General features: G+C 43.2%; 3 protein-coding genes across 7 annotated transcripts in view; 1 reads left to right on the forward strand and 2 right to left on the reverse strand.

The window, feature by feature from the left end:
* Window positions 1–15,667: 15,667 nt before the first annotated feature.
* Fam161a (FAM161 centrosomal protein A) lies at window positions 15,668–38,470 on the reverse strand. 5 transcript variants are annotated; one of them, XM_029483590.2, is made up of 8 exons: window positions 38,219–38,470; window positions 36,903–36,995; window positions 31,126–31,350; window positions 25,691–26,830; window positions 25,161–25,328; window positions 23,336–23,435; window positions 17,334–17,488; window positions 15,668–16,983 (listed from the first exon to the last, which is right to left on the reverse strand). In XM_029483590.2, the coding sequence occupies exons 1-8, from the start codon at window positions 38,398–38,400 to the stop codon at window positions 16,860–16,862; spliced, it is 2,187 nt and encodes a 728-aa protein (XP_029339450.1). In that variant the 5' UTR covers window positions 38,401–38,470; the 3' UTR covers window positions 15,668–16,859. The 5 variants fall into 5 exon arrangements, with proteins under 5 accessions (XP_029339450.1, XP_085685205.1, XP_085685204.1 ...); XM_085829079.1 differs by lacking the exon at window positions 36,903–36,995 and having other exon boundaries at window positions 31,126–31,346; window positions 38,224–38,470; XM_085829078.1 differs by lacking the exon at window positions 36,903–36,995.
* A 5,054-nt stretch (window positions 38,471–43,524) lies between these two features.
* On the reverse strand, window positions 43,525–57,897 carry Cct4 (chaperonin containing TCP1 subunit 4). The gene is made up of 14 exons (XM_021176505.3): window positions 57,621–57,897; window positions 55,172–55,224; window positions 54,119–54,208; window positions 52,450–52,558; window positions 51,663–51,805; window positions 49,719–49,840; window positions 49,155–49,287; window positions 47,710–47,849; window positions 45,889–45,985; window positions 45,381–45,491; window positions 45,157–45,287; window positions 44,454–44,688; window positions 43,927–44,040; window positions 43,525–43,725 (listed from the first exon to the last, which is right to left on the reverse strand). Exons 1-14 carry the CDS (start codon window positions 57,745–57,747, stop codon window positions 43,711–43,713), a joined length of 1,620 nt encoding a protein of 539 aa, XP_021032164.1. The 5' UTR covers window positions 57,748–57,897; the 3' UTR covers window positions 43,525–43,710.
* An 8,489-nt stretch (window positions 57,898–66,386) lies between these two features.
* The window catches only part of Commd1 (copper metabolism domain containing 1), an 86,335-nt gene continuing 81,440 nt past the window's right edge, over window positions 66,387–71,281 (forward strand). The window contains exon 1 of the mRNA XM_021175834.3: window positions 66,387–66,600. Within this exon, the coding sequence (XP_021031493.1) occupies window positions 66,424–66,600 (177 nt within the window). The 5' untranslated portion in view covers window positions 66,387–66,423. The remainder of the gene's footprint in view (window positions 66,601–71,281) is intronic.

Here is a 71,281-nt window from a genome sequence, read left to right on the forward strand (position 1 = left end):
GTAAGGATATTCAGCCGTGGACAAGGATTCTCCAGCCCTGTTAGGCCTCCTGGTGAGCACGGTTGTTTCTTAGTTGCAATCTCACTGGAGAGTCAAAATCAGCACTTCCTGTGCCTAAACTATTTTATAATCAAGACTGTGAGGAGCCCTGGGGTAATTATGGTGTTTTAACCTAATCAGTCTTGTGGTGTTTGTGATATGGAAATCCATAGAATAGGTTAAGTGTGAAGGGATCACGGAGGAAAGGAGGAGTGGGAGTCAGACGAGCAGAGAAGCGGAAGTGAAGCCGGATGTCCCGCTTCCTTCAGTAATTGAGGAAAATGGGCAGCAGTGCCGGTGATTTACTCAGAGACTGGTCAATAAGGCTCCGCTGAGATCAGAGGCTCCAGAAAAGCAGGAAAAATGGAAGAGCTACAGTGAGCTGTTACCTTAACTCCTGCAAAGTCAAGTCAGGGCAACTTACTCTACTCCAGGACCCTGGAGAGCAAGCTGAGAAAGCAGACAATGGCTCTTACCCAACCCTAGTAGGAGCTTTGTGACAGGAAAGACAAATGAACAGAGGATTCTGAGATGCTAGTGTGGTAGTGGCTGAGACACTAGACAGGACCGTAGGCCACGTGACTAGCCGAGGAGAAGGGACAGCAAGACGTGAGATGGGTTGAGCCAAGGATACGGAAGAGTCGAACTTCTGAAGCAGTTGTAGTCTGGGTGAGGTGCACAGGCGGCTTGTTTCTGCGCTGTCCAGCAGAAGTCCCCCTTCCCCCCTTAGGCTCTTCCCTGGCAAGCATGTTGAGGCTTGCTCCTGCGGCTTGCTTTTGCATTTTCCCTCAGAAGCTCTGCTTTTCCCCCACCCCTGCCCCCTCCTGCCTTGCAGCAAATGCCGGGGTTCTTTCCACCTCCCTGGCTGGTCCCGAAGGACTCAAGGAGTAAGACAAATGACAAAAACTCCTCAGCTTCAGTGACACCAAAACCAGCACTTTCCTAGATAACCAGGTGCAGCTGGTGCATATCTTTGAAGAAAGGAGAATAGGGTCCCACGCTTAAAAACAGAAAAGAGGTAATCAGAGGTCACAGACAGTTATGGCCAGCCATAAAACTAGTTCCTGATAGCCCCACAAAAGACATTCTTTAATCCCCCTCCCAGCCTTGAAATTCCACCCTACCAAATGGTATCATGTCTGAGTTATGACTTACCTGACCCACCTTCCCTCCCCCTCACCCTAAGCATTCAAGGAACTTCTAACTACTCTGTATATGCGTGCTAAAACACCCAAGCTGGGGGTCAGGATCGCTGTAGGGGGGTTGAGATCCAAGTCTGACTCATTTTCAATAAAAAGTCTTTCATGCCCACTTGCAGCGGACCCTGCACTTTCTGAGCTCGCCTGGGTTTCCTGAGGAATCAGGGCATAACATGGGTAACACATCTTAGTCATGTTTTTATTGTCAAGAAAACCGTGGCTGGGCAGGCCTTGCCTCTCCGTGATATGATAAACTTGGAGTTCCTGTGGTGGTTTATGCATTTCCATCCCTGTAACTTCTAGCCCACGCCCCCACTAGGCTTTGTGCATTTGTTGAAGCAGTACATGAAAACTTTTTGAGTGTTTTTCCATTCCAGTTGTTTTCCTCTTTCACAATAAGCACCTGATTGAGGCCAAAGATCTGCCCCTTTTAGTTCATCTGTGCTCCATCCTTGTCTCTAAGAGCCAGGGTCTCTGGATGGTTTTAAGAAGCATTAGATTATTATCCAAAGAGGGTCTGTGCCTGATTGGCTCAAAATAATAACCCTAATTATGCCTACAAGAAGCAACCTTGAAATCAACCTTGGGTAATTTCTTTTCAGTCTGATTAAAAAAACAAACAAACAAACAAACAAACAAACAAAACAGAATAATGGTGGAGAGACCAAGAGAGAGAGAGACACTATTTCCTGGAACATCAGGAGTCCAAGGCCTCCATCCCAAGGAACCCTGATGAAGCTTGGATCAGATGGGGCTGAGAGGGGCATCTAGATTCAGTTATTTACCAGTACTAATTATTGCTTATGTATTTTTTTTAACTTGGGGCAGTCTGTCATTATTTCCCTTGGAGAGTAGAGAAAGACTGCTAAAGTCAGATAAAATGACTAGAGAGAAAACGAAAAAAGAAGAAAAAAAAAAGGACACCATTAAGCCATTGGACAGAGTCGTCAGTTGCAATGACGTAGGTAAGCTTTGAGTTTTATCCATTTTCACACACCCCTCTTCTTTAATCTGACTTTCTTTTGCAGCACAGACCAGTCTTGAACTCTCCCTGCATCTACAGCCCATGTGCTTGAGATGAAAGGAATGTGCCACCATGCTGAGTGAATATATGCCCTCCTATTTATACACTTCCATCCAACTCAGTCTGTATATATTGGCTAATGCATTAATGGCTTAATGTGTGGTACAGTGGAGGCTGGGCGGATAGCTCAGTGGCTGAGAGACTTACCATGGGATGGGGTTCAGCTCAGGAGATGGGGTTCAGCTCAGAGTATTCACATGGTGGCCTCTAGCCACCTTTAACTCCAGTTTTAGGGGATCGGATGCCCTCTTCTGACTTCTACTGGCATTTTACACACATGGTGTAATATTCATACACTCAGACACATATATATGCTAAATAAATAATTTTTTAAAACTATGATGTGATAGAGCTAAGCATTTCAGTTCTGATGTTGGGAGCATTAGCTGTTTTGTTGATGAGCATTGCTTAATGTTTTGTTGTACTTTGTCTCATAAAAGTGAAGAGAAACAGAAATGAAAATGTTGACACCTGTGACACAGATTTCTTATGTCTAGCACAAACAAGACACATTCAGCTACCTAAGAGGAACAGAATTCAGCCATAGTCAGAACTAATTATAAACAAAACCAAAAACAAAACAAAACAATTCATCTAAATGCTGGAACAAGTCTGGAGAGGTGGCTCACAGGTTAAGAGCACCAACTGCTCTTCCCGAGGACCTGGATTCAATTCCCAGCACCCATATGGCAATTCACACCCTTCTGTAATTCCAATTCTAGGGGATCCAACACCCTATTCTGACACCAGGCACACATATGGTACACAAAATACATGCAGAGGAAACACCCATATGCATAAAAGTCAATCAATCAGATATGAGGGTGATCTGGCCTAGAGCAAGTATCCCCTTCCTCACAGCTCCATGCGTGTTCTTCCTGAAGCTACATGCTCTGCTGAAGAGAAAAATAAATCGATTAAAACTTAAAATTAAAGTTCTGGGACTAAATTCATGAAAACTGTGGCTGAAATAGAGATGTATTTGGAAATTTTACAATAACTTTTGGTTATATATTATATCAGTTGTGCCAGGCAGTGGTGGCATATCCCTTTAATCTACCACTCTGTGGTTGAGGCAGGAGGATCTCTGAGTTTGAGGCCAGCCCGGTCTACAGAGTGAGTTCCAGGACAGCCAGGGTTACACAGAGAAACCCTGTCTCGAAAAACCAAAAGAAAGAAGTCTATGTTACTGACTGACTTTGTTTGCTCGGGTTCTCTGGAAGAGCAGTCAGCGCTCTTACTCACTGAGCCATCCTCCAGCCCCATGTTTGAAACGGGGTTTCACTTGTGGGGAGCGGGTGTGGCTGTAGTCCCAAGATGGTGCTCAGGACGGCAGCCAAGTCTTATGACTTGCACCTGACTTCCTCATACACCCGAAAAGAAGCCACATCCATCGTGAGAGCTGCACAGGAGCACCATGACGCAAGATCAGGCCATTTGAAGAAGGCCAATGAACTGAGATTACATGGACTGGGCTGATGGGGCATGGTTGAGGGGTTATATAAGGGATTGCGATTGGGGGCTAGAGAGAGATTCCTGCTTGCATGTTGAAAGGTTCCTGAATAAAATGCTTTGAGAAGAACGCTGTGTCGTCGCTCTTTTCTGCTGGTCGGAGACAGAAGAAGCAACATTCACTGCCTATCCCAGACTTGTCTGTAATTCATGATTCTTCTGCCACAGCTTCCCTAGTGCTGGGATTACTGAGTGTTCCCCCATGCCTGGCCTCTATCTACTCTTTTTAAAGAGTAGTATCCCAACACAGAATACCACTATGCTAACAAGTGCTATGTTTATGGGTATTTGCATTGCTTTCAATACTTTACTGTTCTCAACAATGCCTTACTAAAGTTCTATACACATGTATTTGCTATTTCATTGGCATTGATTATTTGAATAGTAAAAGTTATGTAAAATTGGTGAATCAAATAGCTTAGATTCGACAAGCACTGCCAAGGAGGCAGCCTCTGAGGAGTCTGAGCACAATGGTTTACAACCACCTGAAACTCTAGGCTCTGGGGATTCTGGCTTCCATGGGCACCAGGCACATATGTGATGCGCAAACATACATGCAAGGCAAAACACCTGCATGAATAAAATAAAATATAATGAAATTTTAAAATCAACACACAGGCACACACACTCATGCATGTGCAACAACAACACACACACACACACACACACACACACACGAATGAGTGGAAAGGTGCCCAGGATAAATTTTTCAATGGCAGAAGCAGGTTATAACAGAATTCCATATGTGAGTCAAAGTCAACAAGTTAGTAAAGAAGATGAGACTGTATGTGGTGGTTCAGACAATTGATCCTCGCATTGAAAGGCAAAGACTGTCAGATTTCTATGAGTTTGAAGCCAGTGTGATTGTGATAATGAGTTCCAGACCAGCCAGGGTTGCACAGTAAGACAAAGTTACAACAAATATTAAAGAAAATATATGTCCAGCAATACCTCTCCTGGGCATATATCCAGAAGATGTCCCAACCGGTAAGAAGGACACATGCTCCACTATGTTCATAGCAGCCCTATTTATAATAGCCAGAAGCTGGAAAGAACCCAGATGTCCCTCAACAGAGGAATGGATACAGAAATTATGGTACATCTACACAATGGAGTACTACTCAGCTATTAAAAAGAATGAATTTATGAAATTCCTAGCCAAATGGATGGACCTGGAGGGCATCATCTTGAGTGAGGTAACACAATCACAAAGGAACTCACACAATATGTATTCACTGATAAGTGGATATTAGCCCAAAACTTAGGATATCCAAGATATAAGATACAATTTGCTAAATGCATGAAACTCAAGAAGAATGAAGACCAAAATGTGGACACTGTGCCCCTTCTTAGAATTGGGAACAAAACACCCATGGAAGGAGTTACAGAGACAAAGTTCGTAGCTGTGATGAAAGGATGGACCATCTAGAGACTGCCGTATCCAGGGATCCATCCCATAATCAGCTTCTAAACGCGGACACCATTGCATACACTAGCAAGATTTTGCTGAAAGGACCCAAAGATAGCTGTCTCTTGTGAGACTATGCAGGGGCCTAGCAAACACAGGAGTGGATGCTCACAGTCAGCTATTGGATGTATCACAGGGCTCCCAATGGAGAAGCTAGAGAAAGTACCCAAGGAGCTAAAGGGATCTGCAACCCTATAGTTGGAACAACATTATGAACTAACCAGTACCCCGGAGCTCTTGTCTCTAGCTGCATATGTATCGAAAGATGGCCTATTCGGCCATCACTGGAAAGAGAGGCCCATTGGACTTGCAAACTTTATATGCCCCAATATAGGGGAAGCAAAAGAATGGGAATGGGTGGGTAGGGAAGTGGGGGGCGCTATGGGGGACTTTTGGGATAGCATTGGAAATGTAATTGAGGAAAATATGTAATAAAAAATATTAAAAATTAAAAAAAAAGAAAACTATTGTCACCTAAAAAAAAAAAAAGAAAATATATGGAAATAGTGATGTCTTTACTATTTTTATTAAAGATCACAGGATTGTTTTAGTTTACATGACATGATCTTTCTAAAATGCCATGTTATATTTAGGGTTTTCTTTTGTTTTGTTTTCTCTCTGCAGCTCTAACTGTCCTGGAACTTGTTCTGTAGATCAGTCTGGTCTCAAACTCAGATGCATACCTGCCTCTGCCTTCCTTGTTGGGATTAGAGTTGTGTGCCACCACTGCTTAGCTATATTTAGATCTTTTTTTTTCTTTTTTTTTTTTTTTAAAGATGTATTTATTATTATACATAAGTACACTGCAGCTGTCTTCAGATGTGCCAGAAGAGGGCATCAGATCTCATTATGGGTGGTTGTAAGCCACCATGTGGTTGCTGGGATTTGAACTCAGGACCTTCGGAAGAACAGTCAAGTGTTCCTACTCACTGAGCCATCTCACCAGCCCTAGATCTTTTTAAATACAAACCTACTAATGACTTAGTCTGTGAGCTCAAGGCCAGCCAACACTACATAGTAAGAAGACTGTCTCTAAATGAACAAACAAAAAGTAAAGATTTTGTGGAAATATTAAGACGCTAAGATTATCAGTGAAACTATGAAATTTAGTTGCACGACTAAAAGAGAAGTTTAGCTCTCTAAAAGATGTTGAGTGCTCAAAGTCACTAACCACACTCAAGGAATGACCTGCTGCCCTGTCACTGTGGAGGTGGCTGGTTTCAGAGGAGCTGGTATGTGTCTAAGCTCAGCTGTCTGTAACTCTGTTGTTTCCTAGCACCTGCGGGGGTTGGGGTACCTGTGAGAAAGGTGATAAGTGGAAATCCTTTGCTCTGCTTTCTCAGTCTTTTCTTTTTTAGTTACCCAAACAACTGCAAGGCCATCTCATACTAGGCCATCTCATTGCCTTACTGTTTATTTTGTTGATGTAAGACTCCTACAATTATCATCCATCATCATCATCATTACATCACATCATTCTAATTACCATTTGTGGTGCTACAGTTTAAAGCCAGAGTTGTACATGGCAGAAAGGCTATGTGATACTGAACTGCATTCCCATCCTCTTGAATAATGGTGGAAATAAGAGGTTAGGGGAAGAAAGAGAGAGACTAGTTTCCTCAATTATAAGTTATGTAAACCAAAAATAAAAGACTTTGCTTACACAAACATAAGGTGTTAGGAAATTGTGGTACAATGTCACTGTACCTGGAGTTAGAGGAGTGGCTTAGTGAGTAAGAGTGCTTTCATGCAAGCATGAGGACTTGAGTTTAAATCCCTAACATTTGAGTAAAAAGTCAACATGGCAGAGGCAGGGAGCCCTCTGTGAGTTCAAGGCCAGCCCAGTCCAGGATTGTGAGTCCAGGATTGCCAAGGCTACACAGAAAAACTTTGTCTTGGGTATTGGGGTGGTGGTCATACAGTCCAGATGCATGTGCCCGACCCCAGACCTAAGGAGCTCACTGGCCGGCCAGCCTAGCCAGAATGATGAGCTCCCAGTCCAGTGAGGGAGCCTGTCTCAGGCAAAAACGTGGCTAGAGACAGAGAAAGACAGCCTTCTGATCTTTAGCTCTGCCCCCACACGCTCACACACACAGAACACCATTCATACACAGACAGGCATACACACACACAGGCACACAGACAAGACAGAAGATTTCTTCAGTACCTCCATCACAGACACAAATATATATATATATATACATATATATATATATACACACACACACATACATACATATATATATATATACATAGAGAGAGAGAGAAGTGAGAGAGACAGAGAGAGAAGATAGACAGAGAGACAGAGAGACAGAGAGACAAAGAGAGAGCATTAAGCAAGCCTGGATTTTCCATAGATGTATGAGGAAGAAAATAGAAAGTGCTTGGATCAATTTTATAAATCAGCTAAACTACTGATGGTGCCATAGGGGTGGGGGGTGGGGGGACAGACAATGGCCAATGCCTGTAGTCTCAGCTGCTCAGATTTAGGAAGGCTTGCTTGAGCCAGCAGTTCAAGTCCAGCTCAGGTAAAATAGTAACAATCCCATCTGAAAATAAAACCAGGAAAGTGAAAGAGATGGTTCAACTCTAATACTAAATCCAAAGATATGTGGGTGCTTTGAAGACATTCTAAGAAAATGGACATGGTTGTCCTCTTACTACTAAAGGCTGTTCATTTCATCCTGTACCATTTTCATCCCAGGAGAGATTCCAGTGTAAATATATGACACTGTAAACCTATTTGTCCTGCAGTGGGGCTGGGGCTCAGGCAAATACCCAGTGTCATATGAAGGAAAGACATTGCTGAAACACATACAAAGCAAAGGTCTGCAAGAGAAGGCACAGGAGACATGCTGGCTTTGACAGATACATTGTAAGTGAGCATTCCAGCAAAAGACCATCCCTTGCACTTTAGTTAGAAAATATCCCATCCATGGTGTCTCCACTTAGGTGCCAGAAGAAAACCAAGTGTTGGGCTGGAGAGATGGCTCAGTGGTTAAGAGCACTGACTGCTCTTCCAGATGTCCTGAGTTCAATTCCCAGCCACCACATGGTGGTCACAACCATCTGTAATGGGATCCGATGCCCTCTCCTGGTATGTCTGAAGATAGCTTCAGTGTACTTATATACATTAAATAGATAAATAAATAAATAAATTCCAATTAAAGAAAAAAAAAAAAAAAGGAGAAAAGCCAGTTGCCTTGCAGCCCCTAAGGGGATAGGAACTCCACAGGAAGACCAAGAGTCAACTAACCTGGACCCTTCCACCAACCAAAGAACTGCAGATGTGCAGTTTGGTCTTCATGTGGGTCCTGAACAACTGGAGCAGGGGCTTTCTCAAAAGCTGTTGCCTATCTGTGGGCTATGTTCTTCTAGCTGGCCTGCCTTGTCAGCCTCAGAGAGACATGATGTATCAGGGTGGGGGGATACGGAGGGGACTCTCCACCTGCTGAGAGGAGGAGGGAGACAGGGGAAAGATTGTGGCAGGGAGTGACCAGGACGGTGGCAGTGAGAGGGACATAAAGTCAATAAGTAAAAAAAATTATTTAAAAATCCAGCTGCCTGTGTCTGGCCTGCTTGCATGGCACAGCCCCTCCTGCTGCTCCTGCTGGGAAGGAGAAGCCACCTGTGCCATAGCAAACTGTTTTTGAGACAAATAGGAAGGTTTCCGATAAGCCATTTTCTTGGAATCCTGGAATTGTCTCCTGGGATCCTCTGAAGGACTATTCAGTCTATTTCACCATTGATCCTATCAACTGTACCAACAGCTAGTACAGGAAAATTAAATACTGTTAAAGATTTTATTTTTAATCTTAAAAATTAGTATATCTGCTTCTGTCATTATTCTTTGTAGTTTTAGGAGCTTTTATAGGACTTTTATGATGCTTTAAACAAAATTTATTTTAAAGGTTGGCATTTAATTAAAATTGTTAAATATTCTTTCCCTTCTGAGGCTTGAGGTCTCTCTGCCTGTTTGGTACTTATTTACTGCCTCTGCGGGAGATAAAAACAAGTGCAGGTCAACAGTTAGCTAAGGAGTCAAAACTGTTCTGCCACCATGGAAATCATGCTTCGGAAGTGGAGGTCAAGGAATGGTGTGCCGCGTGGACTGGAGAGAGGTGGGTGTTCTGGGTGCGGTGGCTGTGGTGTATCCTGCAGTCTGCACCTATGATCGCTGCGGGAAGATAGGAGGGTTGGGGGCAGGAGCCTGGCCAGCCACAGGCAGATGAGGGCTGAGGCAAGGGCTTTTGACAGGGTTATGTAATGTACTAAGTAGACCCATTAGGCTTATGACTTTTGGTTTACGGTGAGGTGTATATAAACAAGGAATGTGAAAACTCGTCCACCCCAGGATACTGCTGTATGGCTCCTCGGAAGTATCCCAACTGTATTTGGAGAACGTTAGCTTCCTTGTCAGTTTCTGTTCCTAAGCTCTAGTTCAGGTAAGCATGCTATCGCCTAAACCTCTCTCCTTATCTCAAGGGTATCTACCTCCTGTCTTGCCAACCTCCCCTCCATCTTGTGTATTCACAGTGACCTTGCTCAGAAATCCTTCACTTGTCTTTGGACTGTAGATTCTCATAAGTTCATAGGGCCACTCCGGCTGGCCCAGAATTTTCTTTTAATCCTTCCCAATCTCTCTTGGTGCACGTCATTAAAAGGGGTCCATCTGTCTCCCTCTGGATGGCCACACACGCACATAGGGTCGTTCTGTTGGAGTTCCTGGCAGACTTCCACTAATTCTTCAGGTCTCCACCATCTTACTATTGAAAAGGCTTCTGGAGGCTCAGCACCTCCTCTGTCACAGCCCTGCCAGTGCCACCCTGGATCCATCTCTCCATCTGTGATGCTCCCTGAGGGCAAGGCTTGTTTCTTTGATCCCCCTGCACCTACTGTGCCTGGCATATGCTTCGAGGCCAGGCATGGTGGCACACGCCTCTCAGAGCAAAGATCTAACTTTTCTCTTGAGTCTGTGGATTCGGGACAGGGTCTTCTGTAGTCCAAGGAGGCCTGTAGCTGGTATACATGAAGACACAAACTCCTGACCCCATGCTCAATTAATAAATCCCTGTTCTACTGCTGCAGAATTAAATCTAGGTTCTTTGGTGTGCTAAGGTAGAACAAATGTGGAGAGCTGTGCCGCGAGCAATCGCCATTATAAGATGGCGCTGGCCTCCGTTGTGCCTAACTAGTAAACAAGCCTTGTACGCAGGTGCGAGAGTGAACTCATGCCTAGTCACTGCCCATCTCAGGGCGTAGTATTGGGGTGATGGGCAAGCAACGAATCAGGAGCTGACATGCCACATCAGGTGCTGAAACGCCATGGCTGAGGGCTATATAAGCAACGCCATTTTCCGGGGTTGGGGTCTTCCCTCCTGAAGAAGCAATAAAGCTTTTTGCTGCAGAAGATTCCGGTTGTCCGAGTGTGTTCTTGCTGGCGAGAACGATAGCTCGGGACAAACAAATCCACAGACTTGATCTCAGTTCTAGAAGCAGGACAGAGGTCAGGCTAGCCTGGCCACAGAGCAAGACATCTCCAGGGCAAAGATTCAAGGACAAAAATACATTTGAAATATTTTTAGTTTTCAAGAAAAAAATATGTATGCAGCTATTAAAAATAACTTTTATGTTTGTTTATTTTATGATCACAAGGCCCTTGGTTCAAGTTCCAATACCATTTTTTAAAAAGCACTATTAAAAAAATAAATATGACTGTATGATGGTTACACGTGGCCCAATCTACATACTCCTCATTTGTTCCCGGATGTTTTCCCCTTCCTCTTCCTCTTCTGGCAAAAGCAATATTTAAATTCTAGGCCTATAAACTAAGTTCCAGAAAGACTTAATAGTGTCCAAATAACCTTACTGCTAATGTTGTGCTGTCCTTTCCTTCTAGAAGCTCCCGGACACCAGAGGCAGCTGTGACTCCTGTGAAACTCAGTAACATCAGGAGAGACCTTGGTCACAGAACAGTCCTGAGCCTCTAGTTGGTGAATACTAACATTTTATTTTCTGTCTGCAAATCAGGATAGAGTCTGGTAGTACAGGATAGAAAACAAACCATTGTTAAATGTGGCTCTGCCACCCCTCTGCTCATCAACCTGAATTTGCAGGAGTGTGTTCCCCACCTCCACACCCAACCCCAAGACAGGATTTCTCTGTGTAGCCCTGACTGTTTTGGAACTTGCTTGGTAGACCAGGCTGACCTCAAACTCAGAAATCTACCTGTCTCTGCCTCCTCAGTGCTGGGAGTAAAGGCATGCGCCACCACACCTGACTTATGGGTAATACATATTTTCTTTCCTGTTTTTCTTTTTATTGGTTCTTTGTCAATTTCACATCATGCACCTCAGTCCCACTCATCCCTCCCCCTCATACTGAAAGACCCACAGCGTGAGGACTCCCCCACGTTCTGACTCAGGAGAAGTGACATCCCAAATCACTCACAAGAAATGGTCTTGATGCAAACTGCAAGAGGACTTTTATTCCAGGCGCACTCTGGGGCCCACAGTCGTACACCACACAGGGGTAGAGGACCGTGGAGGCCCTGAGTAGCTGGGAGAGGGGGTATTTAAAGGAAGAAACCACAACTCAAGGGGGTGGGGAGGGCGTTGTTAGAAAATACCAAAAATACCAGTTAAGAGTCATGAGGAAGTGCAAAGTCACAAGGAAAAATACCTGATAATTGTGTGGTTATTTCTCAAGACAGTTTCTATGAGCCTCTAACAATAGCACATTTGCATAGTGGGTTCCAGCAACGGTCAGGGTGACCCTTTTTGAACAAACACTCCCTGAACCCAGGAAGCAGGTGGATGGAGGAATGTCACTATCTATTTTATGATTAGCAAGCCTTGGAGCATTGAGTCACAAAGGTCACATTCTCAAGCCTGGGCTTAAAGGCCTAGTTTTTTTGTTTTTATGTTACACTTTTTCAATACCTGCCCCCCCCCTGCAACCTCTCCCTCAACAGGTAAAAAAAAAAAAAATCTCGTTGTGGAAGCTGTAGTGTGTCATAGTGTCCCACAGTATACCCTTTCGTCCACACTTTTTTGCTGCAAGTGTTCATTATGCTCACTCATTGGTCCTGTATGAGGCCTCTGGCTGCTGCTGTTCTATCAATCCTGGAACCTCATTAGATCTGGGATATCCTGTTGTTGCCCCTGTGCAGTGGACAACAACACTGACCAGCCCCATCATGGACTCCAACAGTTCATCCATGGGGTAGATGTTGTGGTGGGCCAACTCAAAGTCCTGAGAGGTATCTGAGCTGGTCAGTGTTAAGGTCTGGGTAACTGCTGCATATCTAGCCAGGCGTTTATGCTGTTACTAATGTTACTAGGAAACTTTCTCATGCCTGAGTTGATTGCATATTCTGTTATGGACTATGCTTTGGTATTCTTGGAAACTAAGCACAACAGAGGTCAGTTAGAACTGCTTTGTATAGTTAGTCACAGTAAGCTTGGACCTGAACCAACCACCAAGCAGCACTTCCTGCACCTGTGTACAAACTTTTATGGTCTTTGCCTATATAAGCTGCCCTGGGATGGATCCCAACATAAGAGAGACCTGCACCAACATAAGAAGCCAATTGGAGCTGGGCAGTGGTGGTGCAGGCCTTTAATCCTAGCACTTGGGAGGCAGAGGCAGGCAGATTTCTGAGTTCAAGACCAGCCTGGTCTACAAAGTGAGTTCCAGGACAGCCATGGCTACACAGAGAAACCCTGTCTCGAAAAACAAAACAAACAAAAAACAAAAAGAAGAAGAAGAAGAAGCCAATTGGAATACAACTTTCATTTTCAGTAGGGGTCAAGTAAAGTTTTAAGTTCCCAAGATCTCCCTGGGAACTGATATCCTACTTGGCAGGAAAGGTGATATATGTGGGTAACTGAGATCCTGGTTGGCAACTTAAGACATGAATGTTAGGCAGGGCAAGTCCCCCGCCACAGTTGAATACTCCAACCAATGAGAATAGGATAAGTGTACAGCAAAGACTTTGCTAAGGAAATTCCCTGTTCTTAAATCCTGACTAGTGGAATAATTGGAGAATATTTATTCTCATTATATATGATCTCTTAACATATGTTCTCATAATGTATGTAGAATCTGTGTAGCCCAGGCTGGTCTTAGTTCAGTATCCTCCTCTCTCAGTCATGGAAGCGCTGGGCTTATAGGCATATACCACACCATACTTAGCTTCTGTCTTCTTTTTATTAACATTTATTTATTTTATATATGTGAGTACACTGTAGATGTCTTCAGACACACCAGAAGAGGACATCAGATCTCATTACAGATGGTTGTAAGCCACCATGTGTGGGGCATTGGGCTGTGCACAGACAGGCTGGTCCCCAGTCGAGCTGAGATGCTGAACCCTGGGACCCTGTGGTGATAATTCATCTACATGGGACAGAAGGAGTTCTCTCATGTCTCATGGAACTCTGGCTCCTGCCTAAGTTACTGCCCCCCCCCACACACACACACAGCCCCCACAAGAGAAGCATGGCTAGAAGTCAAGTAGGCAATGGCCCAAACTTCTGACCTTCAGGCTAAACTCCCCAGTTACCTAGCAACAGTAAAGACCATAAAAAGGGCTGTTTAGCCCCACCTCACACTCTTACTTCTCACTCTCTTACCTCTTACCCCCTCACTCTCACCCCTTCTCTCCTCTCTCTTTGTCTTCTCTCCTCTCTCCTCTCTGTCTTCTCTTCTCCTCTCTTACTCTTTCTCTCTAGCCTTTCTTCTTCTCTCTCTCTTTCTACCTTCTCTTTCTCCCTGCCTTTCTATAATAAAGCTCTAAAACCACAGACAGTCTCTGCTCAAGATTCGCTGTGCTCACTCTCGTCGGTGTTGGGAACCTCTCTTCCCTCAAGCCCTCTCTCCTATAAGCCTAGTGGCTTTAGCAAAGTAACACTTTAGGAAAGTAGCTCTAGGGCTCCCAGGTAGGGCTGCCCCTTAGCCCCACCCCCACCCCCATAGAGTGGGTCAAAGGCTTGGATGCCCACCCAGGGATGAGTGGAAAGTGATGGCAGCTCTCCCACGCCTGACTGACCACAGTATAGGTGGAACTCTGGCAGGGTGTGGGTCTTCCCCTTTCTCCCTCTTCCCCAGCCCCCCTCCTTATTTTTTAGCTCCCAACAACCATGTGATTGTTGGGAATTGAACTCAGGACCTCTGGAAGAGAAGTCAGTGTGCTCTTAGCCACTAAGCCATCTCTCCAGCCCCATTCTCTTTTCTTTCTTTTCTTTCTTTTCTTTCTTTTCTTTCTTTCTTTCTTTCTTTCTTTCTTTCTTTCTTTCTTTCTTTCTTTCTTTCTTTCTTTCTTTCTTTCTTTCTTTCTTCCTTTCTTCCTTTCTTCCTTTCTTTCTTTCCCTTTCTTTCTTTCTTTCTTTCTTTCTTTCTTTCTTTCTTTCTTTCTTTCTTTCTTTCTTTCTTGTTTTTGTTTTGTTTTGTTTTTTGTTTTTGTTTTTTGAGACAGGGTTTCTCTGTGTAGCCCTGGCTGTCCTGGAACTCGCTCTGTAGACCAGGCTGGCCTCGAACTCAGAAATACGCCTGCCTCTGCCTCCCAAGTGCTAGGATTAAAGGCATGCGCTACCACCGCCTGGCTTTCTCTTTCTTTTTAATGGCGATAAGAACCCTATTCTGCTGCTTAAAGAAAACTCGTTTTCCCAAGAAGGAGGAGAAAAAGAGAAAGCGCTGAAGGGACCAGCTGCTGTGTTCCCTTCGAAAGATTTCCCAACCCCCCTTCTTTCTGGCTAATGTGGTATTATACAATGTGCCCACCTAGCTGTAAGGAAAGCAAGGAAGCAAAGGGTCTTTTCCTTTTCACTGAGCACATAAAAGCAAAGACCACCCAGCCAGCCGTTAGGAGCCCCAGCTGCTCCTCCGCAGGACCTGGGTTCAACTCCCAGCACTTTCACAGAGGGTCACAACTGTTGGCAGCTCTAGCTCTGGAGAATCCGATGCCCTCTCCTGAGAGTACTACACTGCATGTGCAGCACAGACTAGACATGCACCCAGGCAGAAACCCCACGAAAATAAAAATGAATCTTTAAAAAGAGATACAGTAAGAAAAAGGAAAACAAGCTGGGCGGTGGTAGTGCATGTCTTTAATCCCAGCACTTGGGAGGCAGAGGCAGGCGGATTTCTGAGTTCGAGGCCAGCCTGATCTACAGAGTGAGTTCTAGGACAGCCAGGGCTACACAGAGAAACCCTGTCTCGAAAAATCAAAACAAACAAACAAACAAACAAGAAAAAAGAAAACAATTACCAACCAAACTATGGGCAATATTACTGATTATATTTTATTATTGATTATTTTTGAAGTATAATACCAAGCTGGTTGGATTGGAGGGCTGGCTCAGTGGTTAAAAGCACACACTGCTCTTACAAAGGACACAAGTGTGGTTTCCAGCACCCAGTTCACATCCCTGGGAGCCCCAGCCCCAAGGATGCTGACACTCTCTTCTGGCCTCCATAGGCACCTGAACTCACATCCACATTCCTACACACAGACAGACACAAAGACATGGATAAAATTGTCCAGCAGTGGTGGCACAGTTCTTTAATCCCAGCACTAGAAAGGCAGAGGCACGTGGATCTTCCAGGTCAGCCTTGATCTACAAATTAAGTTCAGGACAGCCAGGGCTACACAGAGAAACTTTGTCTCAAAAAAAATCAAGGAAAAGAAAGAAAGAAAAAAAAAAGGAAAAACAAACAAAAATGAAACACTAAAAAATAAAAAAAAGCCAAGGATAAATAAATAAATAAATCTGAATTACGTTTAGGATTTTCCTTTGGCAAATTAGGATCACAATTTCAGCATATATAGAACAGTAACCTTTATCTCTTAAGATTACCACTCACAAGGGCCATAATTAGTCTATATATAAGAATACACAGGATTCTAAAAGTAGCATAAGTAATTTTAATACTTTATCTATCAAAAATAACTTGGGAAGATTGAGGGTATAGCAAATGGTAGAATTCATTGAGTTAAGTATGTGTGAGCTCTAGATTTAATCTTCACCAGAAAAAGGGCAAAAACAGGAAAAAGTAGCCATGGTGTGGATTTAGCAGTAAATCTTTTCAGTGTCAAAATTACTGTAAATTTCCAAATATCTACTTTTTCTGTAGCATATTACTTATTTAAAAATGGTTCTGAGAAAAAAATGAAAATAGTGCATTTAAAAATAGATCTTTAAAAGCTAATAGTTCTATCGATACCAATTTTTCCCTATCAAATGCAAATGTGCATTTCCATAACTAATCCATTTGTGACAGCTGTGGTTCTCCAACCCTCAAACACTTTGAAAATACAAATATAATCATAATCACAAAGAGCAATTTCTAAACTTCGGCGTGCAAAGCTGTAAGGTAGCAACCAAATCACTTGTCCTGTGGACTCAGCCTTTCCAGGCATGGTGTCCTGGGTCAGCAGGCGTGCGTGGGTGAGAGCTGTCCCCACGGATGCTCACAGAAACCCAAGCGCAGGCGCTGCAGTCCTGAGGCTGCACATGGGGAGGGTCAGCGAGATAAGAAACCTTGTGATTCGGATTCATTCTCCAGAATGTTCTTCTCCACTTTCTTTATTATCTTCCTTGTTTCCCTTGCAAGAGTCCTGGCTGCTGATATCAGTTAAATAGTTTTCTTCCCCATTCTCTCTTTCTTCTCCATAAGAGCTAAAGAAAGAAATGTATCAATCAAAGGAAAGATGTGTTGGTTTCAAAGGTTTGTGTCACCATCATGCAGGCAGAGTCCACAGGCTCCACCCATAGCAGGAGGACTATGGCAGCACCAAGTGCCTGATAACTAGTCTATCTTGAAACTTGACTCCTTGTGTCCCAATCAAAAGCAGGCCATTATCTTTTTTATATGTCAGAAATATAAGCTTGCTGTAGGAACAATGTGTTTTATCACTGTGTAAATATTTACATTATATGATAAAATAGTATAATCTATCTTACAACAGTTCCCAAGCACTCCCTTACAATAGAAAAGTCCCGAGTCTGGTTCCCTGCAAGTACATTACCTTTCTTTCTCCAACGTGCAGCTTCTCAGCTCTTGCCTGGTGAAGTCTTCAGACACTTTTCCACTTTGGCCTTTCTCTGAAACAAACTCCTCAAGGAGTCCTAGTGCTTTTAGAGTGTTAGAGTAACACCTCTCTGCGGCCATCCTTGCATTTCTCTACAGGAGAAGACAACCCTTTTTTAGATGAGAGCAAAGGCTATACATACACATTCATTAAGATGTATCGATTTAAAAGCACCGCTGAAAATTAAGATCAGCAGTGTCAGCGATTCAAATATGCATCTCCTATGACTGACAGTGACATGTTTAGACATGGACCTAGAGTCTCACACATGTGCCCCAGAGGACAGCTACAAGAATGTGTTCTTAATAACCTCCACAGTGAGCAGCCAAAGCCTGCCAACATTTGAGTGGGTAGTAAGCTGTGCTGTAGTCACACAAGATAAAAATGATGCAATGAAAATGAAGAATCTGGCAGATAACTTACAAAAACCTAACATTGAGCAAAAGGCATGTGCAGAAAAATACAAAAGGACACATCTAGCCAACTCAGTTAGTGCGTGTCCAGAAATGGGAAAAGCTGGAAACAAGGCAATGCGTGCATATCCCAAGTTAGATGTGCAAACCTCTAAAGTGGCTGAGCGCTAACCTGTAGTCACTCTTTTAAGAACGCGTAAAGAAGAGTTACAGAGACAAAGTTTGGAGCTAAGACGAAAGGATGGACTATCCAGAGACTACCCCACCCAGGGATCCATCCCATAATCAGCCACCAAACCCAGACACTATTGCATATGCCAGCAAGATTTTGCTAAAGGGACCCTGGTATAGCTGTCTCGTATGAGGCTATGCCAGTGCCTGGCAAATACAGAAGTGGATGCTCACAGTCATCTATAGGATGGAACACAGGGCCCCCAATGAAGAAGCTAGAGAAAGCACCCAAGGAGCTGAAGGGGTCTGCAACCCTATAGGTGGAACAACAATATGAACCAACCAGTACCCCCAGAGCTCGTGTCTCTAGCTGCATATGTAGCAGAAGATGGCCTAGTCAGCCATCACTGGGAAGAGAGGTCCCTTGGTATTGCAAACTTTAGATGCCCAAGTACAGGGGAATGCCAGGGCCAAGAAGCAGGAGTGGGTAGGTAGGGGAGCAGGGCAGAGGGAGGGTATAGGGAACTTTCGGGATAGCGTTTGAAATGTATATAAAGAAAATATCTAATAAAAAAACGGTAAATTAAAAAAAAAGAATGCATAAAGAACACTCTACAAAGAACAACAATAAGGAAACTGAGTAATTATCTACATGTGATTCGGTCCTAGTAATGAAGAGGCCGAGGCTGGGGGAGGATTAGCACAATTTCAAGGCTAGCCTGGCCTACATAATGAGTTCCAGACCAGCCAGCAGGCGTTTACAGCAAGATCTGTCTAAAAACAAACACAAAAACAAACAAACAAAGGTCGTGTGTCTGACTACAGATCAGAAGGCAGGACCACAATAGAGTGCCAGACGGCTCCTTTATGTACCTAACGTAGTTCTCCGTCTTACATGCCATGATATCAGCCCATCAAAAATAAAATCAGCAGTATTGTTATCTTTACTTCATGGATGAAAATTGGATATTTAGAGCTGAGTTTAAATCCCTTGAATGTCACTTCTTGGTCCACAGGGATTTCAGTGGCCCTTTTGTAGCTGTAGCTAATTAAGGGCTCACTGATGGAGCATTTAGAAAGGGCTGTAGCTCATTGGTGGAACATTTATACAGGCTTTCTTGGGCCTCTGTGTAAATCTTTATTACCACAGAAAAACCAACAACCTTCCCCCGACCCCCCAAAAAGGCTTCAGTCCCAGCAGCACTTGGGTGGTGAGGCAGATAGCCTGTTCCACTAAGCCAGGGAGGTCCTGTGAGGGGGGAAAAAAAAGGGCAGTTTCCACAAGTCAGCCTGGAGTCCACCAGCTTTAGGTATCTACATCATGACCAAGTTTTCAGCTTGCTGTCTTGATTTTGGCCCAATCTTAGCTCCTCTGAGTGGATCTTACAAGAGATCTGAGGCCAAGATCTTATGAATCTCCAAGGTTCACAGCCCAATTCTGGTGGACCAATATTATCCTGTATGCAAAGTGTGATACCGCGCTCAATCAATGCCCAATTAAGAAAACAGGAAAGCACAATTGCTTGATCTAGAGTTCTGCAGGAGAAGCTAAAATAGCAAAGATTAACTGTAAGAGCTAATACCATGTCCTCCAGGATACTCTGGGAGACTGAAAAGGACACACAACTTAAAACTTCTGTTAAACTGCACCACTGTCAATAACAATCATTTTTAAACAATGCAGGCGAGACAGGGTTTCACTGTGTAGTCCTGATCCTATGTGGACCAGGCTAGCCTTGAACTCATAGAGATCCACCTGCCAGTCCCTCCCAAGTGCTGGGATTAAAGGCATACACCAGTACATTTGGCTACCCTAACAGGCTCTAGGTTCAGAAATCAAATGAGTGATTGAGGAAGGTACATAACATTGACCTTTAGTATGTATACGCACACACACACACACACACACACACACACACACACACACACACACTACACAAAACATCTAGGTGAACTGAGAACCAAGAGAGGAATGAGAACTGTGCCGAGAGAGTACAGAGGTGACTAAAGCATCTAAGACAACTCTGAATGGCCTGAGAACAGTACGTCCTGTGCGTGCGTGCGTGCGTGCGTGCGTGCGTGTGTGTGTGTGTGTGTGTGTGTGTGTATACATACTAAAGGTCAGTGTTATGTACCTTTCTCAATCACTCATTTGATTTTTGAACCTAGAGCCTGTGAGGGTAGCCAAATGTACTGGTGTATGCCTTTAATCCCAGCACTCGGGAGGGGCTGGGATGTCCACCAAGTGGTAGAGTGCTTGCCTAGTCTGAAGTCCTGGGTTCAGTGCCCATGACCACCTAATCGAGGAATAGTAATACAAATCTGTAATCGCAGCACTCAGAAAGCAGCAGTAGAATCAGAAGTCCAGGGTTTTCTTTAGCTTTATAACTAGTTTGAGGCCAGCCTGGGCTCCATGAGACCTGTTTGTTTGTTTGTTTGTTTGTTCTTAATGCCATGAAGTAAGAGAATTCAACTTAACATCTATTCAGTTAATAGACCCTGTGACGTCCAAGAACAAGGACAAGATGGTTGCCCCGTAACCAATCACAGCACAACCGGCAGGGAGACCAAAACTAACTTTTATAAATGGGCAATGAACAAAGCTGCAAGAGAATTTATTGAATAACAGCTGCTAATTAGCAGCAACAGTCACAGCAAAACTTGAGACTTTGGGAAAAAATATACTAATTTATGTTAACAAAACTAAAATAGTGGCCACTAGATACTGACTTATCATTCTGCACTTTTCGGGAAGGTAAACCTTCTGTGACCATTCATGTTCATCCTTTGCCTTCACCAGGGAGAGCTGGAGCTGGGATGTCAAGAGAACCGCAAGAGGAAGGCACACCTACTTTTCTAGTATCAAAGGCCCCGCTCAAAAGGATTACTTTTGTCTTTTTAAGACAATGCCTGGGGCCAGGAGAGATGGCTCAGTGGTTAAGAGCACTGACTGCTCTCCCAGAGGTCCTGAGTTTAATTTCCAGCAACAGCAACTACATGGTGGCTCACAACCATCTGTAATGGGATCCAGTGCCCTCTTCTAGTGTGTCTGTAGACAGTTACAGTGTAGTCATATAAAATTTTTTTTAAAAAAAATGTAAAAAGATAACACCAGATCAGAAGTTGTCATTGACACCTTCGTTCAAGGTAAACGATGTTTGATCACCAAGGTTTGGTCTATAGTAGTTTTTTGGTTTACTTTTAACAGTTGCTAAGTGGAGATCGGCAAGTGATGGGGAAAGAATACTCCAAGAGAACAGAAAACTTGAGGGCCAAAAGAGGGAGGAAGCTGTTAGCTACAAGGTTAATTTGCTGTCAATGGGCCACATTCACTCTCTGATTTGCCACATTCTCTCTGGTCCTTAGGAACCATGGGAATTCACAGCTGACAGACATGTCTATTATGCTGGGGTTCATAACTAATGTGTCAAGATGATGCTCTTAGCTTGGGCTAATCCAGAAAATAAAATGTATAGTCTAATCTGGCCAATATTATCACAACTCTTAGGCTCTCCCATAGCCATACATTATTGTAGGTGCTGGGGACTCAAAGATTAAGCCTTCACCCTTAAGCCAATTAGCAGATAGGGAAGAGAGACATTGCAGATAATCCCCATACCTTGGTGGGAGGGACACAGGCAGACCTGGGTAAGGCTCATGACGGAACGTGAGGAAGGCCAAGACAGTGACTTTGAGCTAAGGTTTGTGTGAGTAGGAGCTAAAAAGAAAGCTACAGTCATCAGAGTATTCAGAAAACAGCCTGACTAAAGGGCCAGGGCGTCTCAAAGTCTGCACAGTAAGGGAGACAAATGAGCAGGCAAAGCGCTAGGGAGAGGGAGTGGAGGAGGCCTGAGAAGCCCACAGGGGGGCTGGGGCTGGAGCATGGTGGGTGTGGGTGTGGGTGTGGGTGTATTCCCAGCTTCTCGAATCCCATCCCTAGCACCACATAAAACCAGTTGTGGTGGCACACACCAATAACTCCTGCACTGCACTCAGAAGGTAAAGGCAGGAGTTACAAACAAGTTCACCTTGGCTATGCAGGAGTTTGGGGCTGAGAATCTTGAGACCAAGTCTCAAAACTCAAGGTTGACACAAAGCACGGAGGGGCTTTATATACTGTTCTGTGGCTTACAAGTTCCTCTTTTGTGAAAGGGTTAAGGGAAGCAGATCAACTCGGGTGCGGATCCTAGCTTTACCGTTTACTAACCATACGCCTCACTACTCACCTCCTTTGAACTCGAGTTTCTCCATCTGTGATATGATTACCTCCCCATCCTGAGGTAATACGACTGGGGGCTTAATCATGAGAACCCCTTGACATCACCATTGAACTTGGGAGTGAAAGGCCTCCACAGGAGGAAGGACCGCGCTAAGGAGGATGGCGAAGCAGAGAGATTTGCTTTTATTTTTTAATGCTTTTAGGCCTTGAGATGGCTCAGTAGTTAAGAGCACTTATTTCTATAAAGGGCTTAGGTTCAATTCCCAGCATTCATATGGTAGCTCACCACTCTAGTCCTACAGTATCCAATACCCTCTGATGTCTGTGGGTAGAAATGCACATGGTGCCTACACAAAACACTCACACGCAAATAATTTAACTGACTAAGTAACTAACTAAATACCCAATTTAAAGTGCTTTTAAGAGACGGTCTCACCGGGCGTGGTGGCACACGCCTTTAATCCCAGCACTCGGGAGGCAGAGGCAGGCGGATTTCTGAGTTCGAGGCCAGCCTGGTCTACAAAGTGAGTGCCAGGACAGCCAGGGCTACACAGAGAAACCCTGTCTCGAAAAACAAAAAAAAAAAAAAAGAGAGAGACGGTCTCTAGCTGGGCGTGGTGGCGCACGCCTTTAATCCCAGCACTCGGGAGGCAGAGGCAGGCCGATTTCTGAGTTCAAGGCCAGCCTGGTCTACAAAGTGAGTGCCAGGACAGCCAGGGCTATACAGAGAAACCCTGTCTCGAAAAACCAAAAAAAAAAAAAAAAAAAAAAAAAAGAGACGGTCTCACTATGTTGCATACAATGGTCATACACCCAATGGTTGAATTCATAAAGACCTCCCCATGATATCCCGAAGCCTCAACAGAATAAGAACCAGGCTGACTAAAAAGACCAGACACTAAAGCAAACCGTGTCAGGAATGTCTTGAGGTACATGGGGTTAGTGACATGTTCTTTATTGAGCTACAAGCCTTATCACATCTTAAGTGAAATTCCTTTCTTGGTGGACTGGATGAAGCCGCCCCAGAAACAGCATGTCTTAGCAACTGTAGGACACCGAAAGACGGAGCACACAGGTGGAGGCCAGAAGTACTGAGAAACAGAAAGCTGGTGATGGCCCTAACCAATAAACACAACCTGGGTGACTCTTTCAAACAACATCGGCCTCTTCTGCAGTTTTTCCTCTTGTTCCTCCAGTTCTTGCCAATATTCTCTCATCCTGGCCTTTTCACTCCTTCTAGAACCAGATAAAGAGAGTGGCATTTTAAAGGTCGGCTACGGAAGCTCTCCTAGGACATTCACCTCAGATGACAAACCAGGAAGTGAGAGCACAGCTCAGCCCAGTTCCTTTTCTAGACTGGCAAGATTTTCATAAATCCAGAATAAAAAGCCAGGTTTTGAAGACACACAGCGTACTGCCCTGGGAATGGTCTGGTCATTTTGATTTCCAAAGTCTTTAAGGCAAAAAGACTTCAGTCTTGCCTGAAAAAGTGTTTTATATAAAAGTATACAAAAGCAAGAAAGTCTGGTCCAAATGGGTATCTTAAAAAATATTCTTTAAAAAACAAGATCCTGAAACTGGTCAGTGGTGGCACAAACCTTTAGTCCCAAAACTCTGGGGCAGAAGCAGGCAGATATCCCAGTGTGGGACCAGCCTGGCCTACAGAGCTAGTTCTAGGGCAGCCCAGGGTACACAGAGAAACCTTGTTTCAAAAACCAAAATAAAAAGACCCTGCTTTTCTTCTTTCCCTAAATGAGATCACCTAGTGGGCAGTGGCAACATTAATTAAGTGGGAGTAGGTAAGAGAGAAAGTGGGGCTCATGAGAATGTAGCAACTGAGGGCAGAGCCAAAACACATGAACTTAGCTGTGCTCATCCTTTGGACTAGATCCCACAATGAATTAAACTTCACTGTTTTGTTTTGTTTTTTTCCCTCTGTGTAAGATATACTAGAAGCAACCAAGACAAGAGAGTTTCATGGGTACGGAAAATAATTATACTTTACAAAAATTATGCTTACTCAAAGTAAGTTGGTATTCAACTTCCTACAGGCAAATACTGTATTCCTAAGAATTTTTTTGCTCAAGTTCATCAAAGTCGGCTCTATTAGTGGGCTGGTCCTGTACTGTAAAGGAAGGCTCAGTGATAAAATAGATGTACATATTTGGATCTTAAAAGTTAATAAGTCATATTACTTACCCAGCTTTGGAGGGCCTTTTCTTGCTTAAGCATGACCATTTTTTATGTGTAATGTTTGGAACGCTGGTTTTCATACTCTGCTTTATAGAACTCTAGTAGTATTCTGTAAAGGACTGTAGGTGCTCTGTGGCTGCTATCAGCTTCCTCAGGGGAACAGTCATGAGGGGCAGCATGTACCCACCATGCATCCACTCAAACTGTTGTATTTGTACAAACTTCAAACAGACCTCCCTGACTTACCCAGATCAGCCAGTCTGTGCACAAGATCCTGGCTTTGGTCCTCACATGCCCAGCCCCCAGCACAAGATGTATAATGTATATATGTATGTATATATAATGTATGTATGCAATGCATGTATATATGCCAAATATTTACATAATTTATAAATAAGAACACACTTGCATAAATAAGGTTTTGTGCTGGTTTTTAAGCAGTTACTAACTATGACCATAACAAAGCCATTTCTGTTCCACATGGTCTCATGGTTCTCGCTATGGAGGTAAGTAAATATACTGACTGTCATTATAAGATGTATATGTGTGCATATATGTAACAGCTGAGTAGGAACAGCCAAAGATTATTTAAATCCATAAATTAAGATGCCATAGTATTTTCATATCTAGGTATCCACTAGGTAAGCAGGAAAAAAGAAAAGGAAAGGAAAGGAAAGGAAAGGAAAGGAAAGGAAAGGAAAGGAAAGGAAAGGAAAGGAAAGGTAGTTTGGCAGCTGATGTTGGCGTTCCCAGGCTCTTCCGTGGTACCTGAGCTCCTTCACCCTGGATTTAACTATTTGAGACAAGCTCTGGTGGGAGCCATAAGCCTTAACCCGGGTTGCCAGCAGTTTCTGCAAGTCTTTCATTCTTTGCTTCTGTTTAGTTAGGATCCGATTTCTCTCTTCTTCCAACATTTTCTTTTCCTCAAGGGATTTCCTGAGGGCAACAAACTAAGGCTTAATTAATGCACTTTAAGCCAAGGAGGACGTTGTCCAGCAAAGACTTAACATGGGATAATTCAAAGGCTGAAAAAAAAGGCCACCTTTTGACCAAAATCTTAATTGTGACCTTGGAAATCCAAGCAAGGCTGATGGTGTAAGCTTATCTACCTATCCCCAAGGAAACAGAAATCACATTTGTCTCTTAGAAGAATGTTCTGAGCAAACTATTTTTCTACCATGTCATACAATACCTTCCAGATAATTTAGTAAATCCAGATTTACCAAGCTAAAACCCATAGGGCTTCATATGCCAGTTCAGCAACCATGTGACAGGGAGTGACCGTCCTAAGGCCTTACCTGATGGCTTGCTCCCGCCCTCGGGAAGATGCAGTGGGCATCGGTGGGCTGCATTCACGAGGCCTGGGCTTTGGGTTCGAGCTTCTTCCCGGTGACTTGCGCCTAGGAGACAGACCCGGCCTGCGTGTTTCTCTCAAATTTTCTTCATCTGCTCTGATGTCTGCCAAGAGTTTCTGTCTTTTATCAAAGTCACAAGGGGATTCGTGAAGACAACACTCTTCACAAAGCACTGGGCATTTCAGAAAGCTGTATTCAGAGAAGGTTTCCTTCCATTTTTCTAAGTCTCCATCACGCCTCAGACACCTACGCCTGTGTTTACCCCTGGGCTTTGCAGGACTTCTGGGGTCCCCGAAACGTCTGCAAGCTGACCGACTGGGCCAAAGCGAATTCTGTAACAGATCTCTGGCCTTTGGCTGCATCCTGCTGTCCCCATAGAGCTCTTCTTCCTTTGGCTTGTCATTCGCAGCTGGCCTGTAAATAAAACGAGGCACAGGTCTGGCTTTAAACTGATTCGTTTTCCTTTTAGCCCTAAAAAGGTCTCTCAGCTGCTTCTCGCGGACTGCTTGCTTCTGTTCCTCTCTCGCAATGAACTTAAAGGGCTTCAGGGAGGCCAGGAGCGCAGCTCTGTTCCTCTCCCGGGCCTTCTTCCTGCGCTCCTCACTCTGCTTGACTAGATCCTCGTAAAGGGGAAGGAGCACGCAGGAAGGAACAGGATTGGCTCGGAATTTCTTCTTACACTCTGCATCGTCCTCGTCCCTCTTGAGCAGCTTCTGCTTCGTTTCCAGATCTGACCGAGCACTCAAGGCCTTCTCTCTCCGATTCTGCTCTCTTACCGTCATTTCAAAGGGTACAGGCACTGTAATCTTGGGTGTCAAGGATTTAGCTTTCTTCCTTTTTTTCTTAGCTGTTTGGGGGTCTGAGTCATACTGAATATAATCTTCAACAGAAAAGTCGTTCCACATGTTGTTTATGAGCTCCTGGGCATGGACCATTGCGCTGCTTTCCCCGGGAGTCTTTTCCTCTAGGTCCGGCAACCCCTCATCAGTAGTTGTGGACAAGGAGGACGACCCGTCTAGGTCACGCTCTGAAAGTGAGGTCATTGACAAGGCAGGATGTGAGCAGCTCTTTTCCGATGCAGAACTAGGGAAGAAGAATAATTAGGGTACACTTCCAATTTTATGTGGCCAAATGTTAAAATTACTGTAATTACAGACTTTCTAATATTAAGGTATAGTCAGCCAGAAGGGAGTAGCTGTTTAAGGGTCGTGACAATATCATTTTTCGTTAGAATAGAGCTGAAAGATGACTATGAATTATCTAATACACTCTCACTTTTCAGAGAAGGAACTTGAGTCTCTTCTGTCTTCTGAACTGCTTCTCCTGTCTTACTTTTATTCATCTCCTCTGTGCTTCCCAGAGTCACCATCTTGACCATGTCTGACCATGTTACTCCTACCTGACACTTTCATCTTTGCTACAAAGTCTGAACTACTTGTCAATCAATAATGGCCCCTGCTTACCCAGGGTCCAGTACTTACTCCTCCCTAGCCTAGTTATCATTCTAGAAGTGTTCTCGCCTGACTCCTTTCTCCACCATGCCTGCTGCTGTCCTGCAGGCCACTCCTTGCTTCCTGTATCCACTCTGCCTCTTATCTTTCTCCAGTTTGAACTCAGTTGGGCAGGCTAGTGCATGCTAATGGAGACCAAGACCGGAAGGATATGGGGTTCAAGGCTAGCCTCAGCAACATAACGAGAGCCTGTCTCTTATGCACTGAGGATTTGATTCCTAGCCTTATTTGGAGGGGGAAAATCATACTTATGTATGACACCTTTGTTGACACCAGCCCCTGAGCATGATCACCACTTCTTTTGTTTCAGAGACACTGGAGTGTCATGTTGTATTGCATGTCTACTTTTGAGGTTTGGTCTGTTGTCATGTATTGTAATGCTAAATTCTGTACCCGAAGGTCTAGGCCTCCAAGTGAATTCTCACATTTACAAATTTTTGTTGTGCAAACCTAGTTTCTCCATTTAAAACTATTGTTTAAACAAAATTGGCTACAGCCAATTACTGGAGGGATTAGAGGGAGGTGGGTTTTAAGTAACCTGGTTGGGGTGGAGAAGAGACTGAGAGGATGGTAGGAGAGAGAAGACACCATGGGGTCAGAATCTTAAAGTCATGGCTCTGAAGGCTGGCCAGTTGGAGTTGAGAGCAGCCCAGATGGAACACAGTAAGTAACAACTCAGCGTCATAGATAGGAAAGTAGATTCTAATAGCATAGAGGGTAATGTCTGCCCAGCTCTGGTGCTGATAAAGGCTAATTGTAAATAACGAAAGTTGTGTCTTTTATTGGAGAACTGAAAGGTCAAAGGCAGGGTAAAAGCCCTCAAATGAGATCAAAGTCTGTGACCTTCTTGGGGGTGTCAGAGCTCAAACAGCTCTGACACACAGACAATGTACAGTCAGCTGACCATCTAGGTTAGGTAAAGGATCAGCTTACAGTTTCAAAGGAAGCAGGGCCACAGTAGAAAAGAGCGTTGATGCTAGATTGCTTTAAAAAACAGAAATCACCGGGCGTGGTGGCGCACGCCTTTAATCCCAGCACTCGGGAGGCAGAGGCAGGCGGATTTCTGAGTTCGAGGCCAGCCTGGTCTACAAAGTGAGTGCCAGGACAGCCAGGGCTACACAGAGAAACCCTGTCTCGAAAAACCAAAAATAAATAAATAAATAAATAAATAAATAAATAAATAAATAAAAACAGAAATCAAGGGCTGGAGAGATGGCTCAGAGGTTAATAGCACTGGCTGCTTTTCCTGAGGTCCTGAGTTCAATTCCCAGCAACCAAATGGTGGCTCACAACCATCTGAAATGAGATCTGGTGCCCTCTTCTGGCCTGCAGGCATACATACAGGCAGGCCACTGCATACATAAACACATAAATCTAAAAAACAAACAAACACAAAACACAAAAGACAAAACAAAACAAAAAAACCCAGAAGCCAAAACCTTGCATCTTTAACGAGCTCATCTTTTAATTTTTTAAAATAAATTTTAATTTTCATTCTTTAAAAACGACTAGCTGGACATGGTGGCACACACCTTTAATCTTAGCACTCCACTGTAGGGGAATTTCCCTTAATTATCTGATTGGCTAAGAAAGATGACAAGTAGCCAATCGCTGGGCAAAAATGAGGAGGTGGGTTTCCGGGCAAGACAGGAAGAGGAGGGGAGGAGGAGGAGTTGAAGAAGATGGAGGATAGAGGAGGACAGAGTTGTAGTTGTTGGAAGGAAGATGGAGCAGAAGCGAATGGCCTGGAGAAACTGCAAGGAGTAGGGATTTCATGGCTGGGGAAGAAAGTGTTGTAGAGGCATGTCTGCCCAGTATAGGTGTGCAGTTTATAAATACACAACTGCGTTGTGTTTTCCTTGAATGGACTTACTGGGTTTGGAGATTCACTGCAACAAAGTTGTGTTTTCCTCCAATGGGCTTATAGTGGTTGGACATTTACCACAACACTACGCAGGCAGAAGCAGGTTGATCTCTGTGAATTCAAGGCCAGCCTCAATATTTACATAGTGAGTTCCTGGACAGCCAGATCTACACCAGAGAGACCTTCTGTCAAACAACAACAAAAGGCCCAGCTCAAGCAAAGCATGGTTGCATGTAACCCCATCACCTAGGAAGTGGAGGTGAGAGGATCAGGGGCTCAAGGACATCCTTGGCTATGTAAGACCCCCTTTCGGGGACCCCCACTCTAGTCTCCGGAGTGAGAAAGCACCCAAGGAAACACGAGAATCCATCTTGCTGTAATCACATGAGGCAGTTTAATGACGGAGCTCTGGGTCGAAACATATCTCACGCAGGAAACAGTGGATTCGACCACGAGGCTGAAAGCTAGGGGCTTTTATAGGGTAAGGGGCTTAGGGGTGGGGAATTCAGCATAGAACTCAGCATAACGACACACTATTGGCTTATTCAAACATCAGCAGAAAAATTACATGTACGTGCAGGGTGTCAGAGTTCTGTGAGTTGTTGACTCAGTTCAGATAGCCCTGTTATGTCCTCACATTCCTCTTTATCTTTATGGTCAAGCTGTTCCCAGGAATGTTTTAACTACGGGGCATACCCGGGTTTGTTTTTCTTTTTTTCTCAGCCCCAGGCAGCCTCTAGGCTCACAAACAACAAGCAATTTCTGAGTACTTTATATGACTTACAGGTCTTGAAATTTCATCTTTCTTTCAGCCACATTGCAAGTTTGAGGCTAGCCTGGACTACATGAGACCCTGTCTCAAAAAAAGAAAACCATGATGGCTCATGCTTGTATTCTCAGTACTTGTGAGGCTGAGGCAGGAGGAGTGCCCAGAGTTTGGGGCCTGTAGGAGCAGTTCTGATGCTTTGATTTAATAGGGATCTGTGTGTGCTGACACTGAAGGGCCTTGCTCCCAATTGGCTTTTGATCATCTATCAATAAAGATGTCAGTGGCCAATGGCTGGGCAGAAAGAAAGAGGTAGGACTTCCAGGTTCCCACAGGCTAGGAAGAGAAAAGAGAGCAGGAAGAGGAGATCTAGAGACTTGGGAGAGGCAGAACAGACTCAGAACTGTAGGGGAGATCTTCCAAAATGTAGGAAAAGGAAAGTGGCCCACAGAAGGGCAGCCCAAAAGTGTCTTGGGCAGCAAGACCAATGGGCTTCACAGAAGAGCAATTAAGCTGAGGGAAGATTCAGAGGTGTTGAGCTAGGAGTGAAGATAAGGGCATGCTAGCCGCAGAAAGCACAAAAAGAGTCTAGCCACGGAGCCAATAAAGCATTTAAAAATAAGCTTGTGTGTGTGTATCTTTCGTCTGTGTATCTGACAGAGCCGTTGGGTGGGTGGTGGCCTGTGACCAGCCGGGAGCACAAAGCAGAGAAGCCAAAACTCCCTCAACAAAGGCATGTTCTCAGCCATCCTGGGCTGTAGAGAGTATAAGATCATGTTTCAAAATTGGACCACCCTAAATATTTTGATACATATCTGTAAGCATAAGTAAAGCAGAAAAACACAGATGAAAGGACTGGAGAGGTGGCTCAGAGGTTAAGAGCACCGGCTGCTCTTCCAGGGACACAGGTTTGATTCCCAGCACCCATGTGGCAGTTCACAATTCTCTATGGACACCAGGTACACAAGTGGTGTAGACAGACACACAAGCAAAACACATTTAAAAATGACAATAAAAACAAACAGATGGCCACCAAATGACCCTCAAAGCAAGAGGGAACGTAGTAAAATGATAAGCCATTAAACATTGTGAATCAAAGCCCACCTTTATATATCATCAATAGGAAGAACTATTTAGAAGCAGATACTGTGGGATACTGTCTTCCACACTTCGTCCGAGCATTTATTTTAGTTCAGCTCACAAATGACAATGACAAACTTATCTAGAAGAGACTTACCTCGAAGACGACGCATCCCTGATCCCACCCCTGATGAGCACCGCCTGGATGTCTTTTATATTTAGCTTGTCCTGGTACATTTTCTCTAACTTTGACATGGTTTCTTCATGGACAGCCTTCAGGTCTTTGAGTTTCCTGAAATACTCTTCATCAGAGTGGTAAATATCAGAGCAGTTCGCAGTGCTCTCCAATGCCATCTCTTCATCCTTCCCAGTGACAACCTGCCTGATGTGAAGAGAACCCTGTTATCTGCTGTTTGAAACTGAATAACAAATTGACACTGATCCAAATGCTGATTCTTACAGAAGTCTCACTATGTAGCCTAGGCTGGCCTCTAACTCCGTATGTAGACCAGGCTAGCTCTGAACTAGTGATCTGCCTGCCTCTGCCTCCTGATCACTGGAATCAAAGGTGTGTGCCACCATGACTGGCTTTCATCCATTTAATAATGATCAGATTCCTAGGTAACTGACAGAAAATATTCATGTGATGTCACTAGCTACTGCAGAAGGCAGAATGGAGCTCAGCTACAAGGATCTCTCCAGGATGCCTCTGCTGAGGTGTGCACTTTTTTTGCCGAGAGCTGAGTGGCTGCTGCTTCTGTGCCCAGAGCCAGCTCCTGAGGGACTCCTGCCTTGGGGCTTTGATGATGTGCAGTGGACAGGGGGCAGGAATGGGGCCCAGGGACAAAGTTCTCAGTGGCTCTCCAGGCAGCCCAGTTGGGATGATCTTGGAGGGGAAAAGGACACAGGAGAGGGCAGAGGAGAGTCACTGCTGTGGGCAGCAAGAAGAGTAACGTCCACAGGTGGCAGACACTTAGGGCACCAGAAGAGAGTATGGAGTGATGTGTGGCTGGAGATTCCACACTGGAGCTTCTGATTGGGCTTCCTCTCCCCCACTACTCATCTTTCCCTTCTTCTAACTGACTCAACTAAGGAGAGAAAAAACTCACTTTCTAGAGCTGGAGAAATTGTTTAATTGCTCAAGTGTTTGCTATGGAAGCATAAAAAGCTGAGTTCAATTCCCAAAACCCACGTTTAAAAAAAAAACAAAGCTAGACATGGTGACATAAGATTGTAATCCCAGCACTGGGGAGGTGGGAACAGAAGGGTCCCTGAAGCCTAATCAGTGAGAACCTTCCTCAGATAACAGCAAGCAACAGCACTGAAGAATGCCATAGCATAGAAGTTGTTCTCTGGTCTCTGTGTGTGCATGTATATATACATACACACATACACACACAGGTATGTGCACCTAAACATACATATAACACACCCCCAAACCCCTCACTTTCTTTATAAATATAATTTTTAATGTTCTCAGTTGACAAATTTTAGATTATGTATGATGCTATGCATAAAGGGCCACCAACCACGGTTTAAATATAGCCTACCACCTTAAACATACTCAAAACCAAACAAGTGTATTTCCAAGTTAGATTTATTATAATATAATCTCAGAAAATAAGACTGTTTAGCCTTTCCAAGGGGAAAATTCAGAAGAGTCCATTGTGAATAATGATTTGGGCTGGAGAAGTATCTCAGTTGTCAAGTGTTTGCCTATCATGTACCAGGCTATGGGTTTTGTTCACATGGGGAAAGGATGGGATGGATGGATGGATAAATGGATAGATGTGTATTTTTAAACTATGTGCATATATGTGTATGGGTGAGTGCAGGTGCCCACGGAGTCCAGAAGTGGGTGTTCAATCCCCTGGAGCTGGAATTATGGGTAGTTTTAAATTATCCAGTGCGGGTCCTGACAACCAAATTCCAGTTCTCTGCAAGAACATCAAGTATTCTTAACCACTGTCTGTCTAGCCCTAGGCCTTTGTTGCTCTTGGAAGAAGACTCGTCTGATATTGTCCCATTTGGGACAACTTCAAGGAAACAAGTGAAAGAAAACAACTTTTCTTTAATAGAACCGATACGTAGAAACTTAACAACTCACGGGACCAAAGAACTATTTACTGTATGCCACACAAGGCACTTAGAAGAATTTTTATTTCACTGCTTTTGCAGAGGAACCAGATTCAGTTCTCAGCGTACATACAGTGGCTCACGACTATCCATAATCCCAGCTGCAGAGATTCCAGCACCCTCTTCTGGCCTCCATAGGTACAACACAGGCATGACAAACTCACACAGATCCACATAGACAACCCACCTCCCAATAAATATACATAAACCTTAAAAATTAAAAAAGAGAGCCATAGGTCACCCACCTTAATCCCAACACTTGGGAGGCAGAAACTGGCAGATCACTGAGTTCCAGGCCAACCTGGTTTATGGAATGAGTTCCTGGACAGCCAAGGTTACACAGAGAAACCCAACCTTGAAAACAAACAAAAGAATGATCAGAGTTCCCAAGGTCTCTGCCTTTGATTTGCTCCATCTCTTTTTTTTTTTTTTTTTTGGTTTTTCGAGACAGGGTTTCTCTTTATAGCTCTGGCTGTCCTGGAGCTCACTTTGTAGACCAGTCTGGCCTCGAACTCAGAAATCGGCCTGCCTCTGCCTCCCGAGTGCTGGGATTAAAGGCGTGTGCCACCACGCCCAGCTTGCTCCATCTCTTGAGGATGCTGGTGACCCAAGCTTGCACAGGACACTTGCTCACTCCTCACTCAAATGCCACCTCAAGAGAGTCTTTGTTGACCATCCTTTCTGAAATAACAACTCTCCCAACATACCATGAGCCCTCCTCTGCTTCCCAACCATCTACCCTATCCTGGTCACATGCACACCCAGGCCTGCCCAGACAGGAGAGTCAGCTCAAAGGCAGAGCTTGTTTGCTTTGTGCTTTTGTGTCCCTCCTTCTAGAAAGGTACCTGGCCAAGAAAACATGGCTGGTAAATATTTGTGGAATGAAAGAAGGTATAAGTTTGAAACTATGTAAGTTTTCACCAAAGGAAAATAGCAGGCGTTTCCTTTGCAAGGGTTGGAGTGTATGAGGAAACAGGTCACTGAAGGGCTGCACTGAGCTTACAGAGTACTAGGGAAAAGACCTACAACCCAACATAAATGAAAAATCTAAAACCAGGCTGTGAATGAACCTGTGAGTGTTTTATATTTATATGTCCTCTAGTTAAAATAGGGAGCAACTTTCAGGCAGAATATCCGCGGGCTCATTCGTTCTCCTAGAAAATCTCTTCAAAGGTCCTATCTCCATTATCTATACTAAAACCAGAAAGTCTCTGACCTGGAAGAACTGTAGGAAAAGGAGAAGGAGCAGCATGAGAAGAGCGGGCCTGGTGAGTGGCACTCACACTTGAGGATGCACAGTGCCCAGTCCACTGTTAACACAAGCGAAACTTTCCAAATAGGCCCTCCTAGTTTGCTTGTATTTTAACCTAAAACAGATGAATGGCTAGGAATTAACTCCCAATTCTCGCTTCACCTTCGCCCCCTGCCCCAGGACTGTCCGGTTTGCAAAACACAATGTGCACTGCTGGTCCTGTCCTCTCCCTTGATACTAAGCTTTCCGTGTTGTGAGTGCCACTACAGAAGAAGCTAATCTTCCCGAGAGTGGCTTGACCCACTTACGGATGTATCAGCTCTCCCAGCCCCTGAGGCTTACCTGGTGTCCGCACCATAAGGAACTGTTTGTATTGTAGTCTACAAAGTTTATCTGACATTCTGGAGCCTTTACTAACTTATGTTCTTTTCGATGCTGAACTTGGTAGCCCCTGTCTGTAATTCCAGTACTCAAAAGGCAGAGACACAGAAGGCCCCTAAATTCAAGGTCAGACTGAGCTACATTGCCAGTCTGAGGCAGGCACATGCATGCTACATGAGATCCTCTGGGCTAGGCATGGTGGTACACACCTTTAATCTCAACATTTAGGAGGCAGAGGTTGGCAGATTTCTATGAAGACAGCCTCTTCTACATAATTCCCCTACTCCCTGAGCTCCAAGCCAGGCAGGGTTACTCGGTGAGACCCTGACTCCAAAGAAGAAAAGGACCAGGAAGCAGAGGAAGAGGAAGGAAGGAAGGAAGGTAGGTAGGTATGGGTTTTACAACAATGTTTAATGGCATCTATGTACCTCAGCCTCCCAAGTACTGAGACTATAGCTGTGGGCCATTGTACCCAGATAATGTTTAAGATTTATTTATGGACAAGGTCTTGCTGTGTTGTCTAGGCTGGTCTGGAACTCCGTGTGCTTTAGGGTGGTCTCAAACTTACAGTTCTGACCTTCCAAATGATCTAACATTAGATATTTGAAAAAGAGAATATACTCAGTGGTTATCACTATAACTGCAGCTTCCCAAAACAATAGACAACATTTTGCGACTATTAAATACTAAATTAGACCCTGGGCAATATCTAGTGGATACCTGGCCTGCTCAGCACCTAGTGCTCCTTAGGCAAATGACTCCACTGCCCCAGCAGCTGTGTCTTTCTCTGCTCTTCCTACACACCAACTGCTCTCATTACCCTTTTATTTCTTTAGGAAAATAGAAACCACCAGAGGAACACTCGCTCTTCTCTCCACCTACAGAACTCCCCTCTAGGAACACTCCATTCTTCATTTTCTGGGGGCTGATGAAGCATTTGCCCATTCACCTCACTTTTTCTCAGTGAATGTGGGACCCCTGGGCCCTTGTTCCGGTCCTACCACAGTGTCTGATCCTTAACCCCTTTTGTCTATTAAGTCTCGTGTGTGTGTGTGTGTGTGTGTGTGTGTGTGTGTATATACACCAGAGGTCAGTGACAGGCTTTTTGTCCCCTCAGTGACACAGATACAGACCAGATTAGACCAGATTAGAAGTAGATAAAGGCAGGTTTATTAGGAGGCTGCTCTCGGGTGGGTTCACTGATCTCACAGGTGTGAGAGATCCAGGCCAAAGCAAAGGGATCTTGTAGAGTTTAGGTTGGGAGTTCTGCCATGCTAGCTAGGAGCTGGGATTTTGACCATGCATGGTCAAAAACTGAGCCCCCAGATGGGCACTCTTGGGCAGGCTGTCTGAAACTCAGAGACAAGGAGCGCTGACATGTTAGCCTGAGTATACTCCAAGCAGACGGGGGGTGGGGGGGATTTCTCTAGGTGGGTGGGGTTGGCAGGAGGGCAGATGAAGTTCCCCAGCTTGTGCAGGGGATAAGCAGGGGTTCCAGCCTAACATCCAATCTTAGGTGAATTCCCTAGCCACTTTCCACCTTATTTTTTGAGGTAGTGCTTTCAGCAAATTCCAGGAATCTACCCGTTTCTTCTCTCTCCAGCACTGGGATTATAGACAAAAGCCAACACACTGGGTTTGTATTTGGGTGTTGGAAACCCAAACTCAGTTTATAACAAAAATCTTCAGTTAGCGGAGCACTCTGGAACATAAGTACAACAATACAAAGGACAGACCTTTCTGCCATAGTAAGCCAAAGTATAAATCAATTTCCAAGTGAATTATTCAAGCTGGCAGTTGTTACAATTACTACTAATTTATGTAAATTACTCTAGAAATGACACCCATTCTCTCCTTTGGTTCTTAATAACAACTGAATAAGGTGGAAAACGGATACAATTATAGTCCTTTTATAGACAAAGAAACAGAAATCATGGCCTAAAAATCACCCAGCACATAGAAGAAAACGGATTCTGACCCAGGATCCAAGTTCTTGCCTTCCCTGGCATTTTGCCTTCTGTAATCTATGACAGGCTGTGCTGAATGATTATCAGGTATAAACCAGTCCTAGGAATCAGAGCTGGTCAGGTTCTGCTTTACTCTACATAACCTTGAAACATTTGCTACAGGCCAGGCATGGGGCCCCATACTCTTAATCCCATTACCTGAAAGGTGGAGGCAGGAGGATCAGGAGTTTAAGGTCATCCTTAGCCACAAATAGCAAATTTGAGGCAATCCTGGACCAAAGGAGACACTGTCTAAAATAAAACAAAAAAGCCGAGGATGTAGCTGTTGGTACACCACTTGCCTAGCAAGCACAAACCCCTCGGCCCACCCCAGCACTGCTAAGGAACAGGGGGTTGAGGGAGCGAGTGTCTGTCCTGGTGTTTTATCCCAGCAGTGTGCTGGTTTAAGTCCAAGGTTCCCGACTTTTAAAGTGAATAAAAGCTGGGCATTTTTATCACACACCTTTAAACTCAGGAAGCAGAGGTAGGCAGAGCTCTGTGTGTTTGAGGCCAGCCTGGACTACAGAGTGAGTTCCAGAGCAGCCAGGGCTATGTCTCAAAAAACAAACGAAACTTTAAAAGGATGCTAAGATGTTTTAACTGTTAAGAGCACTTGCTGCTCTTGCAGGGGACCTGGGCTTGATTCCCAGCACCCATATGGTAGCTCACAACTCTCTAACTCCCAAGAACTCTCATGGCACACACTCATACACATAAATCTAAAAACAAACAAACAAAATGAATAGAACAGATGAATGAGAGGGGGTGGTTACATTCAAAATATACTCTATGAAATTTTTAAAGAATAAAAGCATTGCTGGAGAGATGGCTTAGTGGTTATGAGTACTGGTTGCTTTTCCAGAGGTTGAGATTGTGTGTGTGTGTGTGTGCAATCTCCTCCTCCATATATATATATATATATATATATATATATATATATATATCCTTCTGCTAGAAACACATCCAGGACATAATACTGAAAATGTTTTGTGAAAAGATCTCACTGCACCCATATCATCCCTTTAGGGAACTGGGATTTCAGCGGTTTGTTTATCTGGATTGCTTCTCTGTATCTGGAGCATCTGTCCACTGAACTTCAAACACGGTTTGCTAATGGACTGCTAAAATCCACTACTAACAAAAACCCATAAAACACACTTGTCAGTACAACTTATCATCTGAGCTTTTATGAAAACTATGGGCACATCAGTTGTCCTCAAGGAGGGGGGGGAACAAAAAATAAATGTAAAAATCAGAACTAAAGAATTATTTATTCCCAAGATATACTGGAGAATAAATAGGAAGTAGAGTTCTGTTCTTTGCATACTCTAGAAATAGCTATTAAAAACAAAAAAACAAAAACGCTCTCCAATAAAGTTTTGCAGCAACCTTTAGTTGGGGCAGAGAGCAGGAAGGGTCTACAGAGGACACCGCATTTCCACCCGTCCTGCCCTCAGACCCCTCCAGGCTCTCACATTACCGACGCCCGCATCTGCCACACTTTCTTCTGTTCCTCCTCCATGGCCAACCCCGTTGCTACCAAGGACTCTAAGGAGTCTTCGCTTTCGTACTGGGCGACCCTTGCTCCGGTGATGGGATTTGCAGACAGGAGGAGGCTGGCTGCCGCCAGTCTGGCCTCCTGGTGCGGCAAAGCCATCGCCCCGCCTCCAAGCCCAAGCGCCCGCGCCGGCCCAGGGCGGCGTGCAGGCGCTGCCTCCTAGCTCACAGATCCTGGCTTGGGGCGAGCGGTTACTAGGGGCTCGGTTACTAGGGACGCTACAAGAGGTGGCGACGGACCATAACGCACGCAACGTCCTTTTTCACTGTCACAAATGCGAACCCCGAGTCCAGCTAGTGTCTAATGATGGTTTCTGATACAAGCCTGCGGTTTCTAGAAGCATAACTATCTGAAGCTATTCAAATGACTACCACAGCAAGCTAAAGTAAAACGCAATCTTCAAGCTAATTGCTCAATGGGAGCCTCACCAGCGCCGGAACAATTACCGATTCACTTGAATGACACCCAGGTCCCCAGCAAGGGACTGAGCTTGTCTCAGGTTTCTAGCTTTATTTCTGTCTACCTAAACGAGGACTTCTCGCGGCATACGGACTTAAAGCAGAAAGCGCGTTTTAACTAGCTGGATCAACATATTAGGGCACAGAGGGACAGGAAGGACCGGATGTTGGGTGACCACCCCAAGAAAAGAACAGGCTTTGCAGCGCGCTATTCAACATGGCGGAGAACCCGGTTCATCTCTAATTGACAAGAACCAACGGGTTGACCAATCAGAAGGAGAATACTTATTTGTCCCACCCTCTTTTTTCTCGACTGACCAGTAAGACACTAGACATAGGAAGTGTCTGTCACTCGGACCAGTGAGTGAGATGGGGTAGCTTGTCTAGCGGTTCTGCAGCTAGCTTAGTGGCAGATTAAAGGGGGCGAGAGCCTACAGGGACCACACCCTCCCAGCTCAGCCCCGCCAACCTCCTGATCGGCCTCAGGTTTTTGGCCACTTTGGATGGTTTTTCAGTGAACTCTCAGCCACCTGCAGCATAACACTAAGAACCCCAGCTAGCGCCCGTCCCCACCCTAAGGTTCCAGTACTTTCCACGTTATGCGGCACACCTTCCACAGAACCTGTTTCTGACGCAGTTGTTACCACCCCTTCCTTGTTCCCCCTCTGCGAAGCACCTATCACCTTACCTTCCCTGCCTCCTGTTTCAAAACGGTTGAGCTTGCCTTTTCCAACCGAACTGATGATGGATACTGGTTGGTTCTGAAAAGCTAGATGTGGGGAGGGATCCATAGCCATCTGAATGAGAGAATAGTGACTTCCTGCCAGCCACATGCAACTAGTTCTGTGATGGGATTTGGTGTAAACAAGACCTACTGACAGACTGAAACCCTGTAAGTGGGATGGTTTTAGGAACATGAAATAGTAAATAATGGATATGAAGGACATCAGTGTGTACATAGAATAGGAAAGTTTCGGCTGACAGTATTCTAAATTTGCAGATATCTATTAACACAGCTTAAAAAAAAAAAAAAAAAAAAGGTAGATCTGAAAGAAAATGGCATCATAAAAGTGCTTTTGCAGGCCGGCCAGTGGTGGCGTATGCCTTTAATCTTAGCACTTGGGAGGCAGAGACAGAGGCCAGCAGATTTCTGAGTTTGAGGTCTACAGAGTGAGTTCCAAGACAGCCAAGGCTGTCTTGAAAAACAAAACAACAACAACAACAAAAAATGTAATATACAAGATAGTGAAATGAATATGAATTCTGACAAAAATGAATGCCCATGGAATCACAGGACAGCTACACAAAGAAAACGAACAAATGTACATACCAGTTGATAATTTGAGTTTATACTTGAGTGTGATGAGAACAAAGCACCAAAGATGTTAGAATTGCTTGTTAGTGCTGGGAGAGGTTCTTGCAAACACAGATACTATTCTACTGAAAGCTTTAGCTTCTTGTTAGACTATAAAGAACACAGAGGACACATACTCTCAAGCTCTTTCTCCAGCAGTCTCTTAACTATCAGTTTTTAGCATTTGCATTGGCTGATTTCAAGGTTTTATCCCTAGTTACTGAAAAAATAACCTGAACAAGAAAATTGGCATTTGTGAAAAAGGAAAATGAAGGCAAGTTCTGCCATCCAAGAACTTGGAATCTCTTTAGGTAATCTGAATGCTGATGCCTCTATTAAATCCAAAATAAAATCCCTGTGATGGTGCTAGGAGGCAGGGCCTTCAGGAAGTTAACTAAGGGGCTCCACCCTCTACAAAGGATCCATGGCTTTAGTTCTTTGATGATGCAGATTTCCCAGAAGGATCTTGTAGATTTTATCATAACTTGAAAGAGATTGAGACCCTGGCATCCTTTATTAAAATTTTATGTTCCAAACAATTTGACAAGTTTTAGTGAACGTGTGAGAAATATTAATCTCCCCTTTGTCATTTCCTCAGAAGTGAAGAGTACTGCATGTAGTTCAATGAAGCTAAAATACAAAACGCATACCCACAACTAAAAATAGTCTAATGAGAGGACCAGTGTCTGGTGTTGCAGAGCCATCTGCAACCATGGCCAGCAGAGCAACATTGGAGGAGGTAAGAAGGCAGTTCATTTCAACAGGACTCACAAGTCAGTGTTGGTTCACACTTTGGGAATCTGACACTAGGTAGATTTTTTTTTTTCTTTTTTTTTCCCTAGGCATATTTAAGTACAGCACAATTCACCAAACTTTTCCTGGAGATAATTAACTCAAGCCCATGTGCATAATAAAGTTTAAGATGTGATTAAGTCAAAACTCTGTAAACATGATACTTTCCAAGATGGGTTCTATAGATTGATCCTCTGGGAGAGGAACAGTGTGGTCCTGGTCATGTAGTGCAAAAGGCACCGGGCTATATTACCATGCCTGCTCCCAGTCTTCTAGGCAAAAAATAAGTTACACTTGTCTCCCATTGAGGGGACAATGCTGGGTAACATTCCTGGTTTCCCTAGTGCTTATCTGTGAGCACAAAATGACCTCTGCCCTTTCTAATAACCCCCTTCAAAAATGTAAGTGCGCTCTTCCACAGCTTTGGTTTTAAGCTTTAGTGCCTGCCATATTTTAAACAGCACTGATTAGGCATTTTAACAGGTGCACAATTGTTCTGTCTTGCTAGGTTCCTTGTAAACTGCTGACTCGGTTGTTAGGCCCTCACCTTTGGTGGGCATAGGTTCCATGCACAAGATCCACATATGATCGATCTACTGAGGACCACCTGAGTATCTCTCCAAATTTGCATACTGTGGGCACCTCAAAATGTTTCAGAACTGACTGAATGGCAAATCTACTACTCGGAGGATATAGTCTTCACACCATTCCTTAAACTCTAAAACTTGGAAACTTAGTGAAGAACTGAAGAATAGCACTTAAATGTAAGCGTTATCTTTCTAGCCCCTTTAAGTTTGATGGGTAACTTCATTCAGCAGATCTCCCTTGGACGAGCTTTTATTCTAATACCCACAACAAAGCTGTTGTTAGGATTGTTAGCTATTGTGTTATAAACCCCCGTATCAAATCAAATTAAGTAAGATAGTGGTTTTCTACCAAGCAAATTTCATATAAGCAGTGGTTAGCGTAAGTCTGTCAAAACAGCTACATATTTAGGTAGACGTAAGTAGTAATGGATATCCTAGAATCCATTATTATGGATTAGAATAGTATTCTGACCTAAATTTCTAAGATGTACCTGATTCAATTGTTTTTTAATGAATTAATTTTATAGCTTAAACAGTTAAAATGAGAGAAAACCTAAATTCTGGATAATTCAAGTATCTTTATCTCAAGATCCTGGACTCAAACATTCACTTTTCTCAACTTCTTGTACTCTATGATATAGAAGCAATGAAGCGCCAGATTGTGCAGGCCAAAATATGGCTTACCTTAATACCAGGCCTTTATTCAAAGGTGTGAAAGTATGTGAGAAGAACCTATTAGGCTTTAAAACCTCATAGGTATGTAGTAGAATTAAGATAGCCAAGTTGAAATTTACAATCATGGTGAGACATGACTATGTGTGAAATACACTGGCTGGCAACAAAAAGCTAAGCCCTTTTGACTTTGTAAAATGTGCCACATTGCATGGGCTTTTTAGTTTTTTTTTTTTTTTTTTAGGTTCTGGAAAGACTGAACGTGAAAATGAATGTATAAAGACCTCTCCCACTGGGCCATCCCTTCAACCAGAACACTACTCTATAGAAATCCCGACTAGCACCACTCTGGGGAGACTGATGGGCAACGACAGGCTTCTTTTATATTGAAGTCACACATGCTATGCTTTGAAGCTCTCTATGGGAAGGGGCACCTGTAGATGTCTCCCGTTGTCTTCCAGTGGTGACCAGAGTCAGGTGGTGGTGGTTTGGGAGGACTATAAAGTACGGCCTTCTAATATCACCGGGGTAGGCAGGCTTAGAAAGTGTAAAGACTGGCACCATTGGAGTTCAGTTTTGTGTTTGTGGCTCAAAATTCAAGCCTCACCCTTTCATGTCTCCGGGTTTGCCACCATGGACTCTTAGCCCTGGCTGGCCTGCGTGCTGGGATTAAAGATGTACACCACAATACCCTGCTATTTCAACAAATCAAAATAAAAAAACTTATAACTAGGGGTCATCAAAATAGCCTGACAAGTTGAGTTTGATCCCTGAAACCCACAAGGTTAAGAGAACTGATTTGTTTCCAGTTTGTCTTATTTCCAAGTACCCTATCATGTACATTCCTCCCCAATATACAAACAAAATAAACAAAAGGAAATTATAAAGACCTAACATCTGGCACACACATGTAATCTCAGCATTCATTCAAGGTTGACAAGGGAGGATGATCAAGAGCTGAGATAATCTGCAGTGACACAATCAATTCCAGGCCCAGCTATATGAGCACAATCTGAAAACTAAAAACAACCAACCAGGATAGGGGAGACGGCTCATTTGGTAGCATGCCCTGGGTTTCAATCGCAAGAACTGTACAAACTGGGCGTCACAGTGTGCACCTGTTAATTCTAGCACTTGGAAGGTACACAGATCAAATGTTCAAGGTCAGTTGAGATGTCTCACAAAACAAACAAAAAACCTACAAACCAAACAACCACAAATGAACAAAAATAATGTTAATAGAATACACAGAATTAAGCTGTAAGATCAATAGGTAAATGTTAAATCTGAAGGTAGTTTACCTATAGGCAGTTTCTCCCAACTATCAAAAACAGTATAATTTTAAAATGACAAGTTAATATGGAGTTTAAAACCAAGTATTTAATGTTTTCATTAAATTGTTTCAATACAATTTCAAACAAATGCCAACTGGAAGACAATGTCCAAAAACTCTGAAGCTTCCAGACAAGGAACCAGGTGGTTGTCCTTCTTTCCAGCCACAGTCCGTCTGTCCGTAATGATGCAGTCAGCCATCCTTTCCTCCAGATTATCGAGTGTTTACCTGATGAGAAAAAAACACTTAGGTTTCAAAACCTATAATAACATAAAAGATCATGTTTAAGATAAAATTTTGCCTCATTCTTATGGAAAAAATTAGTCATGAACTATTCTCTTCTTGATGAGTAGCAAGCTTTTAAGCAAAATATAAAACTTTTAAGTATGTCTTTTTGACTTCCCCTGGAATTTAACTCTATTCGCTTACCACATCATCAATTTTCAGAATGCTCCGCACAGTTTCAGTTGCTAGGGTCAAAGCACTGACTGACACCAACAGAGGCTGAACAACCATTTCCTCCAAAATGTTGGAGATGCCACCCTGCAGAGAAGCAGATGCCTTCAGTATCTGATCACACAATAAACACGAGCACAGATATCACTCTTCTGTACTCACCAGGCATGCTAATTGCTGATACAACAGAAGACCCTGTTCACACTTTACACCTACTTAACTAGTGTCCTCCCAAAAGACCTATGAGGTACTGTTCTTACAACCCAGGAAATCAAAGACCAGACTAACTTTTTACAAGTTAGTATATGACAGTAAATGAATGCTATTCCCCATGGCATCATCTTTATTCTAAAGAACATACAGTAAACTTGCCAGGTCTCAGGTGTGAATCCAAAATCACACTACTTTTAAGTTCAAAAGCCTACTAACCAACAATGACAAAATTGTAAACATTTCCTTCCACCAATCTCTTCAGCAACTGTAAACACCAAGACTATTACCTTTCGGACATTAATGCCTGTAGTTTTTTCTCCTTGGGCATGGCGGTTTCTTAGCTCTGTTACTGTAGAAATGGGATTCAGGCCAGCATTTTCAGCTAGTGTAGATGGAATGACTTCCATAGCGTCCGCGAAAGCACGAACACAGTAGGACTCCATACCACTCAGTGTTCGAGAGTACTCGGTCAGTCTGAGGGCCAGCTCTATTTCTGGAGCACCACCTCCTGCAATAAGAGCTCTGAAATTCACAAATATTTTTAGCTTATTTTACCCCAAAGGAAGCTACTTTACTAACTTTATAAAAGTCAAGATAAAGCAGTCTGGTTGTCTTTTAAAGGTGAGCTGCCCTGTAACTTGGATAAAGTGGAGGAAGACATAGAGCTTTTGATCTTCCTTCCCTCACTTCCTAAGTGTTACAGATGTGCCCTACCACATCTGCTGTATGCAGTCTGAACTGGTCAATTACTGTTATCAATGGTAGGTATTATATCCCAGCCTCAAATTAAAGTCTTCAGAATATTGAGGCCAGGAAGATGGCTCAGCATGTAAAATGCCTGACACCAACCCAAGTTTGATCCCTGGGACCTACATGATGGTAGGAAAAGAAGAGATTGCCCCAGGACCCCACCTGCCACGATGCTACATTGTGTACACACACACACACATACACACAGTAATGAATATTATGCAGTGGTGCTTGTAGTACCTTTTCTTTACTAAGCATCGGATAACACAGAGAGCATCATGAATGGAGCGCTCAGCTTCTTCAATCACCAGTTTGTTAGAACCACGTACAACAATTGTAACTGTTTTCCCTGGGCTTGTACAACCTGTAATCTTTAGTGAACAAATTTCAAATTAAGTAATTGGCTAAAAGAAAAAAAACAAACAAAAAGGTATGGAAAAAAAGGCTTAACAATATATTGTTACCTTGAATAGTTTTCCAGAACCATTTAAACTAACTTCCTCTGCTAACTCAGCAGAACCCAGCATGTCAGCAGTGAACTGGTCAATGTGAGCAACTGGTTTGGTTCCAATTGTCTGGGAAAAGATAATCAAGTGCACATATCAAGACAGCATTGTGCTAGACACAGAGCTCAGTGGAAGAACAAGCACTTGTCTGGTATTTTATTCAAAGCACTAGACTCAACACTGGACTGCAAAACAAAAAAAACACTGCTGGGCCTGGAGACATGGTTCAGTAGTTAAGAGGCTGGGTGCTCTAGAGCACCCACATGGCAGTTCATAGCTCCAGGTGGACCTGAAGCCCACATCAGGTCTCTAAGAGGACCGTATGGTGCACAGAGATGCATGCATGCAAGCACATACATAGAAAAAAAAACCTTAAAATTAAAAAATAAACCAAACCACTAACCATAACATACAAATCACACCCACAATACATGTTAATGGATATTTTTGCACACATTAATTTTACCTTACAGATGAATTCAATGTCTTCTCTTTCAATGTCCTTAACCACCATAATCTTCATCTTATTCAGAAAATGTAATGCAAGATCACTAAGGGCATCTCTAAAACACAAAAGTGTCTGTTACCTTATGTTTAAAAAGTGTTATTGTTCAGTAGTTAAGATTTTAATTTTACTCTTATCCAAATGGCTAATTATGAAGGGAAACACTTTTAATGTTCCATTTACAAGTTCAAAACTCTCTCCCTCTTCCTTTTGAGACAGACTCTTCCTCTGCAGCTTTAGTTGTCTGGAGCTCAGAAATCTGCCTGCCTCTGCCTCCTAAGTGCTGCTGGACATTATTATACCCAGCAGAAGTTCAAAAATGCTTCTGAAGGCTTCTAATTTTACTAGAAAAATTACTATGACACAAAACTGTACGTGACAAGTGGGCCGTGATTCTTAAGTGAGCACATTTTGCTAAGTGAATGTTTACATTATTCAGAAGCACAATTCTCACAAACGATCAAACCAATCCTAGTAATAGCAATCCTGTGATCTAGCAAGACAGACATTACCATCCTGATCAAAGCTAAGCAAAAAACAATTTTGGGGAACAATTTACTCAAGGTCAGAGCCACTAAATGACTAGAGACTAGAGCAGCCTCTTACTTGCTTACAAAGGACTCTATATACCTTCTGGCCTAGCTTATTAGGGGAGTAAGTGGGAATATGTCTGTCTATTTAAAAAAACAAACAAACAAAAAACAACCCAGAAATGGAAAAAGAAAAAGATGAATTCAAATTTGAGACTTCTCTTGTCTAAGCAGTGCCCACAAATACTATTTTTTAGTTAATTAGTTCAGCAGTGGTTTTTCACTGTTGAGACAATTTCACACACCCCACAATAGCCTAGAATTTTACCTGGTAGCTGGCCATTGACTCCATCCTCCTGCCTCAAGCATTAAAACTAAAGGCATGTGACACAGCACCCAGTTTAAGTCATGCTGGAGATCAAACCTAAGGCTTGTAGGCAAGCACTAACAATTAGGCTATATCCCTCGCCTCAGTTTTAAGCAGCTTTTAAAAAAATGTGCTTTTCATTTTTTTTCCTTTTAAAAATAACTGTTTTGCCTGTACACATTCATATGAACCATGAGTATGCCTGCTGTCCCTGGAGTTCAGAAGAGTGTGTCATCCCCTGAAACTGGCATTACATGTTTGTGAGCCACCATGTGAGTGCTAGGAGCCAAGCTTGGGTCCCTGAGCAACAAGTGACCTCAAAAACTAAGCCCGATCGTCTTTTCACTTTTGTCTCTCTCTCTCCCAGACTGGCCTGACTTGTAACCGTTCAGCCTCAGCCTTCTGAGCACTAGGACTGCAGGCAAGAACAACTATGTTAGACCTTCATTTTCTTACAACCTTGATCTAAAAAAACCCTATTGGCCATGTTTAAATTAAGAGAAAATAGTCCTGTCTTTATAAATGAAAATATGATGCACCAAAATATGCACTTTAGATTTCCTGTGCTTTAGAGACTAAGTGTTTCTTTTAGGAACTGCTGGGTAGAGGCAAAGATGGCTCAGTGGTTAAGCAGTGCTTGCTGCTCTTACACAGGGCTTGGCTTGGGTTCAGTTTCTAGTTTCCTAACAGAGCAGCTCACAGCTGCTTAGAAACTCCAGTTCGGGGCATCCAACACCTTATTCTGATCTCCAAGGGATCCAGATCCTGTACACATGCAATGTATACCCTTAAGCAAACACATACACATAAACACTATTTAAAAGTTGCTTGTAGGATCCCCAAATCAATTATAAATCCAGGGAGAAGAAAGGAAATAGAACAGACCTTAGGATAGACTTCTGTATGAGAAGGACATTACATCCTGTTTTCTTAATGTGCTTCACCAAATTTAATATATAGGCTCTCTCTTCTCGAAGCACTCGATCCATCTGGGCATAATCAGATACTACAATTTGATTATCCATCTGATGGGAACAAGAACACAGTAGTTATTTTCAGCAAGAGATCTTAATGTTAAATGAAAGACCAGCCCACACCTACCAGTTATATAGGTATGCACAGAAAAGGGTCTAAAATTCATATGTAAATAGAACCATCCTATTTATTATGTTTTGTTTCAGTTGTTTTTGTATTTTTTTAAGTCAGGTTTCTTGGTATAGTCAAAGCTGTCCTGGAACTTAACTTGCTCCAAACACAAGGTTGGCCTTGAATTCAGGAGATCTACCTGCCTCTGCCTCTAAAGTGCCAGGACTAAAGGCATTTGTCAGTACCGCCTGGCTAAAGCTTAGTTTTCTTTTTTAACATAAGATTTATCTTATGTATGAGTACACTGCAGTTGTCTTCACACATACTAGGAGAGGGTATCCTATACCATTACAGATGGTTGTGAGCCACTATGTGGTTGGTGGGAATTTAACTCAGGACCTCTGAAAGAGCAGTCTTAACCACTGAGTTATCTCTCCAGCCCCAGTTGATTCTTTTCAGTCACACCCATTACTGATTTTTGTATGTTTGAAAAACAAGACCTCACTATGTAGCTCACAGCTCAAGCTGGCCTTGAACTCACCATCCTTTGAGTACCGGAATATAGGTACATATGACCACACGAGGCTCTACTGCTTCTGAAACTTTTTGCATGTACTTTTTGGTAACTGAAAAATCCAAATTGCCCAAAATGAAGTTGTTCTACATACCATATGTATTACAGAAATAATTTTAATTCCATCCTTTTTACTCTGTGGCTTGTCATTATATATAATGCACAAAAATTAACGATCAATTTCCACATGGCTATCTTTTATTTTTTGAACAAAATATTGAACACATCTATATGTTGGCAGAATATAGTAAAAACAAATCTGAGGTGCCAACACACTTTTTAGAGAATCATACTAATATGGTAATATCCTGTTAAAAAAAATAATTTTTATAGTTTGGCTATCAAGTTAGTCTAAGGCTCCACTTGCACAAACACAATCTTTGTGGGCTCCAGCAGGTAATATCTCAGGAAGCTAGACACAATCTGCAAACTCAAGGAATGAGTACAGCACACACACACACACACATCTGTTTTATGCAAATGCCTATAATCAGTCTCCACCTTAATTACTTATAGCAGCAACAATTTCTGATTTTGTCTCAATTTTATTGTTTTGAATCTACATTTTATTGTTTTGAATCTACATTTTACCAGCATTTTCTATTTTCATCTTAAAAAAACAGATCTTACTAAAGTTAATAAGTAGGAAACCAGCTTGGATTTTACTTACATCTGTTTTAGGAGCAGATAAGCAAAACTGAATAAGCCCAATCTTAGCCTTTTCAACTCTTGTTATGCCAGAATTTGCCACTTTCTGTGTGAGAACGAGGCCTTCCACCAGCTCACAGTCATCTATTGTCCCACTAGGAAAAAATAATCAGAGCAGAGGAAAGTGCTTTGGTCTTACTCATTCTCAGAACCCATTCTGGGACCTCTTGGATATACTTCCATCCTACCGTAAGGAAATACAGGCAAACCTTTGAGGCTACCATATATACTAAAGTTTAAGCCAGCAAGTATTTCTAATGTTCACTTTCAGAGTTATTTTCACTTATGGCCCAGGCAGGAAGGACTAAGAACATCTTTGTTTTTAAAAGGGTTTTGTGGAGACAGAACCTCACTCTAGCTCAGCCTGTCATGGAACTCACTATTTATTCCAGGCTGGCCTTGAACTCATAGCTAGCCTCCCACCTCAGCCAATCAATTGCTGGCACTAAATGTATAAGCCACCCCTAGTTGTTCTTCAAAGTTATCTGGTTTTGGCAAAACTGAAATTGAAATCAGAGATGCTTACCCAAGCTTCTTAACTATTTTAATATCTCGAAGATCTACACTGGTAGCTGTGGCTGGGTCAATCACTTTCATCACCGCATTGACACTCATTGGAGAGAGTAGACTTGAATACTGAGAGACAACCTAGATTTACAACAGAAAGTTACTACCACAGAAGCAATAATTTAAGAAATACCTACTTTGGATTTACAAGGACTTATTATCACCTATTAGGATACAGTAGATAAGACATTAAAGTTAAAGTTGTTTTCTCCACCCAGTTTGCAAATTGCTCCATATACAAGTAAGAATATATATGCTTTTCTTTTATTACAACACTTGGCACTATCAAGATTGCCAATAGCAATAAAGGAAAAAAAGGCATTTAATTTTATGTGAAGAATTCCTACCTAAGTTGAGTGTGTAATCTAGCTATCACATCAGATTATTTATGTACTTAATACCAAAGGGTTGAGAAGACAGCCAATGGATAGTAGTGTACTGGCTGGCTTTGTGTGTCAACTTGACACAAGCTGGAGTTAACACAGAGAAAGGAGGAAAGAAATGAAATGCCTCCATGAGATCCAACATTTACTCAATTAGTGATCAAGGGTGGGAAGGCCTCTTGTGGGTGGTGTCATCCCTGGGTTCTATAAGAAAGCAAGCTGAGCAAGCCAGGGGAAGCAAGCCAGTAAGGAAGGAACATAACCTCCATGGCCCCTGCATCAGCTCCTGCTTCCTGACCTGCTTGAGTTCCAGTCCTGACTTCCTTGGTGATGAACAGCAGTATGAAAGTATAAGCTGAATAAACCCTTTTCTCCCCAACTTGCTTCTTGGTCATGATGTTTGTGCAGGAAGAGAAATCCTGACTAAGACAGTATTTATCAAATTTTCTCCATGTCCTTAGCAGAGTGAAACAAAACAGATTAGGTAATCATTTGCCTCAAGTCACACAACTTGACTAGTGCTAGAATACTAAAAAAACAAAACAAAACAACAAAAACAAAAAAGCTGGGCAGTGGTAGTGCATGCCTGTAAACCCAGCACTTGGGAGGCAGAGGCAGGTGAATTTCTGAGTTCGAGGCCAGCCTGGTCTATAGAGTGAGTTCCAGGACAGCTGGGACTGCACAGAAAAACCCTGTGTCGAAAAACCAAAAAAAAACAAAACAAAAAAAAAAAAACAACCAAACAAACAACAAACTTACTGTTTCTATCTAATACCATCTAGGTTATTTAGAGACAGGGCTTCACCATGTAGCTCGGGGTGGCCTGGAACTTGCTATGTATACCAGAGGAAATGAATGCAAGAAAAAAGATTTGTACTGGGTGATATCATACTAAATGGTAACATAAAACTTTTTAATATTTGTTTACAAACTTCTAAAAAATTAACGTGTATGGATATTTCGCCTGCCTATATGCCTGTACATCATTTGTGTGCCTGGTACCTAGGGAGGCCGGAAGAGGGCATTAGGAATTGGAACTGAAGTTATACATGGTTGTGAGCTGCCATGTAGATGCTGGAAATCTTAACCACTGAGCCATCTCTCTAGCCCCCCCCCCCTAGTTTTTGCTTTACCAAAAATTAAGATGCAGTAAACGAAAAAGTACAAATAGACATTATACCTATGAGAATCTCAATTCTTTTGTTTTTGTTGGGGAGGGGGGAGGAGGTTTCTCTGTACAACCCTGGTTTTCCTAGAATGTATTTTGTAGACCAGGCTGGCTTCAAACCTGAGCCTGCTGAGTCCTGGAATCAAAGGTGTGTGCCACCGTATCCAGCTAAAAACTCCTCATTCTTTCGTTAGCTTTACTGATCATTTTACCTCAATCTTAAAACCAATTCCATTATAGAAATTATTATTACTAGTCTTCTTGAGGCAGTGTTAGATACAGTTTAGCAATTAATGGTCACAACATCATAGCACACCATTAACTGTAATCTAATTCTCCTTAGTGGTCTCACCTTTGAATTCAATGAAGTAGTTGCGCTATTTAACAAAGTTTCTCTGTCGCTCAGTTGCACAGGCCGAGACATGTCAGTAAGGATTTCAAGACCCTTTTCCAAAGCTTTCTGGAATGACTCGGAAATGATGGTTGGATGTATACCTGCCATTTATGAACCAAGTTAATTACAACCTAATTATTTATCACTATTTTAAAATGTTTTACTCATTAAAATGTCAAAATAACCTAATACCTTCTTCCCTCCTTTTTCCCTGCTGTTGTGGTGCTGAGGGTGACCCCAGGGCCTCTAGCATGGTAGGCAAATACAAAACTACTAAACTATACCAGAGGCTCCAGATACTCACCATACAAACTAATTTATAACTCAGTTGTAAAAAGAATGGCTTGATTAGTTACTAGCTAACTTCTCAATTTGAAACCGATGAAGTACATTCTCATGTAATATTCAAGCTGAAACCAATTTTGCGCTTTCTAAAAATCACATATTTACTTTAGGTCCGAACATCTGTGTGATAAACACTACTTATCAAAGCAAGAGCTCTTATCTTCTAAGACATCTCTCCAAGTCTGAGATTAGTAATATTTGTTTTTGAAAAGCAGAAATTTATTTCTACAAAAAGAAGCCTTGCAAAAATAAGAAGCAAAATAGAAATTCTTGACAAAAGAGTAGTTACTTCAAAATTAAATCCCACATTACTTAATAGCTTGGCTTTTTTATGTTTGCCTTTAAAAACTTTTTTCTCCGTCATTCTTCAGTAATGAAAAGTATATTATACTCTACATACCTTTCTGCAGAAGTTTGGTACAGGAGTCTAAAAGAGAGCCAGCAATGATGACAACCGACGTGGTGCCATCTCCTGCTTCTATGTCTTGAGCTTTAGACAATTCCACCAGCTATGTGAACAGAACATGCCAAGATGCTAAGAAACGAGTACCCAGTAACATCTAACTCAAACCATGACATCGATGTCACCTATACAGTTAGAAATACATTCCTCCTGACATCTGATTTTTAGTTTACTCTAGGTTTCATTTAAAGATGAAAATCCATGTATTTATGGCGCACAAAATTGTCCTATGATTTCCAGTTTAAACTGTAGATTGTAAAGAGTTCTCAGGCCAGGCAGTGGTGGCTCAAGCCTTTAATCCCATTACTTGGGAGGCAGAGGCAGGCGGACTTCTGAATTCAAGGCCAGCCTGCTCGACAGTGAGTTCCAGGACAGCCAAGAGCTATAGAGAGAAACCCTGTCTTGGAAAAACCAAAAATAAAAAATAAAAATAAATAAATAAAGAGTTCTCAGAAAATTCTGTCTGAGGTCCTGTCCAAAAGCATCACTGCTCAGGGTTGAGGATGTGGCTCAGGAATGCCTGCCTAGCACTCAGGAAGCCCTGGGGGTTGGAGCCCCAAACAGCATAAAGGAGGTGTGGTGGTACACATGTAATACCAGGACCTTTTTGCTACAAAGCAGTTCTAAAGGTTCTAAAATGGCCCAGGCCAAAATGATACTCTGCCTTAAAAAAAAAAAAAAGGTCGCACAGGTATCTTATATAGACAGAGAACCTATGAAGTCATTTTAAACACCTTTTTCAAGTTTTTCTGAAGTGATCACATAGAAACATAGCATTATTTAGAAAGTCAACCTTTTTTTTTTGTTTTGTTTTTGTCTTTTGAGACAGGGTTTCTCTGTGTAGTCCTGGCTGTCCTGGAACTCACTCTGTAGACCAGGCTGGCCTCGAACTTAGAAATCCGCCTGCCTCTGCCTCCCAAGTGCTGGGATTAAAGGCGTGTGCCACCACTGCCCAGCAGAAAGTCATCTTTAAGTAATGGAAGGAGACCTTTTTTGAAGCATGTTGTCTATACGATAGGCTCAAGTGATCCTTCTGGTTCAGAGCACTTAAGGTTATAGGAATCTGTTGTACTCAACTGTCCATTCTAACAGAGAGCAATTCCTAAAGCTCATTTTTGTTAATACAACTTCTCACTTGTCACAAAACTAATTGTCACTCTTGAATTATAATTTTTGATAAAGACCAGTGAGAACTGAACATCTGATATGATTATTTTGTTTTCTAAGAACTGTGGGTGTATAGTTTAGTATAGTTCTTGTTGCGCTTGCACAATGCCATGAGTTCAATCCACAGCAGAATCAGCAAAAAAATAAAATAAATAAAACAACTTTCTTTTAGAACACCTCACAAAAAACAGTATCTTAAAAATGTACATTTTTAGCATAAAGTTAAAAAGATTCTCCATGTTTAAATAGTATCAAATATAAGTCTATTGAGTATCTTACAAGTACACTTAAAAACAACCCACTTAGCAAGACAGCAGCACATGCCCACACATATGCTCGCTGGACTGCTGCCAAGTTCAAGGATCTACAGTGACTAGCGGGTCACTAGGGCTAGTGAGCAGGATTATGTCTCACAAACCAAACACTCATTTACACTTACCATTCTGGCTGCTGGATGCAATACCTGCATTTGTTTCAGAATGGTGGCACCGTCATTTGTAATGGTCACATCGCCTTTTCCATCTTGAATCTGGAAAGTTTTGTTTTTTAAAACTTTAATGCAATATTCTACTAGCTCTATTCCATTTACTATTACATACAAGTTAGTTTATATACGTATATTGCTTAACTCAAAATACCTTTCCTTAGTAAAACAATGTAAGAACATTCAGATCAACGGGCTCTGCCCGGGTTGCTCTCTTACATGTGTGTATGTGTACATATTTGAGGACAGCTCTCAGAGACCAGGGGGGTCAGATCCTCTGCATCTAGTGATGGCGGCTCAGCCTGGGCTCTCTGTAAGAGCAGTATGTGCCCCTCTCTCTAGCCCCTGCCCAGGGTATGTAAAGGAGTCTAGAGGGGAATCATTCAGTAAAGTTCAAGCATGGGGGTCTTACTTCAGATGCCCCACATTCCTTGGCTAGCCATATTGGTTTGTCACATTTTTGGTTGCTAACTAGCTCTGAATTTGAGGACTTATCAACCCAAAATTATTAGATTATATCTGTTTTATGCTGCCAGTCAATTAAGAAAAAAATGTTTGAAAAGTTGAACTGGGCACAGCGGCTCACACTTGTAATCCAGCATTCCAGAGGCTGAGGCAGAAAGATTAAGCTCATGTTTCAAAATAAATGAACCAAACAAACATGTTAGCACAAGTCTGTGATCCCAGCCCATCAAGCAGAAGCAAGGGGATCAAGAGACAGTCTCAGTTAATTTTTTACTGAGAAAAAAAAAAAAAAATCAACCCAAAAGTTATTAAAATATAGTTAAATACTACCTAAGTAATCTCTCCTTTTGATGAATGTTAAGATTTTTGGAGGGGCTCAAGGGGGAAGAGGTGGTAGTAGGGCCTTGTTCCACCTAGGCAAGATTTACCACTTTTACCCCAGAACTGTTTGCCAGTCCCCAAACAGCACCGCCTTTCATCAGACCTTAGACTGTAAACAGAAGCTCTCAATAAGTAATCAATGATTTAACTGTTTTATTTTACCATTTTGTCCATTCCTTTAGGTCCAAGGCTTGTTCTAATAGCATCAGCAACCGCTGTTAAAATAGAAAAACAGAAAGTCACATAGTAAACCAAGACTTAAAAAAAAGCAAAGTGTTTTGTTTTAAACTTGTCCTTATTAGGATATGGTATATAGTAGCTCATTGTGCCTCGTACAACTTCATGCCTAATAACCCTAATAGACACTAGAATACTTCACATGTGCTATGTCTATGTAGAACAAATTTTCAATACTCCTGTGAGAATCAAAATGACAATCTAGTCTTAAGTTCTTAGTTTTATTTCCTCTATTCCATAACGGTACAAGCATCAGTGAAACAGCTAAACACCCTAATGCAGTACACAATTCATTCATTAGCCTCTTCTCTCCCCAACAAAACCATAATCCACTGAGAAAACATATGTGGGACCCATAGGCTAAAATTTCTTCTGTATCCCTTAACTACTATATGCTTTTGGCCATATTAGGTAAAGAATAAATAATTTAACAGAAAACACCTTGTATAACAATATTTTATGTCATAACTTTGGTCTAATGTTATTATCAAAGCTTCAGGTGATTTCAGTGGACCTGTTTCAACATATTCACTACTAAAAAATTATGGTATTTTAGACTCTGCATCTCTAGAACACAAGCTAGTGACTGTAAAATGATTTACACAAAACTACCAGTATTTTCTGTCTGTGAAATCTTCCTCACCATTAGCAAGTATTACTGTCTTTATTTGAGAGGGGATGGATAATTGCAAAATGAACTCAACTCAAGTTGTATCTGGAAGAAGCCTTTCTCACTTTCTAGAATTCTGTTTTGACTTGGAAAAACTAGTTTGCCCTTTGCTCTTTTAGTAACTAGATAGCTTTACAGGCAATTTGGGTAACCAATCCTGCCTACGTGCATGGCTCCTTCTGTCCTGTTGTAGTTTTTGTGCACCCTTCCTTTGAAAAGTAACTGTTCTGGACAGTTTATGTGAACTTGACCCAAGCCAAAGTGATCTCAGAGGTGGTAACTCCCCAAATTAAGAAAAAGTCAATTAAAGGGAGTTGTAGGCAAGTCTATAGGGAGTGTTCTTGACTAGAGATTGAGGGGAAGGGTTCAATCCTTTGTGGGTGGGTCCACCCCTGGGCTGGTGGCCCTGGGTTCATAAGAAAGCAGGTGGAGGAGCTGGAGGGATGGCTCAGCAGATGGATAAAAGATGGCACCTCTTCCAGAGGTCCTGAGATCAACTCCCAGCACCCACAACCATGGATACACAGTTCTATGGGATCCAATGCCTTCTGGTGTACAAATATACATACAGACAAAACACCCATATACATAAATTAATAACTAAATCCACATAACCTGTGTTTTCACAATAATAGAAACCCTAGCTAAGATGGTTGCCTGAAGTAAACTCATTTCTTAATACAGTGTACACTCCCTTGGTCACTCATCTGACTCTAGAATTCACCTTTCAACATCCCAATGACTCCACTACCACAAACGTAATTAATGAACTCAATAAACTTCCAGGTGTCAGGTATTCACCCCAAACTTCCAAAGACTCTCACAAGGAACACCTGTCAACTTGGCTTCTCCAACTCCTGAAGGCCCATCCTGCGCACACACCTCACGGCACCAACCCACACATTCCAGTCACCTGGACTGGTGACTGCAGTACTTGCCAGGTTTACTTGGTACACTTTCACATTTAACCCTCCCAGCAACCCTGCAAATCAACTGTCGCCTCACCCAACTTACAGCTGCACTGAGAAGAAAGTCAAGGGTTTCTTGGATCCTAGGACCTTCAGAAGATAAAACAACACAACACGCCTGTCCACTTCCCAAATCATGCATCTTTTTCTCCAACCCAAATAAACCCTGGCAGTATCTCTAAGGCTTTGTTCTTGCCTTGCTTGCTTTAGACGTCAGAAGCATGAAATAGCACACACTGAGAATAAAACTCAGGCCTGTCTGGTTTTCACCACGTGCTTTACCTTATGTCGCCCACCTGCCAGTTTAAGGGAATTCATAGTGACTATCCGATTAGTACTACGGAGCCAAAGAACGTTCATAAGTTAAATGAACTTTTTTTGAAAATGTTGAAAAAGTAAAATGAATTTTTTTGAAAGCCCAAAATACTGTGTCGTCTACCACTAGGTTTAATAAACAGCCAAGCTTTAGTTCTTAAGAGTCAGATCTCAAGGAGCATTGCTTTCAGTATTTTAAACGGCGGTCTGCGCCAATGTGACCAACACCGCCCATGCCTGCAGGAGACGAACTAAGGAGCACCGCGTCCCACAATGGGGCGTGTCCGAGGCCTCCACGCTCCGAGTGCTTAGCAGAAAGCTACAAAGGAGACCACCTTGAAGGAACACAACCCACCCAGGACCAAGGTCACAACGAGGCTGGGCCGTTCCGCCGGAGGCGGGCCGGCGACCGGGTTGATACCTTTGGCCGCGGAAATATTGCTGAAGCGGATCTGGGCTGGCTTGTCGCGGTCCTGGTAGGCGCTTTTCCCGCGGCTGCCGGGCCCAGCGGTGGGCGCCCCGCTTCGGGAAGCTACGTTCTCCGGCATGGCGACCTTGGTGGCGTCTGCGCGGGTTCAGGAGGACGGATGGACACGGATTCCGGCTTGCTGTGGAGTAACGGTCTCCCTGGCCGCCTCCTCCACGAAGCTTCCAGAAAGCGACGCCGGGAAAGAAGGCGGAAGCCGAGCAAGGGGCCTGCTGGAGAGCCGGCGCAGGTGTGACGTCAGGGGCTGTCTGCCGCACGCCGGCTGCGCAGCTCGCGGAGATGCGGCTGCGGACTGTCAACCCCTCCCCGTGCCTGAGATGGAGCGGGAGGTTTTTATAGGCGTGGCTATGACCGTTCTAGGTGGACCCGAGCCTCTAGCTTCTGCTAGTGCTGTTGAGGAAGCTGTGACAGCTCTGGCTTTGTTCCGGAGTGGGTGTGGTGCAACCCGCCTTTTACGGACATGCACGTCTAAATTCTAAATTCTATTCCTAGTTTATTCACTTTGTAAAGGTGTTGGAGGAGAGATTTGCCATGAATAATTTCCTCCCTTTTGTATATATTTTGACTGCCTAGGGATTTAAATACACTAGTTAGACGGCACAGAATCTTAATAGTTGTGGAGCGGTGACTGCCTATCAAATCCAGTCTGCCTTCTAGTTAAGATCTCTTCCATAAACATAACCACTGACTCTTAGGGAACATAAACATTCTAATAACTGGTTAGTAGTTATCTGCTGAGCAAAGTGTGAAGTCTTTACACCCTTTCTCCCCCCACTCCCCCCCCCCACACTAATCCTCATAATCCCATGAAATCGGTGTCATCGTCTAGACTTAAAGGCTGATGAAGCTAAAGCCCAAGGTCAACCAGTAAGGCAGTGGAAGCCAGTACAGAGCCAGGACTCTGTCCTTAGGTAAACTTCCAAGGTTTCTATAATCACGATCATTGACCACCGGAGTTTATATAGGTAATACTCATTCAGCAGTAGTTCACAGTTAATAATTGAGAGCCATAAGGTGCCAGATGCCTGCGGTAGGTTAACGAACAATTGTTTTATGGAATTAGTCCTGTAATTATGAGAAGCATTTACATTCATTCACGCTATTAAGACTAAGATGAACTTTTCAAGCCTCCTCTTGGGGGACACATCTTTTTCAAAAGACCAGTTTACCCCTCCCTCGAAGCACATAAACATTCTATGGTTGTTGAGACAGCTGACTTATATGAAGAGAACAGCTACTGGTACTGTGGTGATTTGAGATGTCTCCCCTAGTTTTAGACATTCAAATACTTGGTCCCCAGTGGGTAGCTCTGATTGGACAAGCTTAGGAGGTTTAGCCTTGCTGGAGTAAGTATATCGCTGGAGGCTGAGTTTGTTTCCAAAGCTACCAGCCAGTCCCAGTTTGTGCTCTGCTTCCTCTTCACAATATGAGATGTGAGCTCTCCCTTCTCCATGCCTACCTGTTGCAAACCTTCCCTGCTGTGCCAGTGATCATGAAGTTCTAGAACCATAAACCCCCCAAAACTCTTCCCTCTATAAATTGCCTTCCTTGTGGTGTGTTTTTTGCTTGTTTGTTTTTGTCATAAGGTTTCGCTGTGTAGCTTTGACTGTCCTGAAACTAACTCTCTGTAGACCAGACTGACCTCAAACTCCCAGTGATCCTCCTGCCTCTGCCTCCCAAGAAGTTGGGACTAAAGGCTGGTGAAACCACCACCCAGCATGGTCATGGAGTTTTCTCACAGCAACAGAGAAATAACTAACACAAGCACTCTGACTTCCCCTGCCTTAAAAGCAGGAGAAAAAACTGCGATCTGAAAGAGACCTTGACTGTGCCTGCAGGAAGACATGCTTCTCCCCGGGGAAAGGGAAGCTGAATGAAAGAGCTACAAGCCAATCTCTGCTGTCATGCTGGGAATCGGAATTCACTGCCCACCCAGGGCAGAACCTCATGCTCTGAGGTTTCAGGGAATTCTTTTTTTTTTTTTTTTCTGTAATGGTTGGATTTGTCTATTGTTCCATGGCTGAACAGCTTGGGTGGACTATCTGTATAGTTTGCTTTCTTGTCTTTGTTGACATTTCCTCCATGGCCCCTCTGTTGCTGACATTCCCTGAAGTGGTTACCTGTTCAGACTTAGGCACAGAATAGAAGAAATCAGGGGACAGAAAAATTAAGAGGCATGCTAAAAATAACTGATTGGGGGCTTTCACGATTCAGCACCTGCTTTTGTTTCTTGTAAGGTAAGCTGAATTGCTTTCACGGCAAAACATGACCTTAAACCATCTATGGTCTTACCAAAGTGGGTGGGGTAGTTAGCTCAAGCCCCTTTGTCATAAGACACTTTAGTATTTCTCTCTCTCTCTCTCTCTCTCTCTCTCTCTCTCTCTTTCTCTCTCTCTTTTTTTTTTCTTCTTCCAGACAGGGTTTCTCTGTATAGCCTTGGCTGTCCTGGAACTCACTTTGTAGACCAGGCTGGCCTCGAACTCAGAAATCTGCCTGCCTCTGCTAGGATTAAAGGCGTGCGCCACCACGCCGGCTAGTATTTTTCTCATTAACATATGATTTCTGGCTCAAACTAATTTTTTTTTTTGGTTCATTTCCTCCTGAAGCCTTCTATGTCATGTAAGACTTAAATTTATATATTTTATTTATCTCTCTTTGTTGGAAAATTCTATCCAAAGCTGGGCAGTTGGTGGTGTATGCCTTTTACACCCCTGTTCCTCCCACACTCAAGGGTTAAAAACAATCAAACTGGGGGCTGGAAAGGAGAACACTTTAGAACACAGTTTAGAACACTTGTTGCTCTTACAAAGGACCCAGATTTGGTTCCCAGCACCCACATAGATGGATCACAGCCATCCATAACCCAGCTCCAAAGAATGCAACACCTTCTTCTGACATCCTTAAGCACTGTTCATATACGGTACACATGTATACACGTAGGCAAAACTCTAAAAAAATAAAATAAAGAAATTGCTGGGTGTGTGCCACCACCACATGGCCCAGTTTACATTTTAATGTTTATAAAAACTATTACTTCCTGCCTGGAACCATTTGCTGGCTATTTGGTCGTGATTAGAGGGAAACCTGTGTGGAAGGAAGGAGAACTGCTTGTTAGATGTCGGTTTCCCTTGGGGCTGATCTTCTGGGTCTTTTCCTTGTTGCTGCATTAGAACATTCTCTTAGTGTCTGCCCAGGTTTGTTAGCTATAAAACCTGTGATTTGGAATTTAATAAAAGATAACTGTATTTTGAGCCTTTTGTTTGAAAAGCATTCTAAACTGCAACTGGGGCCGACCTGCAGTTGCAGCTATGACAATAGCAACCCCTGGTGGCAGAAGAGTGAATTTCTTTTATTGATCAGCCTAGTGATTTGGAATTGAGGTAGGCCAGGCTGGCAAGGTTCTCTGTCCAGTGGTACAAGTGAATTTAAAGCAATTAAGAAAGAGCAGGTGCCAAAAGACTATCAGCAAAAATATGTCTCAGTGAGTGCTCCCTCTAACGCTAAGAAATGGGGCCTGGCTGGAGCGCACCTGGGCTCAATTTCCAGCACCTACACCCAGTGGCTGTCACAAAAATTTAAGAAATTAAAAACCAAAAGATAGCTTTTTTATGTGTTGCATGACAACAGGAAATAATTTGGTCACGGCCTTCCAGGTAGGAGATTTACAAGTTATCCATTTAGTGGTGGCATTTCGTTCCACCTGTCACCTTCTCCATTCTTTGCAACCTCGTTTTTTGTTTGTTTTGTTTAAGACAGGGGTTCTCTATATAGCCCTGGCTTTCTTGGAACTACTATGGAGAACAGGTTGGCCTTGTGTCTGCCTCCTGGGTGCACCACCACTCCTTGCCTCTTTGCACTCTGTAGGCACATTTAACACAAAAGTATAGTTTGTCTTTAACGTTGTTTTTCTTGGATCCACGAAACATTTTTGAAGATGCCTTTTAGAAAATCACTTCTTTGGAAAGGTATACCTCAAAATTTTTCTTTTAAATACAAGCAAACCGTACATAGGTAAACACTAATTAAAATAGTGTAGACCAATGGTTTTCTCTAGGTTGGTACTTTCTTGAAAGGATCAGTTTAGTTGTCCCCTTAATACAGGGGTAGGAATAGCCAAGGTTAAACAGAGGTCAAACCGGACAGTGGTGGCTCACGCCTTTAATCCCAGCACTTGGGAGGCAGAGGCAGGCGAATTTCTGAGTTTGAGGCCAGCCTGGTCTACAGAGTGAGTTCCAGGACAGCCAGAGCTATACAGAGAAACCCTGTCTCTGGAAAAAAAGAAAGAAAGAAAGAAAGAAAGAAAGAAAGAAAGAAAGAAAGAAAAACAAACAATCAAAAAACAGAGGTCAAGAATATAACACATTCTGCCGTGCAGGGGACATTTATAAAGGCGAAAAACCCATTTGTGAGTTATTGGAGCCTAAATTTAACCCAATTTTACATACAAATGCACATTTTAAGACTTATGTATTTAAGTGAGTGTTTGCCTGGATGTATGTATGTGTATCACATGTGTGCTTGGTGCCCAAAGAAGTTAAAAGATGGCATTAGGTTCCCTGAAATTGGAATTGCACATGTTTTGTGGGCCATCATGTGGGGGGCTGGAACAGAACCTGTGTCCTCTGCAAGAGCAACAAGTGCTCCTAACCAATGAACAATCTTTCCAGCCTCCTAATCACTTATTTTTAGCTTGGTTTTCATACACAGAACAGATCTCTGGCTTGCAGTGACTGTGTAAACTGGAGGAAGAATGTTTCCTTTTGTAACCTTCGCCCATCTTTATTCACATTTAGAAACATCATGCTAACAACAGCAAACGCTTTTCCCTGGAGTTTGGGCTATTACACACCTGTGTTAACTTAAATTCCATGTAACGGTACAAGCACCTGTGTAAGCCTCAGCACTGGCTGGAGTCGTGTTATAATGCTGTCTAATTGCCCTTTTCTTTTCAGCCCTCACTCCCTCCCTTGAGACCCCATTGACTGACTGAGCTGGCTTAGTCAGACACAGCTAGTGTTTTGAAGTTTGGGGTATAAAACTCTACCTCCCAATCAATTGTGTTGGGGGCAAAGAGGTTCCTGTGCTCACAGATAAGCACCAGGGAAACCAGGAGTGTTAAACACAAACGGTTGTTTCTTCAAAGAAAGAGATACACCATGTTTTCTGCCCAGAAGGCTGGGGTGGTTAGTAGCCTTGGTGACCTCTGTGCTGTCTGTATGGCCAGGGCACATCTGGCTCGCCCAGACTTTTATGTTTAGCTTAGTCATTCTCCCTAGACCCTTTTCATGAGTACTGTTTCTCTGTCAGCAGAACCTATTTTTATGGAAGAGGTCACATGCACTTTGAAAAGACTTTCAATGTAAACATATCTTAAGTTTCACTGTACACAGAGGAGTGACTTAATTACTATCAGAAAACTCTTTTCCAAAATTGTGCTCTGGTTAAATATGTCTGAAATAAACTGCCCTGTGTCAGACTCCTGAAGTTTAAACCAACACCAGTTCCCGAGGTGTATTCAGTGGGATTTCCTTCTTGCCTCAAGTGTTTGATGCTTTGCTGGCTAAGGTGTTTTCAGAGATGTTTAGGTTTTTTTGTTCATTTGCTTGCTTGTTTTGTTTTTTGAGACAGAATCTCATGTGCCTAGGAATGCAAAGAGGCCAGTATATAATAAACCCCTGCCTGGCCTGGAGCTCCCTATGTAGCCCAGCCTGTCTTCCAATTTACAACTGCCTAGTTCTACCTCCTGAAGGATGGAATAAAGACATGTGCCACCATACCTGGATTAATAAGTTTTTTTTTCAAGATTTATTTATTATTATACATAAGTACACTGTAGCTGACTTCAGACACACCAGAAGAGAGTGTCAGATCTCATTACGGGTGGATGTGAGCCACCATGTGGTTGCTGGGATTTGAACTCAGGACCGTTGGAAGGGCAGTCAGTGCTTTTACCTGATGAGCCATCTCGTTAGCCCCGATCAATAAGGTTTATATCGACATTTTAGACCTAATTAAAATAATTTTTAAAAATATCCACTGTTTGTGTACTCTTAAGTCCTCAACACAGTATGAGTTATCTATGAAATGAATCTCTGGTCTTTCATATGGATATTTAAAAATTAAAGCAAATTCACTGGAACTGGAGATGTTGCTTAGTGGTAGAGCACCTGCCTAGAACACACATAACCTTGTGTCTAATCCTCTCAAAACACAACTGAAGTAAAAACTTAAGGGTTCTTTGGAAAGTCAGTTGGGTGGTGTTTTGCTGGAACAAGCATGTGAAGGAATGTTTTGCTGAAGCAGACACAGGAGAGGGGATGTTCTACATAAACACATGAAAAGACATGTGATAAAAGATTATTTACTAACAATACACATATATTGGTCTGCCTTATATTATGTAGTTGAGCTACATTTGTCGGAATGCCATAGAGAGAAAGGTACCAAAAAACTTTTAGTGGTGTACTATAGTTTGTGAGCTGATTGGGTGTGCTGAGGCAAGAGCTGTGCTCTAGGTGAGACACATGGAGGACATGTGATGTTTGGAGGGCATAAACAGGACTCCAGAGACAGAGCCTGACTTGCTTATGCAGCTAGCTATACAGAACAACCTCTCCCCAAACCTCAAATCCACATCTTTTATGGAAGCCACGGTTCCAAACACATCTCCTTAAAAAAAGATGGAAGCATTTGGCTGCCTTGCATACCTGCTCACCAGTGTACATAGCTGTGCTTAAACACACTGGAGTTCATAGTCTCTTATACCATTTTCCTTTATTTTATTTTATTTTATTTTTTTGGTTTTTCAAGACAAGGTTTCTCTGTGTAGTCCAGGCTGGCCTCACACTCAGAGAACCTCCTGCCTCTGCCTCCCAAGTCCAGGGATTAAAACCCAGTATGCTATTTATTTATTTATTTATTTATTTTGGTTTTTTGAGACAGGGTTTCTCTGTATAGCCCTGGATGTCCTGGAACTCACTTTGTAGACCAGGCTGGTCTCGAACTCAGAAATCCGCCTGCCTTTGCCTCCTGAGTGCTGGGATTAAAGGTGTGCGCCACTATGCCCAGGGTTTATTTTAAATTACAATTAGCTTATACTAATGTTTCCAATTGGGAGCTAATTTACATATTGCAAAACTGTCTTTTAGTGTATACAATTCACTGTGCTTTGGTAAAGACAAAGCCGTGTAGTTATCACCAGTGGCTGCTCATAGGCATTTTCATCATCTGAAAACAGACTTTGTACCCATTATGTCATTTCCTATTCTTCCCTCCTTCAGTCCTTGGTAACTAGATTTTTGTATGGATTTGCTTAATTTAGACTGCATATAAATAAGATTGTCCAGTTGTCTTTCATGTCTGGCTTCATTAGTTTCATGCGTTTTTTTGAAGTTATTTTTTCTTTTTTCTTTTTTTTTTTTTAAATTATGTAGGCGTGTCTGTGCATGTGAGTACATTGCTGGTGGAAGCTTTAAATATCTGAGGTTGGGGTTACAGGGAGTTGTAAGTCGCCTAAAGCGAGTGTTGGAAACTGAACTTTGGTCCTCTACAGGAATAGTATGCATTCTTAACCACTGAATCTGCCCAGCCCTCATTAGCACATTTTAAAGGTTCACCTATATTATAGTATCATGCCACACGCTTATTATAGCTGAATATAAGTAAGGTGTTTTTTTTTTGTAATTATGTAGATAAGTATTTACGAATGCGATTCCACTTTAAGAATGAAAATAAGGCTTTGAAAAATAGTGGTTATAGAAATGGAGACCAGACTATTGATAATGGCTAGAAAGATAACGTACGGGTATACACAAAGGAATTAATGCAAGCAAAGAGATCATGTCCCCAAAAAGTAGCTACATTTGGGGGGCGGGGGAGGGAGATTATAGAGCTTAGAACTGAGTAGTAGGCACTGCTCATTTAATTGCAAGCTGTAGAATGAGATACAGCCATCGAAGAATTAAAGTGGCATTCTTTTTTTTTTTCTTATATTTTTTTATTACGTATTTTCCTCAATTGCATTTCCAATGCTATCCCAAAAGTTCCCCATACCCTCCCCACGACTCCCCTACCCACCCATTCCCACTTTTTGGCCCTGGTGTTCCCCTGTACTGGGGCATATAAAGTTTGCGAGTCCAGTGGGCCTCTCTTTCTAGTGATGGCCGACTAGGCCATCCTTTGATACATATGCAGCTAGAGTCAAGAGCTCCGGGGTACTGGTTAGTTCATATTGTTGTTGCACCTACAGGGTTGCATATCTCCCTAGCTCCTTGGATACTTTCTCTAGCTCCTCCATTGGGGGCCCTGTGATCCATCCAATAGCTGAGTGTGAGCATCCACTTATGTGTTTGCTAGGCCCCGGCCTAGTCTCACAAGAGACAGCTATATCAGGGTCCTTTCAGCAAATGCTTGCTAGTGTATGCAATGGTTAAAGTGGCATTCTTACGGAGTTACAGTTAGGTATCTCCAACCAGCGATCGTTCCTTTGAGTGCGCATTTGCACATCGGAGTGAAGAAGGAAACAACAAAAACACAGTGACCCTAAAGGAAACTGAGTGGATTTGGCTGTGGTGGAAGTAGTGGATGTGTGTGACAGAGCAAACGAGAGAACTGTTTATATTGACTAGTGGAGGAACCCGGCATCGCGTTCCGTGGCTGCCTTTGCAACTTTTATGGCCCTTCTCGGCCCCCGTAGCGGACCGGAGCTCAGCCGCTGGGCGGCAGGCCCTCGTTGGCCATGGCGGGCGATCTGGAGGGTGGCAAGTCCCTGAGCGGGCTGCTGAGCGGCCTAGCGCAGAACACCTTTCACGGACACTCGGGTGTCACTGAGGAGCTGCTGCACAGCCAACTCTATCCGGAAGTGCCACTGGAGGAGTTCCGCCCCTTCCTGGCGAAGATGAGAGGACTTCTCAAGGTACGGTTGTTCCGCCGAGCAGCCCTGCCCTCCTCGCAGCCTCAGGCCCGCCCCCAGCCTCGGGTGCTGCTGTCTTTGGGCGCTCAGCGCCTCTCCTGAGCCGTAGAGGTCGCTCTGTTGCGCCCTTGTTTTAGGGACACATAACGGTGAAAACATTGATTTTATTTTTTCTCCCTCAAGACTTTCTGTGTCTGTAGTATAGATAAGTTTCGAGCGACTTTGAGGTTGCACCGGGCGTTGTAGTGCATTCTAATCTGTGCCCTCGGAGAGGCAGAGGCTGGCAGAGAGTTGTGTGAGTTCGAGGCCAGCCTGTTGCACAGAGTTCCAGGACAGTCAGGGCAATGTGGTGAGACCCTTGTTTAAAGAGAACGAGAGCGTGCTTGCCAGCTTTCCTGGGTTGTGGAAGTTGGGGAGCGTTAGAATGAGGTGGTCGGTGAGATAAAGGATTGATTAACTGGAGTAAACACCATTAAAGCAGTCGACTCTATGATTTCCAAATGGAACGAAGTATACATCAGACTGTCTCATGAAAACTATTAGAGGGCAACATGACAGGTGAAATTAACTAAAAAGATTTATTTTTATTTTCTGTGTATGGGTGCGGTGCCTGCATGTGCACTGGTGGTTGGACCGGTTATAGGCTACCACATGGGTGCTGGAAACCCGGGTCTTCCGCAAGAGCATTATTAGGGCTCTTCTAAGAGGTCTCTCCAGTCCCCCACCCCACCTGGGGGTTGAGATAGGATCTCTTGTAGCCCAGACTGGCCTTGAACTCAAGGTGTAGTTGATCCACCTTCCACTTCCCAAGTGTTAGAATTTCAAGCAGCTACCACCATCCCCTGCTGTGACCTCTGTGTGTGGGGGTAGCGTGGGGTGGGGTACCTTGCACTATCACTCTCTGGGGGGGGGGTGGCGTGTGTGGGGTACCTTGCACTATCACTCTCTACCTATCTTTCCAGACAGAGCCTCTCACTGTACCTGGAATCCAGTCTCACTGACTGGCTAGAGCAGCCAAGAACTCCAGAAATCTGCTTGTACTTGCTCTCCCAGTGCTTGGGTTACAGAAATAGGGGGCCATGCCCAGCCTTTTCATGGGTGCTGGAGAATCAGAACCAGGCCCTAATTGAGCTATCTGCCCAGCTGGTTCCTGTGATTTTTTTTTTTTTTTTTTTTTTTGGTAAGCTGTTATAACTAAAGTGTATTCAAGGCATCTATCATTTATGTAATTACTATTCAATGTATTGTTTTCACAAGGTCTTTATTTTTATTTTATGTGTATTGAAGTTTTGCCTGCATGTGTATCTCTGAATGTGTTGGAACTTCTGATGCTGGCGTTACAGACAGTGGTGATCTGTCATGAGGGTGCTGGAAATTGAACCTGAATCCTCTGAAAGAATGGCCAGTGCACTTAACTGCTGAGCCATCTCTCCAGCTCCTTCACAAAGTCTTTAAAATATGATGTGCATTTTACATTTAAAACATTTTAGTTGCAACTAGCCACATTCGAAATGGTTAAAGTGGCCACATGTGGCTAATGACCACTGTATTAATTCTGATTACAAGCCATGTGGCAGCTTACTCTCATCTGTCACTCCAGTTCTAGATCTAGCACCTTCTGGTCTTCATGGGCCCCAGCTACTCATACAGTGCACTTATAGATATTGCAGGTAGGACATTCATACACATAAAATAAAAATCAATACATCTTTAAAAGGTGAAGTGGATGGTGAGGGAGGCAACTCCCTAGGAAAACACTTGCTGTGAGAGTAGGAAGCCCTGAGTTGGATCCTGGTCCTCAGGTAAATGCCAGGCATGTTTGGAACCCAGCACTTGTGAGGTGGAAAAAGGCAGATGTTTAGACTTCACTGGCCAGTCGGCCAGCCTAGCCAATTAGTGAGCTCTGGGTTCCGTGAGACCTTGTGCTAGAATTTAAAAATAGGGTTGTGGGCCAGCAAGAGCTTAGCAGGTGAAGCCACTTGCTGTTAAGCTTGACAATTGAAGTTCCTGGAACCCACATGGGAGAAAGAGAGAAGTAACTGTGGCAACTTATTCCCTGGCCTACACAATCACTTTTTTTTTTTTTTTTTTTTTTTGGTTTTTTCGAGACAGGGTTTCTCTGTATAGCCCTGGCTGTCCTGGCACTCACTTTGTAGACCAGGCTGGCCTCGAACTCAGAAATCCGCCTGCCTCTGCCTCCCGAGTGCTGGGATTTTTTTTTTTTTTTAAGAAAAAGCTGGAGAGTGGTAAAGCAGGATGCCTGAATTCAACTTCTCACCCCCACACCACATGTACCCATTTACATGTAAGTGGGAGTACCACTGAGGACGCTTGCTGTTGATCTCTTACATCCAAGCGCACACAGATGAGGAGCAAATTTAATGTGTCTACTTTTTTGTTGGTTTTCAAGACAGTGTTTCACTGTGTAGTTTAAACTGTCTAAACAGCCTAAAACCACACTATTTAAAGTTCCTGTTAAATGTTAACTTGCTACTAAAAATCCTTATTCTTTTATTTATTACATTTATTTTATCATGTTCTCAAGACAGGTCTCTATGTAGCCCTGTATCCTGGAGCTTACTCTATAGATCAGGCTGGCCTTGAAGAGATCCACCTGCCTGTGGCTCCCAATGCTGGGATCAAAGGCAAGCACCATTACCTAATTTTTCTTACAGTATTTGAATACAAGAAAAAAAATGCAATTACTTCGCAGAAATTGACTGGAATTGGCTCATGCAATGGGAGGAGTCACTTGTGGTAAAGTCGTTCCAGAGTAGCCAGATGTGCCAACACCCTGGAGGGAAGACAGGGCATCTTGAATTGAATGTATTTATGTGTGCCTGTGCATGTGAATGCAGGTTCCTGTAGCGGCTAGAGGTGGTGGATTCCCTGGAACTGGAGCTACAGGCAGTTGTGAGTAGCCTGATGTGGGTTGCTAGGGTCAGAACTCAGGTCCTCTGAAAGAGCAGTGCATGCTCTTAGCCCCTGAAATATCTCTTGAGCCCCAGATGTCTCTAGTCCTTATAAAAACATAAAATGAAAATGATTTTTAAGTGGAGAATGCCTATTATTTAAGTTTTTATTACATATATTTATTGTGTGCATAGGTCAGAGGATCACACTGAATCCCTTCTCTTCTCCCACTGTATGGAATTGCTTTTGTTTCTGAGACAGGGTCTCATTATGTAATCTTGGCTGGCCTGGAACTCACAGGATCCACTGCGTCTGTCTTCTGAGTGCTGGGATTAATGGTCTGTAATGCCAGGTGGTTTTGGGGGAGTCAAGTCCAGATGGTCAGGCTTGGCAGCAGTGTCCTTTCCTGCTGAGCCATCTCACTAGCCCATCCATCTTTAATAAAAGGGAACATACATAGCTATATGATGTAAGGGTGTCATAGTATTTATAAGCAGAAGTAAGAAACTGTGGACAGAAGGCATTCTTTCTGCCAGACTTTCTTTCCTTTAAACTAAAAGCTACTCATTTTATTTTCACAGTTCATGATACAAATGAAACTACTTAAAAAAAAATCCCTCTACTCCTAGCCAAAACTCTTCCCTATGCTAGGTATGGGTAAAAGTTTGCTTGTCATACCACTATAAAATACTCAGGTGTAGCCCCATGGTCTGAAACAGAAAAGCAGGGAACTGATGATCCCCTGTCCTTACCTGTCTGTCTGCCTGTGCCATGCCATGCCAGGTGAGTGCCATCTCATCACTGGAGGCCTGGACACCAAGGGGATGTATCTCTCATGGGTGGTCTCATTGGAGGAACAGGTCCCACGGGCATCACCCCAGGAGGAGGGGCTGCTACTGGCATCATGGCGGTATCTCCCATGTTGGGTGCTTTCATCATACCAGAGTGTGGAGGACCCCGGGGACTGGAGCCAGGTAAGATCTTGGCCCCTTCAGGAGGTGGAACAGAGAATGTAGCAGGAGTGTCTTCCTTGTTGAAACGAAGCTGTCGTTTTTATCAGCAGGCTCTGGCCTGCTCCCCCACCCATTTCTGGAGGTAGTCTTTCCCACGCCTGTTCCCACCACCGCAGTGTCTCACAGACCGAGACATGGATAAGATGTGTGTCACAGTAGTCAGAAGAGAACCATCTACCCTGCCAGACTCCATGTCGCCCCTCCCCACCCCTTTTTTAGACAGGGTTTTATTTGTGTAGACCAAGCTGACCTTGAATTTATAGAAATGTTTGTTTCTGCCTGCTGAGTGTTGAGATTAAAGGCTTTCACTACCACCACCACCAGTTCCTCTCCTCCAAACCCCCAGCCTCAGGCAGGCTTCTTGAAGGTGCTTTGCCGATTTTGAACAAAGTGATTATTTTAGATGTTGATAAGGGGCAGCTTTATGTGGTAGTCAATGTAAATGGCAGATGTGGGGTAGTGAAAATGTAGACCATGTTCAAGGGATAAATAGGGTTGGGTAGATAACTTGGTAGGTAAAAGTGATTGTTGCTCAAGTGCAAAGCCCTGAGTTTGAATCCCTAAAACCCACATAAAAACTGGATGTGTAGGGGCTGGAAAGATGGTTCAGTAGTTAAGAGCACTAATTGTTACAGAAGATCTGGATTTGGTTCCCAGCACACAAATGGTTCACAATCATCTGTACTATCAGTTCCAGGAAAGTACAGCATACCACCCTCTTCCGGCTTCCTTGGGCACCAGGTACACACAAGGAGCAC

The sequence above is a fragment of the Mus caroli genome, unplaced genomic scaffold (assembly GCF_978045245.1).
Source record: "Mus caroli unplaced genomic scaffold, Mus_caroli_1 scaffold_13, whole genome shotgun sequence".
In the NCBI taxonomy this organism is placed as follows: Eukaryota; Metazoa; Chordata; class Mammalia; order Rodentia; family Muridae; genus Mus; species Mus caroli.

What these genes read in the sequence shown, in the direction of transcription:
- Cct4 (XM_021176505.3), bottom strand. Translation starts at nt 57,747, where the DNA reads ATGCCGGAGAACGTAGCTTCCCGAAGCGGGGCGCCCACCGCTGGGCCC. An exon ending in TGCATCCAGCAGCCAGAATG is followed by an intron (nt 52,559 to 54,118) that starts GTAAGTGTAAAT and finishes CTGTTCACATAG; the next exon opens with CTGGTGGAATTGTCTAAAGC. An exon ending in ACATTGAATTCATCTGTAAG is followed by an intron (nt 45,492 to 45,888) that starts GTAAAATTAATG and finishes ATCTTTTCCCAG; the next exon opens with ACAATTGGAACCAAACCAGT.
- Fam161a (XM_029483590.2), bottom strand. Translation starts at nt 38,400, where the DNA reads ATGGCTTTGCCGCACCAGGAGGCCAGACTGGCGGCAGCCAGCCTCCTC. An exon ending in AGGGATGCGTCGTCTTCGAG is followed by an intron (nt 26,831 to 31,125) that starts GTAAGTCTCTTC and finishes CTTCTTCCCTAG; the next exon opens with TTCTGCATCGGAAAAGAGCT. An exon ending in GGGCGGGAGCAAGCCATCAG is followed by an intron (nt 25,329 to 25,690) that starts GTAAGGCCTTAG and finishes TGTTGCCCTCAG; the next exon opens with GAAATCCCTTGAGGAAAAGA.